Here is a 72,089-nt window from a genome sequence, read left to right on the forward strand (position 1 = left end):
ACAAGGATGCCAGCCTGTTAAACCAAGCATGCCGTTGTCCGGGGACAGCCAATTGACCTAGAGTCCGCACGAGCCTTCCCCATGTGGGAAGGTCACCCTCCCCTCCACACCCCCACTATTATTAGGGATTTCTGGACCCAAAGGTAGGTAGGACGATGACCATGTCCAGCTTGAAGCAGTTATAGGAGCTTGAGACCTTCACCCATTGTCCTTCATAAGATTATAAGGGATCTTAATATCTGAGAGGGAGGGATTGTTATTTTTTATTGTTAAAATAATTAATCATTTATTTATTTAAAAAAAGAAGAAGAATATATGAAAGGGTGAAGCGGGAGAGCTTGTATGTATGAACATGGGCATAGATTTGGTGGGGGATTGCTGGGGGAGAGAGGGTGCTGGGTGGAGGGGAGCAAAGGGGAAAAAATTGAATTTATTGTAACAATATAAACAATAAAATATAATTAAAAAAAAAAAAAGATTGGGACAGTCCCAGCCCTTACAAATGCACTCAAAATCTTAGCCTCTTCACTCCCATTCTCCTAGATTCCATGAAGATCATGTACTTTTCACCAACATATATTCCTTTATTGTAGCTGCTTAGGCTGCCACTTTCCTTAGTTTTGTTCTTGTTATAAATATATGCTCTACATTAGTGCTTCTCAAACTATCAGATTTCCTTTCTAATACTTTTGTAGAATATAATAAAGATAAGTTACTAAAAAATATTTTATGTAATCAGATGTTAAAGCAATATCAATACATTTAAAAGTTACTAAATGATTACTTGCAATTTCTGTACTTATCTCCTTCAAGATGGACAAAATGTTCAGGGACTATTGCTAGTCTGCGGACTACACTTGGCGCAGCACTGCTCTGCACAAGCAGGTAGGACTTAAACATACTATGTTTTTTATTTTCATCTGTGAAACCATCTGCCTCAGCAAAGTTATAAAGTTTTATATACTGGTTAACCTCTTCGGGTCAGTCCTGCATTACGCATTCAACCCACCACTTCTATTATATTTACTTAATATTTTTAAATCAACTCATTTTTTATGTCTGCCTCATGTAAATGGAAAACCAATTTCACTAGTCATAAATAAAATGTAAACAAAGAAGTGCTATGAATAAGTAATGCTCTGAGAAGAGTTAAAACAAGAGCATTTACTGATTATGTAGTCCATTGGCATGCAATCCCCTATTCATGTTTCAGCTAAACCATTTTAAGGACCAAGCGATATTATCTCTATACTTCAAAACTCAGGGCATTATTTTAACTCTCCCGATATGAGAACCAACTTCTAGTTGTCCTCTGTGACTATTTCTGGCTGCAGTCTCCAATCAAGTGGTCATAATCAAATAAGTAACTGATCAAGCACAGATGTTAACCATCACCACTATTTTTTCCTTGTACCCCTGTCTTATGGACCCCAGATGCTGTAGACCATAGGCTCCCTTCAATTTTCGAAAGTAATATTTTCTCCAGCTCCAAATAGTTTTAATTTAGTCTAATCGCTTTATGAGGCTTTTTTGGAATCCTGTTGCACTAGCTGGCACACCATAAGTCCCCAACTAGCTTGTATATTCATCCTTCTTCCATTAATATTCCATTTTTTTACCTTATGAAATAGGAAAATATGCACATATTTAATGACTGGAATGCTTCCTTAGGCTTACTATTGTAATGACTTAATCATAATCCACAATTATAATACCTCACAGGTTTGGCTTGGTCCCTGTGTTTCCGTATACCAATGGTTCTATCCAACTTAGAGTATCACTTTGACACGAGCAAGCAGAGACTCCAAGGACAGAAGAGTTGTCTGTCAGCCATTTATTCTCTGCAAATTACCCCAGCTAAACATCAGATCAGGGCTTCTGTGTACTGTGGTCAAACTGTGAGTGTACACAGGTTTAAGAATTAAATTTGTGTGATATTCCCGGAAACATGAACAGGGGCCAAATATTTATAACAATGGAAAGATCCTTCCACAGGCATTTCTTACCTAATGTGGAATTTTATCAAAGAATTTTTTTTCCAACTAGCTATTTCAAATAAATGCTAACTATATAGCGTCTCTTCTCTCCCCTCAGGATATACAAACCACAGAATTCCGATGACTCACCCCAAAATAGCTTATGAATATGCCAGGGACGGAAGAGCATGCTGTTTAGTTCTTTAAAACTTCCTGCCAAACTGAAGAAACTGAAAAACTGAACATACACAGATATTTGGGGACTGTGAGTAATAATGAGAATTTAATCCCCTTTAGTCTTCTGGGTTACCAACAGTTTGACTGAAAGTCTGGTTACATCCTGTTTGCTACACATGTGACTCCTCAAAAAAAATAATAATATTAATAGCACAATGTTTCATTGTTCAGACTGCTTTATCTATGTCAATGGTTCCCAAACATCTACATCCACTTGTAGACCAAGGTCATTTCTTGAGAGAACTATAAATTAATAATTTTATGAAACACACATATCCTCATTATGACTGAAATTAAAAGCGAGGATTGAAGGTATGGAATTTTGAGCCTGCATAAGCCCTTACACATAAAAGGCAGTAAAGTATATTGATTAAAACCTTGGGTTTGAATCCCAGTCCATAGTTTGAATCCATCTATGGTACCTTTTGCAGTTATTTCGCTTCTCGAGGTCCTACTTTCCCCTTATGTAAAATGAAGACAATAATAATACTATGTGTAGGGTTAGGACTCTATGTCTACAGAGTGAGGATTAAATAAAGGCATGCATGTAAATAAGGGGTACTGCTAAGTAAATATATTAGCTAGTGCAATCTCTTTTCACAAATAATGAATGTAAAGACCAAAGCGATTAAGTGATCTAAGAGTGGTACACACTCATCAGTGTAGCACCGAGATAGAGCATGGGAAGGCTGTGGTTAAAAACAGGCTCTTGGCCGTTGAACTGCTGTCCCATGATCATCCCCCTGCATGGCTTTGCCTGCAGCAAGTCCTGGGCAACAAGTGGGAGACCTGCCTGGGGCTACTGCAGGCCAGGCACGCTGAGGGGTGTGCCCTGGTGCATTGGGCCTGAAGTGCACCTGCTGTAGCCACATGCTGTTGACCCACATGACCTGACAGAGAAGCTGCTAAACTACACTCGCTGGAGAAGGGACCACGTGGACCATGGCAGTACTTGTATCTGGCCAGGGTTCAATTCCCTGAGGTGTGGGTAGGTGGAAGCCATACCTGCCCACAGCTATGTGGACGTTTGTCTCCTGCTCTGGCAGGAACCATCCAGTAAACATCTTTGCAGAACCATTAAAAAAAAAAAAAAACAGGTCTAGAACAAATCAGCCCAATCACCCAATCAGCCCAGTTCAAGCCCCAGTTTTCCTAAGGGCTAGCTGTACAATCTGGACAAGTTATTAAAGCTTTCTGTGCCTCCGTCTAATCTATAATATGAAGATAATAATAGTACTTTTCTCACAGGGTCGTTGTGACAGCTTAAAAAGAATACATGTAACAGTGTCTGTTACATAGGCACATGATAACCACTCAATATATGCTACTACACCAAAATTGGGAAGTTCTGGTTATTCCAAAAACAAATTTTAAAGTAAAATAAGTATCAACAATGCCAGACTTTTAGAAACTACATCCATAAAGGCAATCCAAACTTTTAAAAATATAGCATAAAAACTTCTATGACATAGTTTATAAAATGATCAGAATATTTGCAGATGTCTTTTCGGACCAAGGTACATGTCTTCCTGAACCATGTTTATGTGTCATATTCCCATTTTCTTACAGAAAAATATTTCAGACAACCCCAACTGCTGAAGAGTAACTTCAACTGACTTTTTAAAAGAATGCCAGCACCCAGCTACCCTTGGCATTTGCAGGAGAAGCGTTATCCAGTGGGAAGAGCAGAGGCTCACCTTTTCAGTCCAGGCTCTGACATTTGACCAGCTACAGTCAAGCTACTCAACTTCTGACAGTGGTATAAAGAACTTCCCCAACCCATCACTTGTTTTACAAGCACTAAACTACGCTTTACATTTGCATTTTGTCTTACAATTCTGCAAAGGATTTCAATCCCTAATTGAAACCAAGTAATCAAAAAACCTTAGAAGCCACACTTCCTAGCTTCAATAGATATCATTTCCAAAAATAAGAGAAAAAAATATCCACGTGGCCTTTATATACCATGTGTCTCTTAAAACACCATAGGAAACAAATGGGAATGTTTTGTGAGTTGGTAGTGGGATATCAGCCAGACAGGTATGGCTTCTCACAGTTCCTCATAACTTCCAAGAGAAAATTTGCTGAACAGAATTCTACTTAAAAATTCAAGGGAACACCACAATTCAGACGACTGCCGCCTGACCCCATCACAACCGAAGATCAGGTGGAGACTGTTCTTCAGGGTTGCACATGTTTGCTGGCACGGCCCTCTCCGTGCATCAGAGCCTCACCTGATACTGACTCATTACTGGATGTGAGGCCAAGGACTAATTGTGTTGGTCATATGTAACTTGCCACTTCCAGCCAAGTATTTCAAGCCCTTTAGGAAATAGTAAACAAACTTGCTTCCTCATCACTATGCCCTGAAATACTTCTAGGACCATAGCCAACACATACTCCTGAAGTCCCTTGCCACCATGAGTGTATTACTGTCCGTTCTGATGGCCCTCCTCCCCCCTTACAGTGGACCTCTGCATCAAACCTGATGCAGAAGCTGGGAGGCTCCTCTTTGTGGGCCCTCAGTAAATATTTATTCAACTCAATTCAGTCACACTCAGAGATAACAGGCAGCAAGGATTATCAGATTTCCTAAATGCATCTGAAACTCATGCCTGGGGTCAGGGTAATAGGGGGTTATTTCCTGACAGAAAAACCAATTTTCTCAAATGCACTTCATTAAGCCCAAATACAGATACTGTGTCTTACTTAGGTTTATAAAAAATTCAACATGTCTATCACAGAAGCTTAAGGCCCTAAGGCAGAAAACCTGAATCAGTAATAAAATTCTTCCAAAGTAATAGATGGTTCACAGACATCAAAGAAAGAGTCAAGCCCATCATGAAATATGTATTGGTGAAAAACAGCATAGAACCAGCTCTTATTTCTTGATATTTCAAACAGTATGTCCTCCCATCTTTCATGGAGGATTCCATATCTTACTAGTTTATGTACACCCTGTGCCTGCGAAGTACTGGGAACATAAATACATGTTTTGAATTTTTTATTACAGAAATAAAGAATGAATGAATATGGGATTACAAAAGAGAAGGAAATGAAAGAGGGGAAAAAAAGACCAAACCTGTAGCTAATCAACATTTATTCTACAAAAGTAAGCACTTCAGTATTATTTTTGTGTGTATTAACATCTTAAATCTAAAAACAAGCCTATGAAGCACAATTGTATGGCAAAAAAGACATAAATAGCATCTAACCTGTGAGATGAAAAGAATAAATTGAGGTAAGAAGGTTTCACACACATTATTTTTTTAAAAATATACCAAAGTTGTTCAAGATAAGAATACTGGATATGTAATAGGATCAAACATAGCTAATCTACCAAAGATTAGCATATTCAATACTATAATTTGAGAGGCAAGAGAGACTATGGCAGGCAAGAACACAAAAAAAAAAGAAAGGAAAAGAAAATTCTACATAAACAAACAAGCAAATAAACAAAAGTAAGTGGGCCTCAAAGAATTTGGGGGACTTGACTAAAACAGAAAAGAAAGAATTTCAGGGACACAACTGAGAAAAAGTGTTTCCCAGACTCATGCATTTTGAATCACTTAAATATCATAAAAGCAATCATCAGGGAGTGAGAAGATAGAACCAGAACTGTCCCTCTCCCTTCCTGGAGAAATAAATGACTCTTAATTATGAATGATAATTATTAATATTAAATCATAAATATCAATATCTATTAACAATTACTAGCTAAAATCCAAACTGGGAGGAAAAGGACAGAGAAGGAGAAAAATGTTGAACAAGGCTGAGTCCGGCAAGGCCGTCTGAGGATAACTGGGAAGGTAAGGGCAGCCACAGCTGAAAACAAGTCTGGGGAGCCATCCTTGTTCACACCAGAGGAAGCAGCACTCTGCTGAGTGCCTAAGGAGCTCTTTGCACATACTGTATATCAGTCATAGCAAGTATTCATATGTATTGCTGATTTTATTGTTCTCCCCTGCAATTTTATCACCTCCTATCGTGGTGTGAGCTCATAGCAGGTACTTAGTAAACAGTTGTTGACTGAAAAAATCCAACGACATGGACTGACAATGACAGACTTCTCAAGCAACTTAGGTGGGAGTCAGTTCAGCTCTGGTACACGCTGACTTTAACTTTGAGACTACCCTGGAATAGCACAAACAAGGAAATTCAGTAAGGATGGTCTCCCAACCTGTACAAAGTCGAACTCTTATCTATTCTCTGCACCTGAAACCCCGTGACATATAAACAGTCTGCCCTTTTACTTTGCTTCATGGTCAGCTGCACAGCAGAAAAAAATGCCTGAGATCACGTTGCTCTTGTGACTAATATGTACAAAGAATAGTGCTGGAGATTAAAGGGAACCTACCAGCAAAGCCCTTAAAACCAGGTGTGGAGAGCCCACCGGCCCAATGAGGAGAGTTGAAATACAGGGATCTTGTTATGGGGGGAGGGGGGAGAGGAAGAGGGAGAGTTAGAGAGAGAGAGGACAAAAAAATAAAAACACTGAGAAGGATTTTGGCTATATGGAAGAGATAATACAAGAAAAGAAAATAATTGACCAGTTCCTGAAAATTTTTGCACTTAAAAGACAGATATTACAATATCTCAGTATAAGTTAACAATACGCTGCCCCAACTAAACAACTCAATGGTGTGTTACACGGGCTCAAAAATTAGAATTATGAAGATAATATGGTAACATAAAAATCCACTTATTTACTGATCTGATGAATCTTTATTAACCTTCTCCTATGTACTGACTGTGCCATATGTAAATGCTGGGTGTATGTGAGGGGACAAAACAGACAAAAATTCCTGCCAGAATGGACCTACTATTCTAACGTAATGCATATGATATTGTACAGTGCTATGTCAAGGCACAGAACAAAATCCAGGACAGTAAAAGGGAGTTTTGGTGGCCTGGCAGACAGTATTAAATCCCAATTCTGCCACTGACTTGCTGTATAATGTTGAGCAGGTTAACTGCTCTTGCTAATTCTCTTTCCACAGTTATAATAAAGGGGACATAAGAGCTATCTCAGAGTATTATTATAAAGATTAAATAAGATAAAGAGTCAATCAGAACAGAATCTGACAACATCATTTCCTAGGTGTCCAAAGAAATCTTTCCAGTAGAGAATAAGATACACTAAAAGGAGGAGGAGGAGGAGGAGGAGGAGGAGGAGGAGGAGGAGGAGGAGGAGGAGGGGGAGGGGGAGGGGGAGGGGGAGGGGGAGGGGGAGGGGGAGGGGGAGGGGGAGGGGGAGGGGGAGGGGGAGGGGGAGGGGGAGGGGGAGGGGGAGGGGGAGGGGGAGGGGGAGGGGGAGGGGGAGGGGGAGGGGGAGGGGGAGGGGGAGGGGGAGGGGGAGGGGGGGAGGAGGAGGGGGAGGAGGAGGAGGAGGAGAAGAAGAAAAAGAAAAGCCCTATAAAGTAATTTAAAAAAAATAAAACTAATGCAGGGCTAAGTATGCAAGAAAGTCAGAGAAATTCTCAGAGGCCAGAAAGTAAGAAAACATATATGCAGAGAGGAAAGCAAGTGCTTGAGATAGATTTTGTCTTGTGGGCATCCACCAATCTACGAATGAAGGGGAAGGGGGGATCCCTAAGCCAGGATTTTCAAAAGATTACACCTTCAAAGGGGCATTGAGATACTTTCCTGTCTCATCTTTAGATATGGATGGAAAAAAGAAAAACTACCCTGAAAGTTACTAGCCATAACCCTGCACTTGCACAGATTTAGGACTTCTGCTCACAATACCTGTGTGAACCTCAAAAACAAAAATAAGCCCTGGCTGCTGTGGCTCAGTGGATTGAGCGTCAGCCTGTGAGCCAAGTGTCACTGGTTCGATTCCCAGTCAGGGCACATGACTAGGTTGCACGTCAGGTCCCCAGTTGAGGGTGCAAGTGAGAGGCAACCACACATTGATGTTTCTCTCCCTCTCTTTCTCCTTTTTACTCTCTCTAAAAATAAATAAACAAACAAATAAATTATTAAAAAAAGAAAAAAGACAACAGACAACACAATAGCCATCCAGTGTGAATGAATCAAAATTAGAAAGGAAGGAAGGATGGAAGGAAGGAAGAAAGAAAGCAAGCAAGCTAAAAATTCAACTTAAAAAATCCCTGGGTAAGTGACACCTTCCCTGACCCAACACTTGACAGAATATAAATCCTTTCTAGAAGAAAGCACTTTAAACTCAGGCCTCCAAGAGTTCTCATACATAGAGTGGCAAGGCACATGTGTTTATACATGATAAAACCAGCGACTATGAATGAGAATAATTAGAAATAGTATTTTTTAACAAGTAGCCAAAGTATTAAATAAATGTGATAAATATTTTAAAGAATTAAATAAGTACAAATATATATATAAGGAAATAAGACATAAAAATTACCAGTCAGATTTTTTTAATGTTTTTTATTGATTATATTGTTACAACAGTTCCAATTTTCTCCCCCTTGCTCCCCCTCCACCCAGCAGTCAGATTTTTAAAAAATAAAATTCCTAGAAATGAGAAATATAATCATTGAAATTAGTCATGTCTGGTGGAGGTGTCCAGCCAACACATGGGGCATGTGTATTTTTGAAGTCTTGTATCATTGATCCATGCTTTTTAAATCATTATTTTTTAACAGCTTTATTAAGGTATAATTGATACACAAAGAAGTGCACATATTTAATGTTGTACAATCTGATGAGTCTGGACATGAGACAGTGGTGATATCATCACCACAAGCAGAAGAATAGACATATCCAACACCTCCTAAAGTTTCCTACTGTCCCTTTGTTATAGCTTTTTTTCCTTTTCCCTTCTTTGTTTTATGTTTGTTTGGTTGGTTGGGCTTTGTGTGTGTGTGTGTGATAAGAACACTTAATATGAGATCTAACCTCTTGTGAATTTTGAAGTGCACAGTACTGTAGTCTTAGCTAGAGGTACTATGTTGCACAGCACACCTCCAGAGCTTATACATCTTATAGAACTGAAACATTATACCCAATGAACAACAACTCTCCATTTCCCAATCACTAGCCCCTGGAAACCACTATTGTAGTTTCTGCTTCTATGAGTTTATTTGAGATTCTTCATATAAGTGGAATTATGTAATATTTGTCCTTCTGTGACTAGCTCTTTTCACTTAGCATAATGTCCCCCAGATTCACCCATGTTGTCACAGATGGCAGGATTTCCTTCTCTTTAGAGACTGGATAATATTTCATTGTATGTACATAACAAATACTCTGTTTTGTTTTGTTTTTTACATTTTCTTTTTCATTCATCTATGATAGATGTGTTGGTTGTTTCCATATCTTGGCTATTCCGAATAGTGCTGCAATGAACGTGGGAGTCTGAATCATATTTTTCTATTAAGATATAAAACATAATTATTCCTAAGAGCAAGGATTCTTAAGTTGGGTCTATAACCCATAGAATTCAGGGACTCCTGTGAATATGAATAGGAAAAATTTACATATTTATTTTTACTAACTGCAATCTACATGCCTTCCAATTTTGAGAGTAAACAACAAAATATAGTAATGATAACATTGGCTTTTTCATCAATATAAATCTCAGATATTTTCACACCATATAATTGTTGCAGGTATCAGAAAAGGTTGTTTATACTCGTCACTATTTATAAGCTGCCAAAGTGAGTACAATATTTATCTCAGAATCATATTTCTCATTATAATAGACCTATAGTTTCTTCCCTTTTACTTAATGTATTAATTTTAAAGGTATATATATTACTGTATCACAATTGTTATATTTTTGATAATTGTATTTCAGCATAATTTGCTTCTTTTGTAAGTCTTGCATATTTTATTTTAATCTATTTAAAATCATTATTGAGAGAAGTTCCTACGCTTTATCTGACATGCAAGGATGTTCATGACACAAGAAATGTTAAGAATGATACAGGGTGAGGAAAAGAAGGTTTACAGCTGTTCTCATGGAAAATACAAGAATAAACTCAGTATATAGGACACTAATGAACAACACAAACAAATGAGCAAAATAGAGCCAGAGGCAAGTAAAGAAGAAGGAGACTGACAATGACCAGGGCGGGAGAGAAGGGGTGAAAGAAGGAGAAGGGTCTAGTCAAAAAACTAGTATAAATGACCCATGGACATGGACAATGGTGTGGGGATTGACTGTGGGAGAGGGGTAAGGGGGTGGAGGTAGCAGTAGGGGGAAAAGTGGGACAACTGTAATAGAAAAATAAATAAATAAATATATAATTTTTTAAAAGAAGGAGAAACTCAGTGTTTCACATACTCACAACTGTGAACCTACTTCTACCCAACCCTGTACTACAAAAACAAACTCAGGGGAAAAATAATGTTATGACTATTAAAATCAATTTGCTTTATTTTTAACTCTATAAATGGTCTTTAAATGTAGCCCTTTGACAAATTTTACCAAGTATATTTTTGTTTTGGGTTTCAAGTTTTATTATAGACATTTGTTACAAATTTTATAGTGAAAGAGAAAAGGAGTAGAGAGAGAAAGAAGTGGGGGACACATTTTGCAGTTTATCAACTATAAGCTTTTACCTTCTATACCCAAGAAGAAAAATATATATATTTGAATGCTTCTGCCTCTGCTTAGTTATTTCCAAAACACACATCTAAGAATTCATACTGGGAACTAGACATATTTTAACCTCTTGAGGAACTAAGCTACTTACATTTACTACCTGATATATAAAATATAACTTAGTTTTCAGATGTTTCTACCCAAGAGTCTGAGTCTGGGTATTCCATAATTTGTTTAACAAGGCTGCTTCATCACATTCTGTTTTAGATCTCTTTCCAAAATACAAAAATGGAAATCAAATATTTTCCCTTCACATTGATATTTTGCTCATTTTAACTCCCTCGTTGGCCTTTTTCTGTGATAGTTTATCTCAGTCCTTGGATTTCTACATGTCTGTGTCTCAGGTTCATTAAACTCAGCTGACCCACCACACCCTAACCAGAACTTCAAAAGAAACCATGCACCACAGCCGTTGTTCTGGCTGGAGCATCATCCTGAGTCCCTCCCTGTTTACTCTTGAAATGTTTGGGCCTCCTTTCATCTCCAGTTCTCAGATTCTGGCACAATGACCCGGATCTGATGTCAGCATCTAACCCCCTGGATCTGAAATGTGTATGCCAATACTGGCTCTGGTCTCACAGTTACTTTTGCTCTAGCTTTGATGAGAAATCTCCCTGTCTAGGACGAGCCTTCAAATTCCCAGAAGAGAGGGGTTTGGACATCTACGGCCTCTTTTCATACAGCCCAGCCAGACCTAGAAGGATCTATAGCATTAGCCACAGTTGAAACAGGACTTTTAAATGACTCACTATGATATCATTGACCAGCTCCTGTAACTCAAATAAAATAACCTTGTTACATTTTCAAACCTACTTCAGTGAAGTGACATATCCAATGAAACACAAAAGTGGCCTTTTCTGACAGTTTTCTTACAGGATGGCGAAATACAGAAAATTATACCTCACAACCCAGAGAAAAACTTCCCCCAAAATGTTTTTTACTCATCTTTCTCCCCTAAATCCACACATCATATACCAGTACCCCTCTCTCTCCCTCTCCCTTAATCTCTAGCTCATTGCTGCTTTGTAAATTCCAAGTCAGCTGTTTAAAAAGAAAAATGAGGGCCCTGGCTGAGTTGCTCAGCTTGTTAGAACATGGTCCCACACACTGAGATGCTGTGGCTTTGACTCCGGGTCAGGGCACATGCCTAGGTTGTGGGTTCCATCCGGTCGGGGTGCCATACAGGAGTCAACCGATCGATGTTTCTCTCTCTCTTTCACCCTTCCCCTCTCTCTAAAAATCAATAAAAGTATATCCTCGGGTAAAGATAAAGTATCTTTTTTAAAAATGAAGAAGATCTCTATGAGCTCATGTGAAGCAATTTCCCAAAGTTATTGTGAAGTGACTAACAGTATAATGCCTAAAAGCAGATACAGTATGCTACCTTTTATGTAACAAAACGCAGGAAAGTAAGAAGTCCAAGAAATCATACATATAGCCACAAAGCTTTACAAAAAGACAAGCGAGGGGAAACCTAAAAACACTGAATTTGGTAACCTACAAAGGATGAAGGGAACAAGGTGAAAGGGACATTTAATTCCTATTTTTATAGTTTTGACCTGAAATATGTTAATATTCTACATACCCAAAGAATAAACAGAAATCATAAAAAGGATAATGAGGAAAAAGCTAAAACTGAAAGCAAACTGAAACAAATGAACCCAACATTATTTCAAAAGAAAAACATAACATTACAGGGAGGAGATGGTAAGAACAACTCCAAGTCATTTAAGATCACAGTATTTAACTCTCAGCCTTGGGAAAGGTATAAAGTGCTGCGCGGGGGCGGGGGGGGGGGGGGTTGGCCAACACAGCAAACATATGCTGAATTCTTTTTAATAGATTTGGTTTTTAGTGGTGCGGCAAAGAAATTCTAAAATTATTTTATACCCATTATAGGATTTAGCAAATAAAGAAGTGTGTCAAGATTGTTGAGAGCCACAGTTTTCTCACTGTGGAAGAAGGAGCAAACTAACACAGTACAGGAAAGACAAAAACCCTGTGAGGGTAGATCTGAATTGGTAATATCAGCATCAAATCAAGATTTTATAATATAAATAATGATATTTATATATGTTATATAAATATATAATATTATATAATATACAATATATTATTATTCAGGAAGATCTCTGATCTATGGGTTAAATCAAAGTTTTTTTCTCCTTAATGTTGTTTTTTCTGATCTCCTTGAGAATAACTGTTTTCTTATTTAAATCAAAGAATGTTAACCATGTAAGGAGATCCCAGTTGTACACCTTTTGTTCACCCATGCAACCTCCTGTTTTTCATCCTATCACTTGATTTAACATTTTGGCACCAAATTTACTGTTCCTTTGCCAACAATAGTCAGCAGCTTAGTATACCAGCAGATTATGAAGAGTGGCTTATCATAAAGGGGAAAGAGTACCTGGTGTTAGCATGCTCTTACAATAAGGTGCGGCCAGGGTTCCTTCCTGGGACCTAAGTTTCTGGCATTGACCTCCACTAACTCATCAGCAAATTACTTACCTTGCTTCCTGTTGATAAGGTCAATGAAGAAAGGAGTAAGAAAGCCCCAAGGAGGAAAACTTCTAACTGGGAGTCAAGGCAGCACCTAGGCAATTAAATGTACACTCAAGTTAGGGTCTGACAGCTTGCCAAGGAGTCAGCAAGTGTGGGTGTCTCAAAACAGGAAAGAGATATGAACTTCATTCAGGTCTACTAGTTCATTCTTCAGAGATCAAAAGTGAGGTTGAAAGAATTGCTCAAGATTAAACAGTGGCACACCTAGGCCAAAACCTTAATCATTGGTCTAGGTTCTAGAATTTTCTCTGAAACATAATTTGTGTGGTGATTTTTTTAAATATAAACTGCTTTAATCTGCTAATGAACACAATGCACACAAGTTATTAAATGTATATTAAAATTGTTTGAGTGAAATCCCCAATTTTTGAAAATCATTACAGGTAAAAACAGACACAGGTGATGTGTTTTAAAGAAAATGAAAAAAATTTTAAGAACAGACTTAAAAGAATATTTGAGGGTCATCTGCTTCAGTGATTTTTACAAAGGGCTTTTGCTAGCCTTTTTTTATTTTTTCTTTTGTAGTTTGGGAGTTTTGGGTGTGGTGGAGAGTGGGGTTGATGTTTTGCCTTATGTTTGTTTAGATTGTTTTAAACAGCGCTCCCGAAGGCACCCTTTCATTCCTAAGGACAAACTCACAATCTGAACCACTCCCCCAGTCTATTTCAGCCCCCTTGTTTTATCTAACCGAAACTGAAAGCCAGACACCACAGTTTTTCAGTAAAAAGCAATGACGTTACTTAATGAAGTAACGAAATAAAAATACTTTCTCAATCCATACTTGCTATGCTGCACAGGGAGAGAAAGGGCCCTTGCCCAGAGAGAGCCCCGTTGGGGAATTCAACCACGGACCGAGGCCAGCGAGCCCCAGGGCCGAGCCTGGCGAAGACGGGCCGCCACAGAGCGCTGGAGACTCCGCGGGCTCCGCTGCACTCCGCGGCCTCCAGGAGACCGGCAGGTGGCTAAAAGGCCCGAGATTCACTCGGGGAAACCGGCTAAGAGAAGTAGCAGAGCAATGTGCACCCACTGTACAATGAATGCGAAAGTGTAGGGAGGTGCAAAAGCAACGGAAGGTCTGGTCCTTGAGGGAATGGCAGTCAAGTTGCGAAGTTGGGGTGGGGGTGGGGTGTGTGTGTGTGTGTGTGTGTGTGTCGACGTGGGGGTGGGGGTGGTGTGTGTGTTTGTGTGTGTGTCTAAGTGGGGGTGGAGGTGGTGTGTGTGGCGGGGGTGTCGAAGTGGGGGTGGGGTGGTGTGTATGTGTGTGTGTGTGTGTAATCCACAGAAGCAAATAGTGTGTGTCTGTGAGAGAAAAGAATCCACAGAAGCAAATCTTGGGGGGAGGGTGTGAATCTTAGAAAAGAATCCGCAGAAGCAGATCTTAAGACGATGTTGTAGGCATGTTTCAGAACTATTGGTATATATGAAAATCCTGCTGGACTGACAAGAGACAGTGCGATCTTCAAAGGTTCTTTTGTTTTTGTTTTTGTTTTTTGTTTGTTTTTTGCCAAAGTTGTCTATACATAACTAGGGTTTGAGAAATAGCAGCCCGGCTGCATTACAATTATTTTGGAAAAATGATGTATTAAAATGCTTGGATTTTAATGTTAATCCTGAGCCTGGAGACCATGGGAAGCTAACTTTGATCCTCTGGTTTAGAAAGTGACTGTGTCTGAATAGTTAAGTACACAGAAAAGAGCCATAAACTGAACGCATCGTTAAAGAACCCATCAGACCCAGTGCCCTTTTTTCCAAAAATCAGATATTTAAACCAGTCAACACAGACATTTGTTTATCTTAAAGTTGATAGTTGCCCAAGTATATTAATGACTCCTTAATTATTTATTTAATACAACATGTTCAAAATTATATAGGAGATACAAAAGAAGACTACAAAGAAGGTCCTTTAACAGTCTACTGTGGAAAGATAATAGTAGACAGCCCATTTACTTGTAAATCAATGCACCAGTAGTTGCCAAACTGGACATAAAAGTGTGGTATGTGATAGAGTTATTATTAAAAAATCAAGAAAGGAACGTTATTTCTTATATGGAAATGAAGGGATTGGAAAAAGTCCTGTCAGTGCCTCCTGTTTTGGTATACTAAGAAAATTAATTCAACAGGAATAAAGAATTAAGTATTTTTTTAAACCATAAATCAACATGAAGCAAATTTAAATATATGTATTATTTTAGAATGGGATGGACTTTCTAAATGAAATACGTGAAAGAAATAACAATAGAAACATTAATAGGCTTGACTATAAAAATGCAAAAGTTCATTGGAAAAAAAACAAATGAAATTAGAAAAAAAACTAGGCAAATATTTAAAAACGTAAGATGCACAAAAGGCATAAACCATTAAAATGAGCTCTGAAATAGAAAGTTGGTCAACATCATGATAGGCAAAGAATTACCTTTATAGATATAAACATTTGAAATAGAATTTTCAGAAAGAGATTGGAAAATAATTTGTTCTCACAAAAAGTTAAAAGAAACGAAAACTGAGACGATATTTTATACATCAATTCATCAAAAAATTACATGTTAATATTTTATACTAATAAAGTTGGATTAAAATAAGGGCCCATTTTCTAAAAACTGAGTTGAAAAACAGTTTCTAGGGGATAATTAGGTAATACCTACTAAAAATCTTAAAAGCATATTTTTAACACAGTAATTCCATTTTAGGGAATTATGCTATGGAATAGGCCTAGATTCAGACAAAGGTTTGTGAAAATTGTAATTGCTCTCCAACAACTTGGGAAATGCATATAATAAAATATAAATTTTAAAAAGTGAGTTACAAAGAAATCTTAAGTTTGTACCCATTACACACTTGTATATGTCGTACACACATACCCATCCACGCAGCAGACTGAGGGAAATATTTTAGGATGTTGAATGGTTCTCATGGGTCATGGAATTATTATTTATTTCCCAAGAATTTTAATAAAGAATGTGAATTAATTTCACAACCATAAAAATAAAATATTATGAAGTAGAAAATAATACCAAAAAAAATAACAAATTATCTAACTTTTCAAGAAATCAAGTAAAATTTTATAAAATTAAAAAGCAAAAACTTGTAAATTGACTTTCTAAAATATGCGATTTAAAACTAAAAATTTTTGCAACTTAATCCCAGAGACAGTAATTATTTTTACTATAATAAATGACAGGTCCATCATCATCATTTTCATCATATTTTTATTAGCATAAATGTTTCTTCAAATAATTGACTTTTATGCCCATCATTTTTTGCTGAACTATAATAAATGGGATATATCATTTAAAAATATGATACAATCAAGTAAATTTAAATGAGTTGAATATTAGATCATATTAAAAATTATTAATTTTGTAAATTGTGATAACATAATTTGTACATAAAACATATTCTTTCAATTAGCAATGCATAATGAGTATTTATAGGTGAAATGACACAATGTCTGCAATTTGCTTAAATACTCCAACAAATATATATATATATATATATATGTGTGACTAAATAAACCAAGATTGTCAAAATATTGATAATTCTTGAAGCTGGATAATAGGCTTATGAGAATTTATCATACTTTGTCTCTGCTTTTGAATATGCTTTATATTTTTCATAATAAAAAAAAATGTTCAATCTGTCAATGGAATAGTTTTGGCAGCTACAGACAGAAAAACATTACTTTAGAGAAATTAGAATGACACCTTCTAAGGCAATAGAATTTTTTTTTCTCAGTAGTCTTGATCTTGTTAAAGTGTAAAATATCACCAGCTTCTGAGTTATTTTCTTTCCTATGGACCCCTTACATAACACTCTAGGATGCAGGTTCAATTCCCAGTCCCTGTACATATAGGATCCCCTGTACAGGCACGTACATCCCCCTCTCAGTTTATATGATCCCTGGTCCTCGAGCAACAGGAGGCAACCAGTCGATGCTTCTCTCTCGCATGGATGTTCCTCTCTCTCCGTTTCTCTCCTCTCCCCCAATCAACCAAACAATCAATATGTTTAAAATTATTTTAAAAACAAACAAACAAAACCAAATGGCTTGTATGAGGATCAAATTCATGTTTATTATCATAGACACCAGCAGTTGGTAATAAATCACTTGCCCTTGGTGATATTTGTTGTTTTAAACCTGAATGAGTTTTATGGTCAGAGTTTAAATGAAAATTTATGGAAGATTATTGGAAGTTGTTGTGATTACTTTTATTTCAAATTACTGTAAAGTGACCTTTAAACTTTATATAATTAATGAGTCCATTTTTCTAAGAAACTAAATTTATTTCCTCATCAACCTTAAATGATGTGTAATGAGTTTCACATATTGTATATGTGTTTTTCTATTGTAGTTGATGTAAATATCATCATGGTTCCAAAAGGTACACAGAAGGACTTTTAAAACTAGAAAATAAAAAGGAAACTCTCCCCTTTCGGTCATCAAACAAAATTGTTAACCCTCTTAAACCCATCCTAATATCCTTCTTCATCTGCTTTAAGCACATCTTTGAGGTTTTGTAAATATTGAATTCTAAAAAGAAAAGATTGTTCATTAGAAATGGAGGCAGGTGTTTTTTAACGTGACAAATTTCAGTTTAATTAACAAAACATTAATTAGTGGGTTTCTATGATGTTAATAATGAAGCTAAAGGGCATTAACCCTTATCACCAAGTTACTAATCAAAGGATTGTGTGATAGATAACAGGACAAAAAAGAAAGTGTTCCAATAATGGTATTTACCACCTTGGATTTCCAAGGGGCTATAAAATGCCTCCCCTTCTAAGTGTACAACAGATAAAAATGGCTCTCTCTCTCTTACTGATCACAGGCCTAAAACAAAAATGGTCAATTGACCTTCTTGGGCTAATGAAGTCACTCTAAGGGTAAGATAATAAATTCTTTGCTATCTGCAATAGTTAATTTTATGTGGCAGCTTGGCTAGCTTACGGTACCCAGTTGTTTGGCCAAACACCAGTCTAGGTATTTATGTGAATCTATTTTTAGATGAGATTAACATTTTATAAGTAGACTTTGAATAAAGCAGAGTACCCTCCATAATGATGGTAAGCTTTTTTCAATTAGTTGAAAGCTTTCAGAGCAAGGACTGAGATTTCCAGATATACAGAGGTAGGGAAAAAGTAAGTTTACAGTTGTGAGTACACAAAGCACAGTTTATTCTTGTATTATTGTTTATTAATTATTGTATTATTTATTTCCATTACAATAGTAAACATACTTTTTCCCACTTCTTTACACATATCTCCTACTGTTATTTTTCTTTGGAGAACCCTGAATAATACACTGTCTTAGAGTGTTTCCAAAGATTTTGTAAATAGAAAGCTAGTGCCTATCTTTTTCAAATTTAAAATAGTTCAAGTAGATTATTTTTTCTGATTTCATTATATAAACCTATAAATAGCACATTTTCTCTCACTTCCTGTTTGTTTAAAAATTCACAAAGGACTTCCCAACCCTCAAAATCTTTAGCACGGCCTACAAGGCCCTGTGTGACCTGCCCCAGATAGAAGGTTCATCTAACAAGATTACAGGCAACAGGCAGTTGCATCAATCCCTTCCTGCTGTCTGGTATGAACCACCAGTGCAACTGGAGATGCCTCACTCTATGCCCTTGTGAACACAGAATTAAAACAGGTGGGCATAGATATCCTTAACAGTTTCAAGGTAGTATCTGAGTGGATTGTCCTATCCCTTGCTAGATATTTCTCTCTGGGCAACTGAAGCCTGCCCTCTGATTCAGATTACCTTCTAGTCTGGGAACTACTGGCAACCTAATGAAAAGGCTTTACTCATTTTCACTCGTTTCTCCAAACTCCATTTTCATAACCCAGTCTGTTTTGAAAATACAACATTCCGACCAGTGTGTTGCAATACTACTGCACTGTTTTCCTAGGGTACACACCCTAATCGCTGCAATGGAACTTGAGAAACACCTTGGTGCCTTTGAGAAAAATAGAAAAGACATCTAAGTCTCATTAGCAGCACAATTTAAATGTATCGCTTAGGCACATTACATCTTTTCTTTTGATCTATTTTTACTTTCTTCATTTAGATTTGACACAGTCACTATAATCTGAGAATAATTTGGGATCTCGTGCTCCCTGTGCACTGATTAGGTCGTTCCATTCCTGAATAATACAATTATGTGGTTTGTCCCTGTCTCTGAGTCATTCATCACCCTCTTCTAAATGTGTCTAAACACATCTCTATTTTTAATGTATTTGTCAGAACTCAGGTTATCCCATTCCAGCCCCTCACCAACATAGTGCAATGTTTACCTTTTGAGAGATTGCCTAACAAAATGTTTCATAATAGAAGTAAAAATCTGTAGAAATCTCTCAACAAGACTACTCAAGAAAATGAACATGTGGGAAGCTGCGGCTGCACCAAGTCCTTTGGGATGGTGGCACCACCTTATCTCATGCCCCCAGAGGACACACATACAGACACACATGACCACCACCCCACTGCCATCACAACAGCAACAAGGAAAAGGGACCAACCTCACATAATCCTAATCGGTTATAATTACAGGAAGAAATCTTGACCTAATTAAGAAAAATCTGGAGTGTGTGGCTTTGAGTATTAAATGGATCGACAAAAGGTAGAAGGTCTTTACAGGGCCAAGAAATGGTCAGGACTTCTCACACACATCATCCAAGGGTCATGCCTGGAGCCTTGAGCATAGAAATCCATTCCTCTAGGCAGATAATAAAGATAATAACTTACATTCATATATTTCCAACTCTATGCTAAGAAAAGTAAGCACTCTACATTTATTAACTCATTTAATATGCATAGCAGCCTATGAGTAGGTACTATTATTATACCCATTTTTCAGGTAAGAAAACTGAGACACAAAATGTTCATGTAACTTGCCCAAAGCCAGAAGTAGAGCTAGACTTGAATCTAGATAGCCTACCTAAGGATCTCTTCTCCAGTAAGAGACTATAGTAAAGAAGTAGAAAAGACTGGTTGCCTTTCTCTTTGAAAGGAGAAAAACTAGCATGTGTTGAGCACCTGGTAATTGCTGAGGATTATGCCAGAAATTTTACGTTATGCTGTGAACAACGCTATGAGTCTCAACCATCTGATCCCCAGAAGTAGAAACTAGGTCTCATGGAGGTCCTTGAGAATGAAGTACTTTGGGGGGATTACTGAGCACATGTCAAAATTAAAGCCAGTTTGGTAGTTCTTTTTCATTTATCTTGAAACTAAGAAACAAACAAATTTAGTGTTAAACAAGCCTGAGCAAGAAGACCTAACCTTGAGATTGTTGCCCATCTGTTCATCTGATATAAACCAGTAGACCAGTTGAAAAAAAAAACAAAAACAAAAAGAAACCAAAAAACAGGAAATTAGTTTGGCTGTCTTCTGAACTGGTCAAATTGAGTTCGGATGACTCATTTTAATACACCCCATTCTATTGATTATATGAGTCAACAGAGGGTGTTCAATGAAAACGGTATCTCAGAGTTTACAGAACTGAGTATACTCTAACTTTCTCCAGTTGAATGGTTAGTACCATAAAGACTCATTTAGGTATAAGAGAGAAAGTCCAAAGTCACAGCAGAAATCAAAGCTGGAGCGAAGAACAGTATCCATGAATCTCTCTGAGTATAATTATTTAGCCAGAGATCTTTCCTTTAACCAAATTTGCATTTTATTTTAATGATAAGGGTAATTATATTACAGAAGTGTTTATGGAAAATAAAAACAAAAATTGTAAGATTAAAACTGTCCTATGGTAATCATGTTAATGTCTGAGGCTGAGATGGTATTTTTACAATGCATGTATTTTAAATACTTTCTAGGCCTTTCTCACTTAATATTTTATCTGGAATACTTTTATATGTTATTAAATATTTTTTGAAATTTAAAGGCTGCAAAATATTTATAGCATAGATATAGCACAGCACATCTTCCATTGTTAGACATCTACGTTGTTGCCAGCTTGTACCATTATAAACCAATGCAATAGAGGTATGAAAAGCATTAACACTTTACCCTGAAAATAGATAAATAAGGGGGAAAAATCAAGCACGTATAATTCCTTTCCAGCATGAACTCTTTTAAGCTAACCAAATTGTTATAGAGGGAAAGTTTTTCTTTATAGGAAATTTTCAGTTAAATAATGCAAATATGATTGATAGAATTAAAAAATACCACTGTGTAAATCCTAATGAAATAATGGACCTAGGCAACAAATGCTAATGACCGTTATAACTAACAATTATGTAAAAAGTTAATAGGGAATTTGATAAAAGAGGGCTCACCAGAACCTACAAATCAATCTTAGCATCAGTAAAAGTGGGGCAACCACAGGAAGTACAAAACACCACACATATATTCAGTAGTATTCTTGGCAAAAAATAAAGATAAAAATAAGCCTAACTCTAATCAAGCCTCATTCTAAGTACTAGTTTACAGAAAATAGGAGGGATGGAGGGAAAAAATTGAATGATACCATGAAATAGACATCAGCTAAATCTAGAATGTGGGGCATTCTATAGGACAAAAGACCTAGTTTACTTATCAAATAACAGGAGAAAGAGGAAGGAGGGATTCTTATACGTTAGAAGAAACTTAAGAGGCATAAGATCAACATATGCAATGTGCAGGCTTTTTTTGGATTCTAATGTCTAATAAAAAGACATTCTTGAGACAATGAAAAAACTTAAACATAAACTCATTAGATTCTCTTAGATTTAATAATGGCCTTTGGATACTATTTTAGGCTCTTATTATACAGAAATATTTACAAATAAAATACCAAGATGCCTTGGATTTTTTAAAAAATATTCCTGGAGGGACACAGTGACTGAAACAGAGACAGAGAGCACAGAAACAGCTTAAACAAGGCTGGGAAAATATTAATAATTGTTGAAGCTGGGTAATAGGTACTTTTGAGATTTATTGTAATATTCTCTCTACTTCTATGTTTGTGCAAAATTCATATATATTTCTTTGAAATTTTTATGAAAACCACAGACATAAGTTCAAAAGTCATAAACTTCTTTAAGTTTCTTAAAAAAAATTTTAAATACTCTTTTAAAAGTTTGCACAAATTTACAACCCTACCGATATGTATATGTTGATCTCATTACACCATCACCAAAATTGAATGTGTATTTTGAAACATTCATTCTATTTTGATGGATAAAGGATATATTGTAATAATTAATGCTTTTCTTAACAATAAGTTGAAAATTTTTAATAAAAATTAGTCACATATTTCTTCACTGAATTGTCTGATTATATCCTTTACTCATTTTTTATTGCAGTCTTAGTGATTTTTGTCTTTGATTCATAAGGGCTTTTGTATATTAAAATAATAGGCCTTCTTAATATGATGTCAAATATTTTCCCACTTATTGTTTGATTTTTATTTTGTTTGGTATGACTACTCAGAAGTAAATTTTAGGTAATTAAATCATGATTTTTTTAATTGCCTTTATGTTTAAAAATTCCTGTCCTCTCCTAAGATGAGGTAAATATTCATGCTCTTAGAATTTTTTAAGTGATTTTTTACTTTTACACTTTTCAGCCGTCTGGATTTCATATTGGTGTTTAGCTTATGATGTCAATTGAGCTCTTACTTTATTTTCCAAATAGTAAGCCAATCTTTATTTTCATTTATTTTCTTTTTCTTTTTTCAGGTTTAAACCTCTACATATACACTTGTATGCTTCTGATCTTCTTGATAACATGGCTCCCTCTTACTGCTGAGTTTTGTGTCTGCACCACATTATTATAATTTTGTACCTGGTAAATAGAGGAAGACTTGTTTAAAAAGTAGGATAGGAAATGAGAGAAACAAGGGGGGTGGGCAAGAAATTATTAACATGGCAATAAATTCATTTCAGTGTAAGTCATCTATATCACCAGCATCTATACAAAAACTCTGTGTTCTAGAAGAGAGAGTAGAGATCCTGGAATTGGTGTACAAAGATTCAGAATCAGGTTTTATTTACTGGCTGTGTGTCCTTGAATGAAGCACTTAACTTCTCTGATCCTGTCTCTTACACTGCAAAATGAAGGTTAAAATATTTATACCATAGGGTTCTTATAAGGGTCAAATGCAGGTGAGAGGTGAATGAGAAATTCTTATAAGGTATAAAATGGTGTAATTTTTATTGTAATAATTTTTATTTTTTAAATAGAAATGCTGATAAAATCCAGGATACTGTGGGGGCGGGGGGAAGCACTAAAGTCATTAGGAAGATGCTGGAGATGTTTGCCAGGTCTTTTTCAGTACTTTCTGCTGTAAAGATATACACTTTTAGGACAAATGGGTATTATGTAACTTGCCAGCTATGCTGAAGGGAGATAAACTAAAAAACACAGAAGATCTTGTCTAGCTTTTGCAAGCTCTGCGCCATTAATTAAATTTAAAATTTTGCAATTAACTTCAATTTTATGTGGTCAACTTGAGTGAAGTATGAGATAGACTAAAATCAAATTCATCACTTTGTGCCTTTCAGCAATTTAGCTTGGCTTCACCTGAATAATAAGAAATTGTGAGTGAAGAGAAAAAATCCCCACCATGGTTGTAAACAAATAGGGCAGATACTGTGTTTAGAGTCATCCTTAAGAGCACTTTTAATAAGTAAGCTTTATATAAACTCCTCTTCTCTTCCCTTCTCTTCCCATCTCTTCTCATCTCTTCACTTCTCTTCTCTTCTCTTCTCTGGTATCAGAAGCTGTGATCCATGCCTTTGAAAAGACAGAAGGGCCAATTCCAGTGCAGCAAGGAGCGATGGAAGCCAGCTGAGACTTGGAGAAGCAGCCAGGCTTCCAGCTGAAGTGCTCGCCCTCCTTCCTCCTGCTTTAACAACTTTGTGGCTACTGACAGCTGAGCATGCTGCTCTCATAATCAACAATCCTCGGTTTTACCCATGGTGAGATTCTCTTCTCTTCCTCCCAACCAGACACTGACTCGCAGGCTTCCCAAACCTCTACCGTCCTCACCTGGTGTGCCTGGCTTCATCCCTTCCAACAGCAAGTCCCTGCATGTGGTACATGACTAGGAGCAAACTTTCAGTAAATGCACTTCATGAATTAAACTGAATTTCAGATGAATAACACTCTTCTGTTATTAAATGTGAAAGGTTTTGGTCTCAAAATGGAATAATACAACCACTGACGGTAAATTATATGAAGAGTGAATGCTAGTGGAACATAGACTTTTCTGACTGTTCACATGTGCATTTCTCTCGTGTCAGAGAGAAGAGGAGGAAGTGAAAATAGTATGTGCAAAATGAAGCAGACACAGATAACTTCTCAGCCCAGCTTGGCTTCTTTCATTTTTAGTAATGAAATCTCAAGAGAGATTTATTAGTCTTAATTGCAATCAGTTAAAAGGATAGAAGAATGGTATAAAAGCTATATATATTTATGTATGAACTACCATGGAAATCTATATTCCACCCCATATCTAAAGTTAATTCATCCAAAGTTAGATCTGTTGATCTAACTAGATTCATACTTATATGCATAAGATTAAGTTGAATGTAAACAAAAAACAGTCATGTGTATCTAACTCTAAACCCACCAAGAACAAGCCAGAGCCCCCAAATGACTATAGTCCAAATAAATAAAGCCATACCCCTTTTTCTTAAACTTTAGTCTTGAAATTAATAGTGCATCTTAATTATATATTTTTCTAATTCCTCAAACTTCTATTAAATGCCTGCCATGTGATAAGCCCAGCCAGGCATTTGCCCATATATTTTCTTATTTAAACTATACCTGGGAAGCTGGTATAATCATTTTGAATTCACCAAACAACACAAAGCTGAGAGAGATCAAGCAGCTATATAATGAGCTGTACTGAAATTTTAACTTAGGTCCTCAAATTCCAACCCCCTTCCGTACCTTACTTTTCCTTTACTAAAATTCTTTTTTTAATATGTTTTATTGATTATGCTATTACAATTGTCCCAATTTTTCCCTCTTTGCCACTCCTCCACCCAGTACTCCCCAAACGCCCTTCAGCAAGCCCCCCCCTTAGTTCATGTATATGGGTCATGCATATCAGTTCTTTGCCTACTCCATTCCCTATACTGTTCTCAGCATTCCCCTGTCTATTCTGTACCTACCAGTTTGTACTTCTTAATCCCAGCACCTTTTCCCCCATCCTCCCTCTTCTGCCTCCCAACTGATAACCCTCCAAATGATCTCCATGTCTATGATTCTGTTTCTGTTCTGCTTGTTTGCTTAGTTTGGTTTTTCTGGTTTTTTTGGTTTGTTTGTTTTTAGATTTAATTGTTGTGAATTCATTGCTATTTTAATGTTCATATTATTGATCTTTTTCTTAAGTAAGTTCCTTTAACATTTCATATGATAATGGCTTGGCGATGATGAAATCCTTTGGCTTTACCTTATTTGGGAAGCACTTTATGCACCCTTCAATTCTAAATGATAACTCTGCTGGATAGAGTAATCTAGGTTATAAGTCCTTGCTTTTCATCACTTTGAATACTTCTTGCCAGTCTCTTCTTGCCTACAAAGCTTCTTTTGAGAAATCAGCTGACAGTCCTATGGGAACTGCTTTGTAAGTAACTACCTGCTTTTCTATTGCTGCTTTTAAGATTATCTTTAACCTTTGGCATTTTAATTATGGTGTGTCTTGATGTGGTCCTCTTTGTATCCATCTTGTTTGGGATGCCCTGTGCTTCCTGGACTTGTATGTCTATTTCCTTCACCAAATTAGGGAACTTTTCTTTCATTATTTTTTCAAATAAGTTTTCAATTTCTTGCTCTTTCTCTTCTCCTTCCAGCATCCCTATGATTTGAATGTTGGTATAGTTGAAGTGATCCCAGAGGCTCCTTAGCCTATTCTGTTTTTAATTCCTTTTTCTTCTTGCTGTTCTGATTGAATTTTTTTTTCTTCCTTATGTTCCAAATCATTGATTTGATTCTCAGTTTCATCTACTGCACTGTTGATTCCCTGTAAATTTTTCTTTATTTCACTTAGTATAACCTTTGTTTTTGCCTGAGTCTTTTTTGTTTTTAAAGTACCCAATGATTTCCTTGAGCATCCTAATAGCCAGTATTTTGAACTCTGCATCTGACTGGTTATCTCCATTTTGTTTAGTTCTTTTTCTGGATTTTTGTTCTGTTCTTTCAACTGGGTCATATTTCTTTGTCTTCTCATTTTGACAGCCTCCATTTGTTTGTTTCTATGTATTAAGTAGAGTTGCTTTGATTCTCTCTCTTAGTAGCATGGCCTAGTATAGAAAAGCACACCAGTAAGTTGGATGGGGCAGAGCCTTAGGTAATCACCAGGGTGGGGCAACCTATGTGAACCAGGTCGATTGAGTCTCCTATATGTTGTCACCGCTCTGTGGCTTTGTGGGGGGGAGAGCTCAGAGAGGCAACAATGCCACTGCCTGGCCTCTGGAATTTTGTGCAGGAAGAAATTGTCCCCTGGCACTCGCTCTGATGCCAGACAATTCAGTTTCTCCCCACATGCCATAGGTGCCCTTCTAGTTGCTACCCCAGTGCTGAAGTCCAGAGGAAGTCAGTCTGCATAAGTCCTAAGTACATTGTAGGCCCTTTAAGAGGAGACCCCTGAGAATCCTTCAGTTTCTTTCACTGCCCCAATCCCCACTGGTTTTTACAGCCAGAAGTTATGGGTGCTTATCTTCCTGGCACTGGAACCCTGGTCTAGGTGGTCTGGTGTGGTGCTGGGAGCCCTCGCTTCAGAGGTATCCCTCCCAATTTTTATCCACCACATGTAGGTGTGTGACTGCCCATTCTATGTCTTCGCACCTCCATGCCTATCTGTGCATCTCTGCTTCTCCACCTCTCCTACCTGTCAGGATTAATGTGGCTGCTTTAATTCCTTGGTTGTCAGACTTCTATAAAGCTTGATTTTCTGATGATTCGGGTGATATTTGTTTTGTAATCTAGTTGTATTTTTGCTGTTGTTGTGTGAGGAGGCAAGTCACGTTTACCAATGCCTCCACCTTGACCAGAAGTCCTACACTTCTTACTAAGCTCAGTCAGTAACTGTGGATGAAAACTGTTATCACCATTAATACTAATAACAATAAGCACATCAAGAGAAATATAATTTTAGAATATACTTTAAAATATAAGATATATTTCCCTCATTTTTAAAACAGGATCATGGATTTCTAAGTAGAAAGAAGATTCCATATCCAATTATTCTATTGCCATGTGAAAGCAAAGTGAAGCCAAAAGCCAAGCAAAGGCAGAAACCCAGCAAAGGCAGAAGACTAGACATTGGAGATTAACAGACATTCCTGGAACAAAATCTGGCTCTGCTTTTATTTACTATCTCTCTTTCTCTGGATATTTTACTATATCTCTCAGAATGTTTGTTGTCATCTATAAAATGGAAAAATAACTTCTCTCACAGAGCATTGACTCAAGGATCAAATCAACTAGCATATAAATTGCCCTAGGTCAGGTCCAGAAAAACATAGTTGGTATGGTAAACTTTCACTTTCTTTAGGAGCAAATTAACTGATTTGTAGAATAAAGATGGATTAAGTTAAAAACATACATTCACACCCATAATACTAAATAGTGTGTGTGTTCTGATTAGGAGAATATACATATTTTAAAATATAATGATAATGCCCTGGCCAGTGTGGCTCAGTTGTTTGGAGCACCATTCTGTAACTGAAAGGTTGCAGGTTCAACTCCCACTCAGGGCATATACCTAGGTTTTGGGTTTGATTCCAGCTCAGGGCGCAGGCTCATGCAACCCCTGGCCTAGAGCAGCAGATTCCTGATCCGGGTGTCAATCCCTGGTCTGGGCATGTGCAGACGGCAACCAATCGATGTTTCTCTCACATGATGTTTCTCTCTCTCCCTTCCTCTCTCCCTTTCTCTCTAAAAGCAATAAAAGAAAAAATGTCCTTGAATAAGAATAAAAAAATAATAATAATAAAATAAAATATCATGATAATTTCTGCCCCAGGGCAGGGATCCAAATATGCATTGCTTTGACCCACAACTCTGACTCCACCAGTTGCAGCTTTGTCTGTTCAGCCTCTGCCCAGCTCCTTCCCTTCTTCCCATCTTGCTATCCCCCCATCAGGCTCTTTCCCAATCCTTGTCAAGAATTTGTCTTTTCTCCGTCTTTTATAATAGCTGTTACCTAACCTCCCCATGTATGCAATTTACTTGGTGAGGTAATGAGGGCCCAGGTCCCCTCTGTACCCAACAAAGTTAACATACACCCACATGACACAGAGCTGATGTGGTCACATTTACGGATTACTTGGGATTACCTATGACCTTCCAACACCTTGCCTTGACCAAGCCCTCCCACACACAAATACATGACACACCACGATTTTCAATACTTATTTTTTCAGTCAATTTATATTTCACTCTTATTATTCTTCACCTTTCTTTCTAAATGGCCCTTCAGCTTAGGTCTCTATGCTCTTAATGACAGAGAAATAATTTCCTCTTCAAGATGCATCCCATTTGATATTTTGATAACTCTGAAAAATGTCTCTCTTATTAAGCCAGACTCTCCTTTTTGATAATGTTAATCTGAGTTTTCTCTTCCCCATAATGATTCTAAAAAAAAAAAAAAAAAAAAAAATCACAGACAACAGGGTGGGGATTGACTGTGGGAGGAGGGGTGGGTGGGCTGGGTGGGGGGTAGCAATGAGGGAAAAAGTGGAACAATTGTAATAGAAAAATAATAAAAATAAAATAAAATAAGTAAAAAAATAACAATCTAATCCCTTTTTTATGAAGTAAACTCTTCAGATAAGATCCCATATATATCAGGCTGTACCACAAAGATATGATGCTAAGTGAACGGTGACTGTCTCAAAAGATTACATATAGTATGAGCTCATTTATATGACATTTGGGAAAAGGGTAAAACTATAGGGACAGAAAACACATTAGTGGTGGCCAGGGATAGGATCTGAGGTGGGGGTGGCAGGCACTAGTATTTGACTTACAAAGAGGCAGCATAAGGAAATTTTGGAAGGGTATTAAAATTATTCTGTATCCTACTGTATTGGCTTGTTGGTGGTTACAATGACATATGCATGTATTAAAACTCTAGTCTATTCATCAAAAAAGGTGACTATTAGTACATATAAATTTTTAGAAGAGCCATATTTATTGATCTCTTACTATGTGCCAGATACTTATCATTATTTTTTTATTTTAATCTTCATAATAACCCCACAGGTTAGGTAATACTATTATATTCCCCACTTTACAAATAAAGAAACTGAGGCATAAAGAGGTTAACATATCCAAGGTCATAAAACTTCATACAGGCAGAGCTTGGATTTTAACCCAAGCAATCTGACTCCAGAACTGAATTCCTTGACCATTTTCTATGCTGTCTATGAAAAGAGTGAAAAGGAGCTTCATTTCTGCTCTATCCATGAAACTCCACGACCAATTTAAGGAACAGAACATCAGATAGGATTCATCGTCATCGGCAGCCGTCCGTCTCGAGAGACGATGGTGTAGCTTCTTAAGAGTCTATCTGCACTGCCGAGAATGGCTGTGCAGTCCGACTCGGGAGTGACATGGTATCTGTCTCCTCCCGTGTTGAATCGACATCTTGTGATGACGCTGAAGCTACAGAGCCTGGGCAGGGTAATATGGAGGGTCTGCTGTTGCCCATGCAGCAGACCCCCCCTCTCTTCGCAGCTGAAGGATCCAAGGGAAAGACGGAGTCAATACAGCTTGGCTTCAGGTGCGCCGCAGGAGTTGCCGGTGTTGACTACAACGTCAAACCGCCTTAGGGACTCCGGCTCCGGATTTTCTGTCAGGGTTTACTCCCTTAGCCTTTCCCCTGAAGAGGTATGCCGCAAGGCAGCGGAGGTTTTTTGGAGTCAGAGTTTTCCTTCTCTGATGTACCCTGACTGGAAGATCGAACCAGCGACACTTAGCTCGCAGGCCGACGCTCAATCCACTGAGCTAAACCAGCCAGGGCAGATAGGATTATATCAGCACAATTAACTTGCAAATGGAACATAGCATATGCCACCAAAACAAACATGTCTCTGGGCTGAAAAAAGTCTCAATTGCTTTTTTAATAACTAATATTTAATCTTTTCTGTTTCCAATTTTCTTTATAATAAAATGACTTCTTGCTAACATACTAAATAAATTTCAAAATCAACTTCCTAAGGCCTATGAACTCTGGTACAAAAACATTTCTTAACTGTCCCTTAAGAAATCCTGATTCTGATGTAAAAAACAGAATATATCAATTGGAAACTCAAATAAATTGTTTAAAAATTCAAAAGCTTGTTCCTTTCCTTCTCCCTCCCCACTTCCCCAAAATTAATTCCTTCCGGATATTTTTTTGGAACTAAAACCTCTTAGTAATAAGACAAACGGATAAATACACCCACGCCTGGTGCCTTGTGGTCATTCTTACACATTCATTTAGATTTTTCAATGCCTGTTAGTCTGCATACCCACAAACTCCAGTCCACGCACTTGCAAAAATAAAGCTACCCACTGCAAAAGTGGTACATAGCATGCCTGATAATTTAGCAGCAGCTGAAAAGAGAGAATAAAGATAAAGAATTATGATGTTTTTTTAAAACTAAGAGTTACCAAAAAAATCCCTAAATTTGGTAAGCACTATCTTGAGATGGTACAGGTTGCTTAGTTTTTATGTGAAGACGGTAGAAGAAAATTTGTTTCTGGATTTTTAATGTTCAATACATGTCCATGATTGATTTAATCACTTCAGAACCACATCTGATACAAATTACAAAGTCATGTACACGTTCTCCATCTCAGGATAAGAATGATCCATGGTCTATGTGGTATTTCTGCCTTGTATCCACCTTCCTTAAAATATTCAAGAGTTTAGTGGAGCTATTCTCTCCCCATTATTGTCATCTTCCAAATATCTTTAGTCTGAACTCCTAATACTCAGAACATTTTTAAAAAGAAAAATTTATATAAAAAATATAGTTGGTCTTTGAAGTCGAACAGTCCTGGCATCCTTCATCACTCTATTATTTACTATCAATGTGACAAAGAACACATTCCTGCGAATTCTCTGATCTTCTTTCTTCTATAAAAGTGCTTTAGCCATATTCATCTTTCAGAGCTAAGATTAAAATCAATGAGAAGATGCTGACCTAACAAAGTTCTTGCCACATAGTAAGTTGTCTATACGTGGTAATTATAATTACAATCAAGGAAAGAAATCCTATAGATGGAACAGTGTACTTCTATGGGATTTGCAGCTTTATTTTACAATATTTCCTTAGGCAAATTTCTCTACTCCCTGCCTCAATATCAGATTGTTCTTGTTATAAACTCATGGGCTTTTCAGTGTTAATTACTAGTAATCAGCACACCTTCCATGGAACACAGTGACTTTTTGGTTTATAAAATTAGGCTTGCAGAGAAATATTTAATAGATGTGAAGTGATTGCAACGTGCTGCAGCTAGCAGGCTAATTGCACAATCCTAATTCACAGGCACAAGTACACACGCCCACACACCCAGGAAGTGTGTGGGGGGTGGGGGTGGGGCAGGCGGTTGTCTTGTGGAAGTCCGTAGTCAGTGGCTTATCTATTGTGTGCACTCCGGAGCTGTAAACAAGACCATGTGAGTACTCAGCCAGAATACTTCCTCTGAGTCAGTATTAAACAAACTTCCGAACTGTTAGGGAAGGAAATAAAGCCGCTGTACCCCCAAAGACACCAGGACAGAGAGCGTGGAATGTGGAAATTGCATTCAATTTTCTCAGTCTAATGTAACAATTAAAGTAAATTTTAATAAAAATGCTGCTTAATATTAGCTAGCATGGATTAGAATAGGTAGTAATCTCCATATGGAGTGCCCTATCAGAAATTTACAGGACTTATTATGTGGAATGTCAGAATTTTTAAAAATCTTTGATGTTTTCCTCTATGAGAATGCCGGCAGAGCTTTCCATTTGGAGATAATAACATTAGTGTCATCTCTAACATGATTTTGGTTCCAAATGAATCAGAGGCAAATTTCTAGTCAATGGTGAAAAAAAATGAAACAGCAGGAAATCACAGATTTGCATAGACAGCATAGCATGATGCAGTGGAAAAGACAGGCTTTGAAATCAAAAGTGCGCCAGTTTTGCTTTTTCTAGTTTTGTGATCTTGGACAAGTTATATCGCCTTATTGAGACTCCATCTAGACGATCATGATATTCATGAGGTTCTCATTAAGATCAAATTAGATATTAGATGAGTAAGCACTTGGACAGATATAAGAAGCTATACAAATATGAGATACTACAACTTACTGCTCTAACCTATAAATGTCCTCAGGTCAAGTAAAACAGAATTAGAAAAACATCAAGTTCAGAATACCTTGGAGTTGTTTTCTGCTTGAGGTAATTAATGAGTCTAAAGCTTACTACCCTCTGGCCTACAGTACATTTTGTTCTTTAGGAATGAGAAAGATAGATAACAGCTATGACAGAAAATCTGTAGTTGTAGCTCAATTCAGAGAATGTAGCTCTTACATATAATTTTATTTCTGAATTTTGGAACACTGAACATAGAAATGACAAATCATAAATTAAAGGAAATAGTTAAAACACTTTAATCCTTACCAGTGTCCACAAAAAAAAGATGTTTCATTAAGCCTTGTCTGGGTGCTCAGACAGTAAAGTACATGACCATTTCCAGCAACCCAAAACTTGACCTCACACTTGGACTTCTGAAGGTAAACTTCCTGGGAGGAAATTAAATACAGAGAACCTCTTCCAGCTTTGAATACCAGCTCTGCCGAAAACACTGTAGGAAACATTTAGAGTAAATTAATTTTTAAAGTTTTATCCTAAAATTATTAAAGCCAACAGAACAGGCATTGTTGGGTGTTTTTGGTTTGGGGGTTTTTTTTGGTTTTTTTTTAGAATAGGAAGTGAAATCAAAATCAAAGATGTCCCAAATATCCTTTTTTACTCTCATATTCTTTATAAAATATATTTTAAAGTAACAGTTTCTCCTACCCTCCCTGCAATATTTTTATTTAAACCCTAACCTCCAGACCTTAAAAATGAAAACATTCATCCAAGAGGAAAAAAGAACTGTAACAGTCATAATTTACATATGCGACATATATAAAATAAATATTAAATGTGTTCACCCTATTTTCATTACTCAAGCTCCTCAGGATCATTCAAGCTTTCTTTCTTCTCAGTATGGTGTACCTGCTCGGTTCAATGGACACTTTGAAAGGTCAAACAGAGTCCATCCTTCAGGCAGATGAGATGTTATTCTATTTTTAAAAGACCTCTAGAAAAGGAAATTCCACCAGCTTCCCCAGTTACACATTCCAATGTCTACCAAATCTCACTGTCTGAAAATTTCTCCTTTTCTCTTATCTAAATCCCTTGTGAAGTAACTTAAGCCTGTTGCCTCCTGTCTGGTCCCTAATGGAGATGGTCATCATCACTTGAGGCTCTTTTCAAATTCTGCAGGCCAGAAACCATTTGATTTCTAACTCTCTTATCACTGTTTTTTAATCATGATTGTTGCTCATCTATCATTTTCTTCCACGTTTTCTTCCTCCAACCTTGTATTCATTTTAATATCCTTTTAATATAGTACTTTTAAAGTGAAAAAAATTTTAATTACCAGTTACTTTACTACACTACAACAATCTATTTGAAATTTTTTTGTTCTCACCTCTCTTCCGTACCCATGCAATCATCATTGTAACCATAATGTGTAATTTTATCAAATTTATTGCAAGTTTTTAAATTCCTTCTTCAGTTTCACAACCCAGAGCATGCCTAGAATGAGCTAGTTTATCGGTATAACTTTGACAAGTCTGGCATAAAGTTCAAAATTTGAAGAATTTTATTTTTATTCAATAGAATTCAATGACTGATTATTAAGTATTAAAACAGTGCTTGGTTCTAAGATTTTAAAGATTTAACATACAATTCTTGCCCACAAGCAGGCCATAACTAGACACACAGTCAATTAATTAGAATGAAAAAGGCCCTGTATAGGTGCCTCCTGCATTAAGCCACACTGTGCAGACTTAAAGGGTTGACTGAGAGAGCCGGACTTCAGGGAGGGCTGTCCCTGCAGAGAAGCCAGGAGTGGGGAGTCACCTGCCAGGGTATCAGTAGGAGCAGGAGCTATGGATTAATTGCCACTGCTTCCTCCACCTTCTAGGAGGCCGGAGATCTAGTGACAGAATGCTCAGGACTATCCAGAGTTGAATTGGGCCGCTGAGGAAGAATATTTGGTAAAAGATTGAGTTCAGTAGCAGCTGCTTCCCATATCTTTTCTAAATTATCAGAAAAGAGATTGATTACTGGAACGAAATGGCAAACTTGTGCAACTGAAAAAAAATATGGTTAATAGGGTAAGATGACTGGGATAAGTCTTACTTGAGGATTCACGTAGAAATTGATGAAACAACCTAGAATCATCAAGAGAGCAAAACCCTGAAAGGAAAAACTGTTTCCGGTACCATAATATCCTTACACAAATCTGTCTTAGGGTCTGACCTTCAGTTTCCTCACCTGTATAATAGATGTTGTTTACATGTATTATATGATTTAGATTCCAGAAAACAAATATTTTAAAAATATTTTTTATTTCCAATAACTGAACATACAATCCTTTCTAATGAAAATAATCTTTGCCCATTCTCACTATATTGTAGGCTTAGACTAAAAAATAGAATACATAGACTACGCTCTCAAAAAGTTTAGTTTTATAAATAGAATCCTGTTATTAAAATATTAAAGGAGCTTGCAGATTAATAGATTCTGACTGACAAACCCAAATGCCCACTTATCCATTTATTCAACAAAGACATGTTGAGTGTTGCCTGTACCAGGCTCTCTGCAAGGTACTGGCAATACTGTATTTTGGAAAACAGAAGTCAAGGTCTCCGAAAGAAAGAAATGGCATACTTGAAACAGAAAGAGTTTAGTGAGGTGTCCGTAAAGGATGTGGACAGCACTAGGAGAAACTGGAGCATCCTGAGGCTAGCCACGGATGGCTAGGAAGAGCACGAAGAGAAGCCAAATAGCCCAAGTTTATTATCCCCAGACCTAAATCGACCAGAAGAGAAAGCAGCTATGGACAACCAAGAGCTGTAGGAGATGGCTGCCCAGAAGGAGCTGTGGCCTTGGGGAGAAAAACCCAGCTACCACCAAACCTTTCCTTCGCTCTGTGATCTCGCTTCAACATGATTAGAAGCCAGAAGTCAGCCTCTCGGGACACAGAGTGGGATGAAGATACATGTGCAGCACATCTCTGCCTTGAAAAGCACGTGGTTTTGGTGGCAGAGAGATAGGAAACAAGAAAACAAGGTCATTTCAGATGATCACAAGTGGTCTGAACAATTTAAAGCAAGAATATGAGTGAAGAAGCAAAAGTAACTCTGAGGAGATTATATTTTTGCTAAAAACTTAAAGATAAGAAGGGGCCAACTATAAAGATTCAGAGAACATTGTAGACAGAGGGAAGAGCAAATACAAAGGTCCTGAGGTAGGGCTCTTGGAGTGTTTGAGAATTGAGGAAAAGGCCAGATATTTCCAAAGCATGTTAAGGAAGAGACAGTGTAAAGAAATGAGGTCAGAGTAGTGGGCAGAGCCCGTATCTTGTGGTAAAAGGCAAGGAAAGGCAAGGAAAGCAGAGCAAGGAGCTTGGGCTCTGCTGTAGTACAATGGGAAGCTACTGAATGATTAAATTCAGGGGACTAATGTCATTTTGTTTACAGGTTCCAAAGATTACTTGGGCTGCAGTGTGAAGACTAAAGTTTAAGGGAAAAAACAGAAGCAGGAAGGCCAGTTACATGGGTTAATAGCCCCCACTTATCTGAAGGGGACAAGTCCCAAGGCCCGCAGTGGATGCCTGAAACCACAGATAGCACCAAACCCTATATACACTGTTTACCTGTAGACATATACCTATGATAAACTTTAATCTATAAATTAGGCACAGTAAGAAGTTAACAATAATAACTAATAATAAATAAAATTGAGCAATTATAACAATGTACTCTATTAAAAGTTAAGTGAATGTGGTCTCTCTCTCAAAATATTGCATTGTACTGTCCTCACCTTTTCACTTAAAGGAAGCAATTTACAACTTCTCTTCGGTATATCTGAATTGCCAGCATCACTATCCTTACGCTTTGGAGCCACTACTGAGGAAAAGGAGATAGCAGAACAGTCCATATAGTAAGCCGGATGGCTACTAAGCAGCTAAAGGGGTGGAGTGTGTCAGCAGCATGGGTACACAGGACAGAGATGATGCAGAGCGTGGGCGGGATGGAGCAAGACCTTAGATTACTCAGAACAGAAGAGTGTGCGATTTAAAACTTATGAATTTTTTTCTTCCTGGAATTTCCTATTTAATATTTTTGGACTGTGGTTTACTGCAGGCAAGTGAAATGGCGGAAAACAAAGCTGTGGATAAGGGGGCACTACTGTATTTCAGAAGTCCACAGAGAGTCGATGCTGTTTCAGACTAAGGTAGTAACTGGGTATTAAAGAGAAGATAATGTACTTTCAGAGGGATTGGAAATAGAGAACAAAAGAGAGAGAAAGAGAAAAAAAGAACGATGACTCCCATATTTTTCCACTCACACATAATGCACTTCTTGCAAGTTATAAACTTACAATATTTACTCATACTTCTCTGCCTTTGAATTTGTAGTTTTGTCTCTCAGGAATGTTCCCCCTTGCTGGTCCACATATCTAATCCAGACTATTCATTGTTCAAGACTCAGTTACAGGAATGCTTGACTCAAGAAGCTGTTTGGAATATCCTAGTCTGAGTGGGCCTTCTCTCCTCAGAGCTTCCCACAGCAACTCCTGCTGCAGCACTTATCACTTTCCTCCTGACCTGGCTTATATCAGGGGAACAGCAAAGAAAAACAGTATAAAATAGGATAGAAAATAGAAGATAGAGACTTCCTTGAATTTAAGGACCATTTTTCTTTATCTAGAGTTTTCCCAAAAACAGTGTCCTAGGCAGAAACTTGTAAAGGGAGGCGGAGTGAGGGACTGGGAAGAGTGAGGAAAGGTGGAAAAGCAAATTTACAGATGCATTATTAAAATCACCATCATAGGCAACTGGCATTCAATTCTGCCTGCAATACCTTCTAAAGATGTAGAATGCCTTTTGGAATTGTTTAACTGAAGACTGATGATTTTTATCTTTAGCTCATGTCCCCCATTAGTTATGATTTACTTTGAGGTGTACAAATTTCTATGTACTTTCAGGCTGAGCAAACCTGCTTGAACAAAGTGCTTCCCAAAGGCAACCATGACATTGGAAAACCCCAAGAGCAAAAGTGTAAAGCATCCAATGCTTGAGAAAAATTGTCAGCATGAGGTAAGACAAACTGCTCACTGCACAGGCACTAAAATAAAAAACAAGGCCAAGAGGATGTGAGTCAGGAATCCAAAGGCAATTCATACAGTCTGTTTTTTTTTATATTATCCAGGTACATGTTATCTTCTATAATAAGTCCCATTCACCTCTCTAAGTCTTTAATGTGGTATTCAGCCATAATCTCTACACATGACCTAAAAGATATATATTAATACAATAAGCTGCAGTCTTTATTGTTGCAACTGGTCCTGAAGTCACAGTTGATATTTATTGTCTCCTTTCTCCATCATCTATATGAAAGTTCCCTCTCCCTCAGTCAGCACTCGTACCTGCCTAGGTTTCTAGCCTAGTGAGGTGATACAGACCTTAGTTCCTGAGCAGACTGAGCCCTTGACTACCTTGCTATTGTCAGGTCCTGGTTGCTAAAATTGCCATTCACCATTATCCCTGAGCAGTGTGTGCTAAGAAATGTCCATGATTGAACCATGCCTTGCCAGTGCCTTCACAATCTCAAATTGCCCAAAGCTTCAGTTTCCAATGTCTCCTCATCTAAGTCATCCCCAGTGCAAATCTAATACTATACATTGGGTTCTACCACATAGCAAAGCCTCAATCAAGGAGATAATCCCAGGGTACAGATGGGGGACCAGAGAGAATGGGGGAAGGGAGAGAGGAAGGGCAAGAGAGAAACACTGATGCAAGAGAGAAGCCCCAATTGGGGGATTGGTGTCCAACCGAATCCTACACATCTGGACCTGGCGTCCCAAGCACCTGCGCCCAGACTGAGGATTGGACCTGCAACTTAAGTATGTGCCCTGACCTGGAATCAAACCCACAACCCTTTGGTTATGGGAAGATGCTCCAACCAACTAAGCCACACCAGCCAGTGTTGGGGAGCATATTGTAAGAGTGACTTAGCATGAGATGCCTGTGATATTTATGTTTTGATATTTGCATTACTGATTTTTGACACTAAATCCCACACCTATCTTTACATTATAATATATAATATGTAATATAAGCAATAGCTATGTCGGAAAAGTTGTGATTATTTTGCTGAAAACAGAAGATTTAAAGGAGGAGAAATATTTTATTATAAAGCCCACAACTTCCATTCAATCTTACTTCTTTACGTATATTGGTGGGATTCATTTATACATAAACATTCTTCACACTTGCTATCTGCAATGTAATATCAGTTTTTCTGCTTGATCAAGGCTATATTTTAAATATATGCCCATAAATATTTATTTTATGACCTCAAATAATTTGAAAATTTCTCACATATACCACCTGTTCCTTTCATAATCTTGTTAGCATCATGACTGACAACCAGAACAGGAATTAAACCTAGAGAGAATATGCAGTAAAATAAGAGTCAAATATCAGTGGACAGACCACATAGCTTTGAAATGAGTGGAGTCTCTAAGACATAAAGTAAAAGGTACTGTACATTAGCACTCTACTCTAGTTGTTAAAGTTTTCCACAAGGATACGGGTTAACAATTCTGATAGTGCTACACACGTACAGGGTGTGGGAAAAGTAGGTTTACAATTGTGAGTATATAAAACATAGTTTATTCTTGTATTATTTATTATCATATTATTTTCCATATGAACAAGCATAAACCTACTAGTGAGAACATACAGATAAGCAAGGAAATCCAAAGTGACACAAGTGGTACTGAATTAGAGTTGCAAACATCAGTATGAACTCATGTTTGGGTTGCTATTGAAACAGGCAATTACATACAGAGATTACATATGTGTGTGTATATATACAGTTTAGCAGACCCATATAATACCTTGTTTTCTTAGCTAAGAGTTCTTAGAAGCCACTACACCTACTGGCAATAAGTATACACCTAGTGCCCAGATTATGGTTTCTAATAGAAAGAAACTAAAGGAATCAGGGCTCCTTGAAGAAATGGGTGATTCTAGGACTGAGGCAGTAGATGTGCAAGATAAGCCAGGAATATCTTGTAGTGCCAGAAATTAAGAAAGATCTTAAAAAAAAGAAGAAGCCTATATAGACTGGGATATGTCAAGGACATATAGGAGCCAAACTGCAAGACCTTTCCATGGCCAAATCTGGAGTAATTTGAGCAGCAAAATAAACAGAAGTATTGGATTTTAACCCAAAGTATAAAATAAATATTCATGAGTACATACTGTTATAAATATAAATAAATGATTGACTATGCAAACAAATGGGGAAGGAGAGAAAATCTTCCATGCAGAATTCCAAATAATATATATTCATGCTCAAAGAGGGAGATCATATATGTCCAACTCTTTTATATTTTTAATCTGATGAGCTGCTTGGATTTTTTAATTTTAGCTTTACTGAGGTATAATTTGCATGTAAAATTATAAAATATTTAAAGTGTACATCATGGTGATCTGGCATATGTATAAATTGTGAAAGGATTCCTCCTATCTAGTTAAATAATACATCCATCACCTCACATATTTATTCTTTTCTGTTTTTGCTGAGAACACTTGAGTTCTATTCTCTTAGCAAATTTCAGTTATACAATAAAGCATCGCCAACTATCGTCACCACACTTTACAGTAGGACGTCAGACCTTACTTATCTTATAGCTGAACGTTTGTACCCTTTTACTAACCTCTCCTTATTTCCCTAACCTCCAGCCTCTAGAAACCACTTTTCTGCTCTCTGTTTCTCTGAGTTTGACTTTGTTTCTCCCTCTTTCTTAAATGTGGACTGTGCATGATGAATTCTTTCCAAAGAGTACAGTATTTTTTAAAGGTAAAAAAAAATAATAACTTTAGGGTGGTGAAACTTGACAAACACTAGCCAGCCAAGTAATCAAGGTTAACGTCAGCAGTGCAATGTAAACTTGTGAGTACACAAAACACAAAGTTTGTGCTTATTATTATTTATTCATTATTGTATTATTTTCCATATGAACAACCTACTTTTGCCACACTCTGTATTCAAAGTAAAAATAATAAATAAGTGTTTATAACTCTGAATTGATATGGAGCCCTTACAAATTTACTTTTTAAAGAAAACTCTGTTTCAAAATGGCCACAAAGCATAAAAAGCAATTGAGAAAAGAGAAAATAAAAGTGCTTAAATAACAATGGGAAATTATAACTGCTACACAAAGAAATAAATAAAAATTAAAGTGTAGAAAGAGACATAACACTATTCTATATCTGTTAAATTCCAAAATTATATAAAATTTTATATAATTCTTATAACTGGTTTATATATATTTAAAATTAATTACATAATTATGTATATACACTGGTTTATATATCTTTACAAACAATTGAAGAGGTAGTCTCATCAGACAAATACTGGTTAAAGCATCAATGACTACATAAACTCTTGATGTATGTTTACAAGAGCCTTAGAATGTTGTTCACACGTGCCTTTAATAATCTATCCAAAGGCCTAGCAAACTGTTTCCATAAAGGGCCAGAAAGCAAGTATTTTAGGCCTTGTGTAGACTTAGTTGTCACTACTCAATTCTGGCCTTGTAGTATGACAGCAGCCATACACTTCTGTAAATGAATATAACTTTGTTCTGCTATAATAGACAGTGTGCCATATTTGGCCCACAGTTTGCCAACCCCTGATCTCTCCTAATGAATAACAGAAGTGAAAGAAAATGCATGAAATGAAATCACATGTATTATATGAGCTCAACTAGGTAAAAACTATCTGTAGAGAAAATGTTAGCAGAAACAGCATTAAAATGTTAACCAGAAAACTTGCTGAATAGTGAAATAAGGACTATTTTCCCGGCTTATTCCAACAATTCCATTTTTGTATGTATTAAAAGTAAGAAAATGAAAATCCTAAAGCTAGTTTCCTTGAATTTGTGCTTTTACCAGTAGACTAGAAATTCCCAGGCCAATTTGAAATTGAAAGTATTCTTATTTGTGATATACTTATGTACATTCAAAAAAATATTTTGGTTAATCTTCATTCAATTCTCCATAATACTGGGCTTCTTTTGACATTCATAAATTATACTTTAAAATATTACTTGTGTCTAATTAATTTTGATTATGATTCTAAATCTATAGTTAGTTATTCATGAAATGCCTCACTGCTTCCGGAGCTTCTGATACTTTATGGGGGGATTGCGTAAAGCCACAATCTTGGAAGATGTTGCCTGCTTTTCTAAAGCTCTTTATAATGACTCATGTTCTTAAAAGCCTCTGTTTAGGTGACAAAAGAACCACTGTTGTTAGGAGGGATGTACAGTGCATTACACAAGTTTACCCTGGCAAGCCACAGGCCCTGATCTGCAAACCTGTGTCAGCACTTTTCAGCCCCACTAATATGGATGCAGATGGGTGTGTGAGCCGCTCCAGGCTTCTCACAGGGCCAATCAAAACATGGAAAACAAAGGCCTTTATAAGCTCATTGCTGACCACAGTTCCTACAGTACTGCTAATGGCACACTTTTCTCTTGACTTTCCTATACAGAATACCTCTCACCTGAGAGAAATTAGATTTCATTCAGAACCTAGTGAGAGTGTGTAATTGTTCACTTTGGAAAGGGGAAAAGGAAGCCTTTTTCAGACTTTCTCTAGGAACTTACAAAACAGCCCAACAGCTTTCTGAACACACAGGATGCAAACCAAGGATAAGTGGTTAGCCTAGAGCAAAGGCACACAGTTGGGCTGACACTACATAAATAAAAGAAAACAAAAAAATGAAACTATTATCTGAGATCATTTGAGGCAGAGAAAGATGTGCTTGTTCAGTTTCACTGGAACCTCAAAGAGCCCTACCCTGGCCACCATAAAGACTGTCCTCTCCTGTCCTTCACCCCGTCCATTATTCTCTCTCAGAAGGACGCTTGTGCTATTGTAAAAGTTTGTCACTATATTATGATTTATATTTATTGGTTTTTGTCTGTTTCCCTCACTAGAAGTATGCTCTTTCTGAGGGCAGCGACCATAGTCTGTTATTTTTGTTGCTATGTTCTGTTTTCCATAGTAAATACATGAAAAATATGTGCTTACTGTATAAATAAATAACAGAATAATTTAGTAGGAAGACTGGATTACTAGTCAGGTAATGTGTTCTAGTCTGCCTCTACCATTAACTAGTTAGGTCTCTTCATTCTGAGACCAGCAACAACTTGGAATATGTTTTTCACGGTGACTGACAGAAGCACAGAGGACAGCAGAAACACAAAAACCTTTAAAGCTTCAGCTTGAAACTCACAGTCACTTGTGCCTACATTTTGTTGACCAAAACAAACCATATGGCCAAGCCTTATACCAGGGGAACAGGGAAATACACTCCACCAAATACACTCCACCAAATATAGTCCAACAACCATGTACCAAGGACAAATAATGTAATCTACCTCAACACACAATTGAAATTCGTGAAGTTTTCATTTCTGCAAGAAGAAGGACAATTCTAGTCCTGACTATATGCTGGGCTCTTGTAAGGGTCAAATGTTTTTGTGTAGACATTATGTAATTAAAATTGCTTGACAAAGAGCTAGAAATTGTGTAGGCATCAGATAATGATTGAAAATTACCAGTAATTTTCTTTTCTTGTAGAAAGACTATAATCAAAATAATATATGTTGCTTAGCAGAAGTTATATTTGAAATATTGTGGGAACAGAAGATAGAGTTATTAAGTTAGCCTGTGTGATGTTCTGGAGACTACTTTAAAAATAAGTAAGAATAAATAAGAATGGCCATTGATGGGAGAATTGGGAAGTGGAAGAGTATAGGAAGAAGAGAAGCTTTAATTCTATCAATATTATTTCCTTTTTAGGGTAAAAGACTAGATTTGAATCAGATATGGCAAAAAAAGTCATCTGATAAATCTAGATATTGAGAGAATTAACATCTGTTATATTGTTTACTATGTAGGCTTGATATATTTCATAGTCAAAAAGAAAGTTTTTATAATTATTTTTAAATAGGTACCTGACAAATAAAGAAAGGAAGGAGGACTTTCTGGACAGAAAGGTCACAAGCAGTAGGAAAAGCAATTTGGTCTCAATGGATAATAACATGTGAGGGTAAACGGTGGAAGAGAATAAGACAGAGGAATGGGAAGGGGCTGTATGTATTAGTTCCTAGGGCTGCTGTAACAACTACCAAAAACTGGGTGGCTTAACACAACAGAAATGTATTATCTCACAGTTCTGGAGACTGAAAGTCTCAGATCAAGATTAAGCAGGGTGGATTCCTTCTGAGGGCTCTGAGGAAGAATCTGTCCTAGCTTCCAGTGATGGCCAGCAATCCTTGGCATTCCATGGCCTAGAGATCACTCTGATCTCTGCCTCCACCTTCTCATGGCCATTTTCCCACATGCATGTCTCAGTGTCCAAATCTCCTCTTTTTATAAGGACAGCAGTTATATTGGATTAAGGGCCCATCCTACTTCAGTATGGCCTCATCTTAATTTAACTAATGGTGCCTGCAAGGACCCTATTTTCACTTAAAAAAATCACATTCTTATCTTGGGTTTTTATCTTAGCTCCAAAATTCTGAGGATTAGAACTTCAACAGATCTTTTTAGAAGACACAATTTAACCCATAAGAAGAATCAAGATAGTCACTTCGTTTTTTGTTTTTGCTATTATTATCAAAAAATTTTCGTATTTACTAAAACATTCAAAGGAATAGCATAGGACATTTTAACCAATTAAAGGACCTCCCCAGGGGACCTATGACTTAGCTGACTGTGGAAGAAAGGAAATCGTAAGAAGGATAATGCTTCTGTGTTTCTCCGGTCTGCTATTCATGTGCCTCCCAGGCGAGCGGACGTTATGCTCTGCCCACACTGGGTGACTCACCAACCTGCCTCACTGTCCTTTGCAGAACAGTTTTATCATCCAAGGAAAAAACCCTCTGGCTACCACCACCAAAAGGCTGAAGTTAATTTTTAACACTGGGCTCTTCAACAACTAACTTGAACAACAAAATCTGGCACCAATGGTCTGTCTCATATTCTCATTTCTGCTTTAAGAAACTTCACTGGCAAATTTCACAATGTAAAGGCTGATTAGGCAGAATTTGTAGTTCCCAGTAATCCATTTTCCAATTTACAACTATAAAAATAGTGAAGTATCTCAGTTAAGTTCTTAGACTACTTGGCTCATCCCTTCACAAGTTTGGACTCCAAGCAGGAAGTGTAGGAGTACTTGCTTTAGTCACCTGTTAGTGATGATATCCTAGGTCCCTGGTTCTGTTACCCAGATTCTTTGCCTGAGTTAGTGACATGGTATTCTAAAGTCCCTGATCATGGTTTTTGTCTTAGCTCTAAAGTCCTGGATTTCAGACTCTGTTTACAAAAGACAGGGACCTAGAGTATCAAGTGGTCTTCTCCCTGGCTCTTTCTGAACTTGATCCTTTGCGTGCTGAATCTTTCCATAACTAATATTCCTACCTGCCTTAGTTAACAACAACAGAATTGACTCCAAGCCTGCCAAAGTTCTCCTGGTCTGATTCAACTCCTTTCCTTCCTGTCTATTATCTCTATCTCTATCTAAATCTTCCTTCTTTCACGTCTACCACACTCAATGCATAACTGCAAGTGTAAAGGAGTGCTTAATATACCGTAAAAAATAAAACTTTACTCTTTGTGACAGCATGGATGGACCTGGAGAACATTAAGCTAAGTGAAATAAGCCAGCCAGAGAAAGACAAACACCATATGATCTCACTCATATGTGGGATCTAATGGACAAACTGAACAAACAAACAAAATAGAGACAGACTCATAGACAGAGAGCAGGCTGACAGCTAAGGGGAGAGAGACTGAGCAAAAAGGAGAAAGGACACATGGACATGGACAACAGCGTGGTGATTGCTGGGGGGAGAGGGGTGTAAGGGGACTAAATGGTAATGGAAAAAAATACAATAAAAAAAACTAATTATTCCAACTCACAGTACCCTCTTTGTTGCAGCATCACACAAAACTCCTAGTATAGCTGTCTTACTGCATACAATAAATCTTCAAGTCAGTAATTAGGATTTATGCATTTGCCAACTCCAATATAGATAGGAGCTAAATCTGCAATTTTTTCAGCATTGGATTTTTTTTCCCATTGAAATTTTTTTTTCCTTTAAATATTTTATTGGTATGCTATTACAGCTGTTCCAACTTTCCCCCCTTTTCCCCTTCTACCCAGCCCACTCCCATTCCCACAGTTAACCCCCACACCAATTTTAAACAACTTTTAAACACAACTGAGACTATTTATAGCATGACAGTGGGTATGCCTTGAAGACTCTCCTCTGTAAACCAATTTTATCACTTTCCTTAAAATTTAGTGTTCACAAAGTATTTAAGAAATGCTACTGTGAGTTGCCTGGATATTTTCCAAGCTCTGGATACCATAGTTAGTCACATGGAATGTGAAATGGGCTAGACATCTTGGAATTGTTCTTGTTAAACTGGTGTAAGCAATTGACCCAATAGCTTTGCTAATCATTATTTGTTTAACAAGTTCCTGTGAGGAAAGCTATGCAGATGTCTTGTGAAGTAGCTTCTTAAAAGGCTTTTATTTTGTCTGCATATGATAAGGATCATTACATGCTATGTCTAACTGATGACTTAGTGCTCTTTCAGTAGGTAGAAACTTCTATGGGAAAAAGAATTAGACAATAAGTACCAATGACTTAATACATGCCATGTTTCCAATTCAAATTGCTTTGATAAAAATCAAATAATCCCCAGGAACACAAATATTTATCTACAGTGATTAGACAGTCTGCTAAAATTGGCATTCTCAGTCTCTCCAAAATATTCATTTGTCCTTTATATGACCTACACATTGTCAAAAGACTAATAATGTTGAAAAAATTCCTGTGGTCTTCCCAGTTTTTATGCTATCTGGCAGAGAAACATCAGGATCCTTAATTTTCTTTTCAACATAGCATGTTCTTTATTCATAATCAATGCTCCTATGTCTTAATCAACAAAATAGGGAACAGATTTTAAATTCTAAATGTGCTGTAAATTCATAACATTTTTCCTTTGAAGTAAAATGTTTTATATGACTACAATGAAACATGAAAAGAATTCATATGATCAGAAGGCTTAACAATTAAAAGCATAAAAAATGATCTTAAGTAAAATACACCAAATTTTAAAAGTAAACCAGTATTATTAAAGAGTTTGGTAAAGTGACTTTTAAATGTGCTAGATTTTGTATTATGAAATACATTTCAAAACATGATTCAACCCTAAAAGCAATTATATACCACATTTCCTATGTGCAAAGATTATTCTTTCCTATTTAGGCATTGTTTCTAAATATTACATTTTACCTTGATATCAAGTATCCTGGCACCAAGGTTAAATGTACGTTTAGAAAAGATAAGTTATCTACTCCAATAAAACCATAGCTAATAAACCGTTTTATCCAATATGCCAAGTACATGTTAAATCATAAAATATCATAGGACTAACTTTAGAGGACACCTTATTACTTCCAAGGTTACTATTTTTATATACATACCTAATGTGCTTTCAAATGAGACTTTGAAAAAGAATTTATTATGTGTAAGATATGATAATTAATACTGGTCATCAAAATCAAAAGCACAGGTGGGTTTCACTTCCTTCAATGAGTCTTGCATGTTTAAAATAAAAATACTACAGGAAGAAAAATTCTCAGATTATAACATTAGGGAAGGGAGTCAGAGCCAATTCTAACACATTAGGGAAATGGAAGTCTCTAAAAACAGTATTTTATAAAGATTTCCATTAGTCTGTATGATAGCATGTTGCTACTAAAAAGCAAAACAATGGACCACCACTTCTCTTAAAGTGACTTGTAGCTTAGAGGTGTTTCCATTGTCATCTTCTCTCCCCAGCTTTTTCCTGGGACCTTTAATCCCTTCCACTACGTTTGTGTGCCTTACCCACTAACTACCCTTCCTCTCCTCTCTACCGCTATTTTCTCATCTGTTTTGCCTCCTTCAAACTCATCTTCCCCAGGAAGCTTATCCTGACTATGTTCATCCCTATATTCGCTCTTATTTATGTCTATCCCCACCTTAGCACTGCAGCTTCACTCACACACTCAAGGATTAATATTCAGCATTTGGTCTGTGCGTGCGAGCGTGCGTGAAGAGCGTAGCTTCCAGAGTCATTCTGCCTGTGCTCGAATCCCAGCTCTGCCCTTTCTGTACTGTGAGGCAGGTTAGCTAACCCCATGAAGCTTCAGTGCCCCCATCTGTAAAGGAGGGATTATAACAGAATTTACCTAATATGGATATTGTGAGGACACAATGAGATAATGCAAGTAAAGCACTCAAACAATGCTGGTAGAGAGTAAACACACAAAAAATACTGGTGACTATTATTGCCATTGTAATTATTGTTTCACCAACACAGAGATGAGTCTCTTCAGTGTGAAGGCAAAATTTTTGGTATTATTTTGTATCACGCTGTAAGCACGGTGACTGCAATGTTTGAACTAAAAGCGGAACAGATGATCCAGCAAATCACATGCACGTATATGGCAAAGAAGCAGAAGCTTTGAAATACAAACAGCACCAGGTAATTCAGGATAGGAAAATCACTATATCTGTAAATCCTCTGCTTTGCTCTTTTAACAGATTGAATCCTCAGATAAAAGCATACCAAATCTATACAAGTGAAGGACTGATTTGGGGGGAGCTGAATTGTAAATTTATAGGCAAGTAAAAATAAGTTATGCTCTGGCTGGTGTGGCTCAGTGGATTGAGCACCAGCCTGCAAGCCAAAAGGTCACTGGTTTGGTTCCCAGTCAAGGCACATGCCTGGGTTGAGGGCCAGGTCCCCAACTGAGGGTATGGGGGAGGCAACAGATCCATGTATTTTTCAGACACTGATGTTTTTCTTCCTTCTCCCTCCCTTCCCCTCTCTCTAAAAGGAAATAAATAAAATCTTTATTAAAAAAAGACAAGTTTTTTCCTTCCTTCCTACATTGGATGTATAAATATAGACAACTACTGTATACTTGGTTATACTTTTAAAGAACACCTTATTTTCACTTCCCACAACTTACTGTAACGACAATGTCTGGAAAAAAATCTTCTTAGTACCAGTGTGGGAGGAGCCAGCAGAAAGAAGAGAGAAGTAGGGGTGTGGGGAACAGACTTACTATCATGTGGAAACGAGAGCTGGAGGGGAGCTGTTAACAGAGCTGGAAACCCTGTCGACAAAGAAAATGGATCAGAAGGAGTGTGATGTCTAACATCTTCAGTAATTGTATGTGAGCACAGACTTGACAATTGCTTTCAAGTCTGTTAACTGAATTGTTTTTGAAAAATTCCACCGTAACTCTTAGAATCTCATCTGCTTAGTTGTAACTTTGTCAATATTTTAAATGTGTGTTTATAATATGTAAGGACCAGGACCTTTAGAAACCCTGCCATTAAAATAAAGAGAGACAGAGGAAGAGAGACAGAGACAGAGACAGAAAGAGAGACTGAGAGAGAGAGTCCTTGAAAGGAATCGCCAGCGTAGACACACCCCTAGAAAAATGTAAGTACAGCAATACATTTCAAAGTCAAATACAAATGAGTTTTTATTATCTTTCATCTTTTTTAACCCATACCTCTGTTCCCAAGCATTTGTGTGGATAACTGAAAAATGACAGCATAACGAATATCTTTCCCTGAGTCTCCATTTCTCTCAGGGCAGATGAGCTGTGATACCTAAGGCGGACACTCCACGTAGCAAAGAATAGCTGTGTCTCTCAAGTCAACCACTGGTCTTTTCCTCGTGGCTGTGCCCTTTCACAGTCCTTCCCAACCATGAAGAGAGCCAATAGGCATGCACTCATGCCAGCAGAAGGGCTCCAAATGGTCTTCTGTTTTCATGCTTCTAATCTTCATAGTTGTCACACTCTTTTCCTGGCATTGCTTTATTTCCAAGGTGAAACGTTTACATATATCCCTCCTGTACCTTATTTTGACAGCTGATGTTTTGTTATCTCTCATATTGTGTTTTTTTTAAATGACTCTGAATTGGAAGAAAAAAATATTCATCTTGGACTGGGTTAAGAACTAGGGTGTAAAAGGTAAAAGCATATGGTCAATTATCTACTCACCACCAAATACACACACATGCCATAATTTATGTCAATATTATATAGAGCCTAAAATTAGGGCAGAAATTATTAAAGCCAGGTTGCAGTACCAGTTTTTTATTATATGATTTTCTCTATTATGTGCTTGAAATTTTCCATTATACAAAAAAGACTTTAAAAATTTACATGAGATTAGCGGGCCCATCTCAGAAAAGCAGATACAGTGATAAGAATGCTATCATCTGATTTCAGACGACTGTAGGCAGCATTCCTAGATGTAGCAGAGTTCCATCTTCCGCTCTTCAAACTTGCAAAGCTCAAGGGAGGAAAAGGGGCATTATTTTTAGTGTGAGTTATTTCAGTGAGAGTGCCCAATTTTCTTGTTGAGGTGGGCCAGAGATGAAATACAATATATTTTATTTTTATACTAGATAGTGGCACGGTAATGAAAAGAAGGAAGGCTTTATAGTGTTGGATAGACTAGAATTAAACCATCTCATCCCTACATTTGGAGGAAATGACTAATTCCCCTGACTTTCTGTGCCCTGTAAAGTGGAGTTAATATCAGCTACACAGAGTTATTCTATGTGAAGTGCCTACTGATATGTCTGGGAAATAACAGATTGTCAATGCATGTTTATTTTTTCCTTCCTGTCATAGTTTCAGTTGCTAATCATATAACATGTTTAAGAAATGGCAACGCCTTCTGGATATAACTTTGAAAACATTTTCAGTTCTCCAAAACAACAGTTAAGAGCTTGACATATTCAGTCACTGAACATTATTAATAGAAGGGCTATTGATAGAGGCGGAATCCATCTTTGGACAGATTAGACACCACAGTGTGTGATGTATTAGAACAATAAACTCTCTGTTAGGGACATAAATTCTCGTCTCCGCTCTCTCGTTAAGTAACTGTTCATTAAGTAACTGTTGCCTCTGAAAGAGACACCTAAGCACAAGTTCTCTTTCTAAAACACAGAGAATGATAGGCAGAGAGACTGACTAACATTTATAAAACTGAGTTTGATATATCTCTATATTAAAGGGAGAAGAATAAGTCTGATTGTCCTCAGATATGAAAACTTTCCCTAATAAGTTTTGACAAAGTGAAAAACCCTATAAAAACATGAGGTTTTGACTCTGAATCAAATGGCCTTAGCCAGAGGCCACAGCAAATAGTCATGTTGTGTGATTATTATTGTGTTTACTGTGATGGAAGCAGGATTTTGAATTAAATGTAATAACCAGCTGCAAATTAGCTCAAGGCCATCACAGAGAATAAGAAGTGTGAGATGTCAGTTGTCAGAGACAACAGGCCTCGGGCCTGGCCCTGCACCTAGAGTGGCCTTGGCAGGTTATTTCACATCTCAGAACCTCAGCTGTCTCATCTCTAAGATAAGGAATATCTATCTTTAAAAGTTGTTAAAAAGTTAAATGAGAATATGCTGGCAAAACATTCCTGGCATTAAGCACTCAAAAATCTATTTTATGCATTAATTTCTACCTTTAAATATGTTATACCAGCTTCTTATTAATAATGTTGATTTTTCTCAGAGTTAAAATTCAAAATTTTACTTTACAGGTTTATGATTAACTCATTGTGTGTGTGTGTGTGTGTGTGTGTGTGTGAGTGTAAGAGAGAGATGAGGCATTCGTATATGGTTTTTAACAAAGAGAAAAATCTTAAAATAGCAAAAGGACACTATTCAGTATCACTGAGCAGTCATGGAGACAACAAGGTGCTCACAAAAGTCTAAGCGATTTAAGGATTAGGTGACTCTCAGTAGGAAACTTTTGGGGTTTTTTTTTCCATCAAAAACCACAGATGTCTCTAAAGTGCTTCCCATCACAACCCCAGGGAGGGGCAATTTGTGAAGACACCCTGGTTGAGACTATTTCCAACTCACCCTTGAATAACAGAGGAATCACACCTGCAGCATGTCTGGAGAATTCAGAGCTAAGAAAAGAAATAGCCTGCACAGTACATGTAAATATAGCTGAGGAGTCTGCATTTGAGATGCTGCATTTTGAACAATTGCCAACGGAGACAATTCTCTTAAGTGGAAAAATCATCATTGATTCAAGAAAGTGACCCATAAAACCTGGACAGTGTAGGCCGTGACCCAGCAGTCTGACTCTGACACAAATCAGTAGGTGAGTCAAAGCCCAGACGACAGACAGGAAGAAACAAATATACCAGCGCAACAGCCCAGACCCAGCATCCCCGCATCACATTTGTCATAACCCTAATGGGCTGGAATAGACCACAAGCTGCTGTTCGTTTAAACCACTCTGTGGTGTGTGTTGGCTTTGCTATATGTAAATTAAATGTGCAGATAAATGGAGACTTTTTCCATTGTTTAGGTTGAGTTTTTCTCAAAGGTGGCCTACAGTTTTGTTAAGAAAAATCAGGTGAACTGGTGCGATACCATACAACATTTACGGAGAAATATGTCCATAACAATCCTACTCCTATTTCACGGCACCGCCTCTTAGACATACACTGCAAGTATTGATTCATGCTATTATAATTTTCAGGCCTCTCACCGCAAAATGGGATTTAGAAGACTGACGTAAGTTGGCTATTTTTATTTAAGGGCTCAACATAATCATTGGTGCTCCCAGGACAGAATAGACACTAGAGCTTTATTGATTTAATAAGAAAAGATTATCTTACTGTCTGCAGGGCAAATTATAAAAACAAATTATCTGTCTTTACACTTCTTCTGTCTCATAAGTCTTTCACAGTATTTAACTCTTTATTTCCTCCTTCTCTTCTATCCTCATAGTTTCTCTCCCAAGAACTATTCATTCATCTTTTCCTCACCTCTTATCAACAAGGAAATCGTTTATTTAACTGATGAAACTGGTTGTCCCATTTTACTTTTCTTTCAAAGACAGACAAAGGTATCCCTGCCAGAAAGCTCCACAACCTCCCCCACCTCATCATCCTTGGAGTAAGAAAACCCAGAAATGTATCTGGACCTGAAACTGCCCCTGCCTGAACCTCAGAGACAAGAGAGGAAATGCTGTAGACAATAGCAGAAGCTGCACAGTCCACAGATGCTCAACTTTTCACCACACCCACTGGTGGAATTTGTTGCCAGTAAACACACATTGCTCCAAGCATCATTTCTTTATTAGAGATGAAAGGGGGAAAAAATCATCTGCTTTTAAAATAAACTAAATCCAAATATGGTACATATGAAAATTGGATATTCTTTGCTTCTCTGAGCTAGAAACTAGACAGGGAAGCCATTTGTCACCTAAAGATTGTTCTTTTCCATGTACCTTGAAGGCTATCTCTTTCTTGAAACTCCAAGATAGACAGTAATTTCAAATTAGATTGTGAAATAATAAGGACAGGGAACATGATGGAAAACCAATGAACATAGTTTGAAAATCTTATCAAAATTCTCTAGTAATTTCATCTACAAATGAAATCTTAGGGTTTAGAGTTAGTCTTACTAAGCAACAAGAAATGTTCAGCATCTAACATAGGTAAAATAATAATGAGAATAATGAAGAATAAAGAAAAAGAACAGTGAAAGTACCAGCCATACTTTGCACTCTGTCTCCCCATAGGTGACGCTGATGTAACTCTAAAAACTTCCAGAAGTTTCTCAGGCTCCCTTTTCTCCCTTTCATGGTATATCTGGACTCAGTCCAGCAGCTATAACTGCCTCTCTTCAGTTCCCATTGCATGATGGGCAGACCATTTAGTCATCCCAACCCTCAACTGTAGTAGTTCACGTCTGGAGTCTGTGAGGCTCCCGTGGCTTCATGTTCTGCAGCCTACAGGTCAAGCTAAGTGCCCCTGGAATCCAGTCCCTTGCCTTATGCTTCCAGTTACTTGGAAAAGAAAGTCAAGTCTTGACCTCTCTGCTTACTCCTTACGTAACTTCTCTGAGCTTCAGTGTTCTCATCTATAAAATGGGCTAGATCTAGCCATACCAAACAGCTGTTAATGTTTAGAAATACTTCATATAAAACACCTACAGTAAGAATTTAAAACATTTTGAATACTCCATAAAAAGTAATAATAATAACAAAAATAATGATAACAATAGCAAATTTAAAGTAAATAATTCCACATTAGGAAGAAAGAATTAACTCCAAAAACATAAAGTTGTTCATCTATTGCAAAATATGAACCAATAAAATTCATAAGAACCTTTGTCTCCAGAACCCACTGTTGTTAAACCCATTATGGGGTCAAAGCTGGTCTTTGGGTTCCTCTCACCCCCTTTCTTCACTCTCTTCCTTGCCCTCCCTTTCTTCTACCCCAAGATCCTCAGTGAACCTCAGAGAACACTAAATTCCTTCAAAGTTACCCTCTAAAAATATTCCCTTCTTCCCTCCTTAGAGCTCTCATAAACTTAGTATCTCACTGTTCCACCAGCTGTGAGAAAGGAAGGCAATTTAATGAAACTAACTCATCCTTAAGAATTGCTGTGTGACAATGTACCAGGCATACTTACTTTACTTTAAAAAAAAAACAAAAAAACAACACTTAGTCCCCAAAGCCTAGTAATTGGTCAAGTGTCCAAAAATAAAGGCATCTTGTTTTCTTGTTTTTAAGTATAAGAGGTCAGGCAAAAGTTTTGATGCAGCCTTTCTCCTAGACTTAGTACTTCGCCTTCAAATAAAAAGTTATGACACATTCTGATTTACCACTGTTTTTGCTAATCCTCAGTACTCACTCCTTCCATCCACATCCAAACATACCCAAAGAGCTAGAATCAAAAGTTTAGTTCACTGCTTTTGAAAGAAGACCAAATCTTGTCCTCAGCCATACCTTATCAATGCATTTCTCCATTGTATATTTTATCTTTTAAAATTTTTGTTATTTTGAAAATAATACGCACTCATGCTAAAACATTTCAGCACACAAGAGAATATACAATAAAAAGTTATTTTCTCACCTATAATAGACCTCTTATTTTATTCTCCAAATTTAACTGCCATCACATTTTTAATGTATCCTTCCAGATATTTATCATGAATATGCATATGGATGTGTATGGTTTTTCCTAATTTGAGAAATACTATAAACAATTTTATTGGCTTTTTTATTTAACAATACGTTTTGCGGAGAAACAAGATGGCGGAGGAGTAAGTGGAAGCTACACTAACTTCCTCCTAGAACTAGTCTGGATTTACAATGTAATTTTGGAGAAATCATCTGGAATAACGAACCGAACACCAGCTGGAGAGAAGTCTTATAACCACGGAGAGACAGAAAAGGCCGCTACATCACAACGTGACCGGTAGGGAGTGCGGAGACGTGGAAGGGCTGGCTGGGCTCCCACGGGTGGCAGCTGAAGGGGCTGAGAAACAGCTCAGCAGCCGGGGATTCCCCCTGAGAAGGGCAGGGTCTAAACCCCCAGCTGGGCTTCCCAGCCTACAGCAACAGAGTGGAAAGTAAAATAGTATCAGCTGTGAAAAGCGAAAAGCCACAGGCTTTCTTGCTAGCCGGAGAGAAACAGCAGGAGAAAAAGAGCTCTTAAGTGGATCACATACGAAAATATTTTGGCCACCACTTACCCTGGGCTCAAGCAGAGGGAAGGCAGAGAGGACTGGAGACACTTGGGGAGAATTTGGCACGGTGGCTTTGAGGGGAGAACTGGAGGAGCAGTTGACTGGGTCCCAGTGCTGACTCATCCCCAGTACTGCGGGTAGACCATTCCCCTCCAAGTGGCGTCAGCCTGAGGGGAAGCAAAAGCCCTGCCTACAGGAATTAAGCTGCCACACCCACAGTCCTTAAGCCTGACAGCTAATCACAGATTGAATAGATTAACAATCAAAGAAGACAGACAACAGCAGTAGATCCCTGGAAGTCTCCAACAGGCTGCCTAGGGCCAGACTGGTACATGATCTGACGCCACCAGAGGCAGATCCAGGAAGTGCAGATCATTCCAAGAAGCACCAACAAACAATAGGAGTCAAAAAAATGGGGAGACAGAGAAACAACCTCCCATCAAAAGGAAAGGTAGAATCCCCAGAAAGAGTGCTAAATGAAATAGAGGGGAGCGAACTATCAGATATGGAATTCAAAACATGGATTATGGAGAAGCTGAATGAGCTCAGCGGAAACTTCAAAGAACTCCAGAAAAACTACAAGGAACTCACAGAAAATTACGTGAGCATGAAAAAGGACATAGAAGCTATCAATAAGAGCCAGGAGGAAATGAAAAATACGATCTCTGAATTGAAGAACACAGTAGAAGGAATTAAAAGCAGGCTAGAGGAAGCAGAAGATCGGATCAGCGAGCTGGAGGACAACCTACACAAAAACTCCCAGACAATGCAACAAAATGAAAAAAGACTGAACAAGACTGAAGAGGTTCTAAGACAGCTGCAGGACAACATGAAACGTAATAATATCCGTATCATAGGAATTCCAGAAGGAGAAGAAGAAGAGCAAGGGATAGAAAACCTCTTTGAAAAACTAATGACAGAAAACTTTCCTAACATGACGAGAGAAAGAGTCACGCAAGTCCAGGAAGCACAGAGGGTCCCAATGAAGATGAACCCCAACAGGCCCACTTCAAGACACATCATAATTAAAATGCCAACATTCAAAGACAAAGAGAGAATCCTAAAAGCAGCAAGAGAGAAACAACTAATAACATACAAGGGAGCTCCAATAAGGCTATCATCAGATTTCTCAGCAGAAACACTACAAGCCAGAAGGGAATGGCAAAAAATATTCCAAGCAATGAAAAACAAAGGCCTACAACCAAGAATACTCTACCCAGCAAGGCTTTCATTCAAAATGGAAGGTGAAATAAGGAGTTTCCAAGACAAAAGAAGGCTAAAAGAATACATCTCCACCAAACCAGCATTGCAAGAGATGCTAAAGGGTCTGCTTTAAGAAGATGAAGAAACAGAGAGACAGAGAGGAACACGAGTACAAAGGGGGAAAATGACAATGAATAAGTACTGAAAGAAAGAAGGAACTTCTACCATTTGCAACAACATGATTGGAACTAGAGAGAATTATGCTTAGCGAAATAAGCCAGGCAACAAAAGAAAATTACCTTATGCTGTCACCTGTTACAGGAAACTAATGAACAACACAAACAAATGAGCAAAATTGAACCAGAGGTATGTAAACAAGGAATAAACTAACAGTAACAAAGGGGGAGATGGGAGGGAGAGAAGGGGTAAGAAGGGGAAGGATCTAGTCAAAGAACATGTATGAATGACCCATGGACATGGACAACTGGGTGGGGACTGACTGTGGGGGGGGGGGGGCAGGGTGCAGGGAAGCAAGAGGGGGAAAAAAAGTGAGACAACTGTAGTGGAAAAACAAACAAACAGAAAATTTTTTAGTGGGGGGGGAATAAAAATATAAAGAATAGAAATGCAAGTTCAGTGAATATTAGAAGGACAAGGATTTTCCTTCCGATAAGACAGTCCTACAGATTTAGAGACTTGTATGTGGGTTATGTTACATAAATTAACATGTGTTTTCTGTTTTCAAAGGGCATAAGCCTACAATCTCATTACCTGAGTGATTATCTGTATGCATAGGCCTCACTTAATCCTGTCTGCATTGCTGCCTCCTGAGACTCAATGGTTTGGCTGAACTAAGTGGCTGGGTTGGTGAAGAACGGGGTGGTCTGTGGGCTTCACTTTAAAACTGGTTTCTCTTTTCTATCCTAATGGCTTGGACAGAAAAAGCCCAGAGGCCTGAGATGGGGGAAACCTAAAATATTTCCCTCAGTCCAAAATAAGTATAATGGGCAAAAGGGTTTTGGACAGGTGAGATGTACCTGGCACACCTTCCTCCAAAGAAGCCCTTCTTTTCCCTAATGTGGGACATTGAAAAATTAATACCTGTCTTTTGTCATCTAGTGGTTACGGATTAAATGATGTCCTTTAACCCTGTTGCCCCCAGAATACAACAAGGATGCCAGCCTGTCAAACCAAGCATGCCGTTGTCCAGAGACAGCCAACCAACCTGGAGTCTGCACGATCCTTCCCCTTGTGGGAAGGCCACCCTCCCCTCCACATCCCCACTCTTATTAGGGATTTCTTGACCCACGGGTAGGTAGGACGACGACCATGTCCAGCTTGAAGCAGCTAGAGGAGCCCGAGACCTTCATCCATTGTCCTTTATAAGATTGTAAATTTTATTGTTAAAATATTTAACTAATTAATTAATTAATTTTAAAAAAAGAAGAAGAAGAATATATGAAAGGGTGAGGCGGGAGAGCTTGTATGTACGACCCATGGGCATGGACTTGGAGAGGGGATTGTTGGGGAAGGGGGGTGCTGGGCGGAGGGGAGCAAAGGGGAAAAAAAATTGGAACTATTGTAACAATATAATCAATAAAATATACTTAAAAAAAAAAAAAAAAAAACAATACGTTTTGCAGATCTGCATATATAAACCATTTTATTCTTTCAATTGTTACATTTTATTCTATTCTTCAGCTACACCATAATTTATTGATCAATTTTTTTACTGATGGACATTTGGAGTTTGTTTTAGTATTTTATTATTACAAATAATACAGTAATAAACTAATTTGCATATGTTTGTGTATCTTTCTGAACATATCTATATAACAAAGAGCTCAAATTGTAATAAAACAGTAAGTGCATTTTGATTTTTGATATTCTTAAATTATCCTCCCAAAGATTTTCCAATTTAGACTTCTTCCAATAGTATGTAAGTGTACCTTCTTTTCCATACCTTCACACCTGTTCACTGTAGATCTTCCTTACCTCTAGGTGTGGCTGCTTTAGAGATATTGATCACATGTTGAGTATGAGGTATGACCACAAATTAGAAATGAAGTGGTAACATGAAAAGTATCCTAAACAAGTTATGATATGAAGGAGATTTGCTTATTTTTATCTTATAAGTGTTTTAACAATTAGACATTTAAATATATCCTTTGAAATAACATCTTGGAAGGCTATTCTCTCATGCTAAGGTTACTGCCAATATTCCAACTATCTTTGAAGCTCTACTTTGGGTATGGTCTTCAGAGTTAGCACCCCACTATTTTTTTTACCTCTTCAGTGGTAACAACTGTCTTTTAATGATAATTTTTAGTGTTCTGATAGCCAGAGGCATTCACAACCAGTCCTCTAGGAAATAAAATTGATTATCAAGCAAGATAGAAAAACATTTTTAGTTAAAAATAAAGTGTGATTTGGTGATGAATGGTATAACTTTTAGTGGTGATCACTTTAAAATATATACAGATGTTGAATTATATTATTGTACACCTGAACCATATAATGTCACATATACATTTTACCTCAATAAAAAAGTGTACTTTAAAATAATGTGTGTGTATGTGTGTAACAGATAAACTAGGTCTGAAGGATATTTCCAGTGAAGAGTTTAAATATGTTTTTTGCCAATATGTGTGAAAATTTCCAAAGGTCACAGTTCTGAAGGACAATTTGCATTTGAATGCAGACATTATGGTATGTTTGCTTTAAAAGACTGATTATTTTATAGCTGCAACTCATAAAGCCTGTGGTCATAAAACACCTCACTCTGTCTTGGAGGCAGACCACACTTGTGTAAATAATGGTGTCAGCTTCTAACTTAGCTAAGATCACTCTGGCCCTAACACGGCTGGACTCCACTCTGAACCCAAGTAGCCAGTACTATTTCTATTCCCACATAACAAATATAACCTCTAGCTTATATAGAAAAACAGAATGAGAAGTTTCTATAAAATAAAAATAGCTTAAAAGATAGAAAGAAGCATAATGTTGGTCTGGGAACATTTTTGTTTTTATAAAGGGCTTTAAAATTAAAGAGAAATAAAGACAACAAGTATGTCCTTTTTTTTAAATTCCATATCTGCTACTTGTCAGGATGACCACACCCCAATTGCTCTGTCTCCACAGCCTTGCTTTCTCACAATTCAGTTCCAACTTACTTAACTGTCTTCTTCGTACTTTTGAGTCAAACTCCCCAAATCAGCTCTTCGCTATTTTTAGAAGCTCCTAATCTCTTAGAATTTAATATTCTATACCTACTATCTCCACATTTTTTTTTGTCTTCCCATTCCCTTCTTAATTGCATGAAATTCAGGATTGTGGCTTTCTGCGGGGGGAAAAAAAAAAAAAAGACTAGACTTTACATCAGAGAGGGATGGATTTAAATCTTGGCTTTAATTGTGGCCTCAGAAAATGTAATCAAGCTTCCTGAGCTTTACAAGTTAAAAAATATATGTGTGTATGTGTGTGTGTGTGTGTGTGTGCGGTAGGTTGTTCTGAATCATATATGCTCATAACAACTGAAAAATTATTATGCAAGTGTATAAGTTTGGTGTATTTTGTATGCACATGATACATATGTAAGTTTTTAAATGAGAACATAATACAAAATTTATTGGTTTGCTGTTTGCTTTGTTCACCTTTACAACATTATCAGTAACCCAGCCTCTGCTTACACATCTATTCACAGTAACCAAGAGCTAGGTGATTGTGGAAGTAGTTCTTCCTGTTTTTGTTGCTATTGTACTGTTGTTATTGAAGTGATACTGGAAGGTTTTTCTTCGTTTTGGTTTTAAACCTTTCTCCTTTGGAACAACATAGGCAAATCTAATCCCTTTGCCACACGACAGCCCGAAAATATTAAAAGTTAGCCTTCATATCTCTCTGACTCTTTTCTTCTCCAAGCTAAGAAGAGTGGGGGTTTTGTTTCTGTTTTCTCCATTTCTCATCCAACATTAGATCTAGTCTTTGGTTATCCTAAGAATAGTACCATCAACTCTTTAGCCTCTCCCACCCCTGGAGACAACCCATAGTCTCATATCTTACCTGAAACCCTTACTTTCTCAGTGCAAATTCATCTCTCTTCCCCAGCTTCTATTGGGCTTTACTCTATTTTCATTTCTCGTCTCAGCTAGACTGGAAAAGATATGTCTTGTATTTCTATTGGAACAAACCACCTCCCACTGTTCACCTCTGCCATCATCACCCCAGGAGGAGAGTATCTCAAAGCTATCTAAATTAGCTTGGTTGACTTTAGCAGCTATTTCCTCTTTTTATGAAACCGATACATTTTATGTGCATTGCTTCAATCTTTAAAACATTTTCAAAAGCTAACTAATAAATCAAAATATATTATGAAGTGAAAAAAGAAAGGATCTAACATTAAAAAGAACTCTATTCATCTACTAAGCCTAGTTTTATGTTTTCGAAGTGTTTGTGTATAGCATCATTGTCAAAATGATTACTCTGGAGTCAGATCGCTAAGGTTTAAATCCCAGCTTCTTACCCACTGTGTGACCTCTCTGGGCTTCTGCTTCCTCTGTAAGATGGAGCTGACAGTAACCACCTCATGGTTGTTACATAGATTACGTGAGTTACCACTAATACATGTAAAGTGCCTAGATCAGTAGTTGGCACTAGGCAAGCACTACTGATGCTATGATGATAATGAGGATGATGATGATAATGTTTTCGGGAAAATGACTTGTTTTTCTGGGTTTCCATTTCCAAACCTGTAAAATGAGAAGAAAAGGATAAGTGCTGATAGTAGTGAGAGTAATACCTAATACCATACAATCCTAGAGCCCTTGACAATTTACAAAGCACTTTGATATGCTGTAGTTCATTGTGAAACACTCAGCAGTATCTCCCATGCTCTCAGCTAACCTGATTTGCTAGAACAGCTGACCAATGTGCTACAAAGTATAAATACTAACTCTGGCCCTGACCTCCTTTTTAGCAAAAAGCATCAAAGGCCTCAAATAGTTTATGCCTCCTCCAGTGACCGACTGAAAGACTAAAACAAGCGCATTCATATTCATTGAGCATTTACAGCATAGATCATTATAATGTCAATTGTATTGAGTCTTCACAACAATTTCGGTGGAAGGTTTTATTGTTCTTATTTCTGAGATAATTTCCTCATAGAGGTTCAATACTAGTGTCAAGGTCACACAGCTGCTAACTTTAAACGAGGATGAAAGTCTGACTGAGTCCAAAGCTTGAGCTTCTGCTATAGTTCCATGCTATATCACTGAGATTGGCAACCTACTAGAATTGAATGTTGGTTATCTCTTTAACTTCTCTGCTAAATTTTAGGCCCTGAAGAGCTCTGCTTGGTAAATGGTACCAAGAATATAATGAGGTAGTAGAATTTATTTTATTATTAAACAACTAACGTATAGATGGAGGTATCTTGCAATCATGACTGACCCAGTCTAGCACTCATAACGAAAGCTTTAATGCAAAAACATCATTGTATTTTAAAGGCACCTCGAAACAGCTGTACCTTGCAATTCCACCTGATAAGTGATCAAGATGGGTACTGAGCAATTATATTTCTTCCATGTTTACAGTACAGCAAAGAACAAATACCTGAAAAAAAAGAAAGATCATTCTTTCATATAACAAACATGGTCAGTAAATAAACTCATGACACTTTTTTGGTCCTTGTTCTTCCTCGTTTATTTCCCACACTTCTCTGCTCCCCTGATTTGATGGATGATAGCTCTCAGGGCACATGAGGGTGAAGTCAGCATAATATACATGGCTGCAAAGTCCTGAGTCAGTCAACTGGGACTTGCTTGTCTATTCAAAGGAAGCAGCATAAAAATGAGGGAACACTGAAGTCAAGGTCTTAAAATCCTAGGGACTTCATTGTGTTTAGCAAACTCCATTAAATTGGAATACACAGGTTAAATAAACAAAATTACAATTACATGTTAAGCTACATCTGCATTATCTTCATTGACATTTTAATAAACGGTTACTAGATGCCAGACAGGGTACACTATGTATTATTGCACTTGGGCCTCACAATAATACTATGCAGTAGGCACAGTTATTATACCCATACTTAAGAAGGAAACTGAGGCACAGAAATGTTATGTAATTTCCCCACTGTCATAGAGCAGCGTGACAGTAGCATGAGGATTCATACCCCAGTAGCTTGACTTTTTCATAAATGCCCACCCTTTCTCAAAGCAAGTTTTTGAGTGCCCCTGGAAAAGGTCAGATATGCAAATGTGTTCCCTGAAAGATGAACTTGTTTAGTTTAATAGTTTTTATGAGATTTCCCAATCCATTTAAACAATCCTGCATTAAGCAGTTGGTGTGATAAAAATGAACTCAAAGATTTGTGTACGTTAAGAAAGCCAAAGCCAGTGTGATCGCGTGAACTTCCTCAATAGGGTCACTTCACTTACCATGGCATCACGGGCCACACTCCAGTTGCAGTGACACTGAGCACTTTTGGTATGATTGGAGCTAACTTGTGGTGAATATACTTAAAGGATTTCACTCTTCTTTTTACTGTTATTTTTCCTTAAGTTTTTGACAGTGGCATGCATAGCTGTTAGAAAGGAAGGCTAAGGAGGAAATTGGCAGCCTATGGAACAACCTGTCGCTGGTTTGTTTCAGAGTCCGGAGTTCACAAACCTTCCCCTCCCTGTTACTCCACAAAGGTCCTATCCTTCCAGAAAATCTCTCTTCCCAAAGCCAAGAACTGATAAGAAATAAGGACGGAACAGTGAGTGACTTGTTGTCTTAAGTGATTTATTGACATTGCTAAGATTTTTCAGTCTAAGTAACACTCATTTAGATCATTATGCCCTTCAGAGATGGCAATGATCTTTTTTTTTTTTTAAGAATATTTTATTGATTATGTTGTTACAGTAGTTCCAATTTTTTTCCCCTTTGCTCCTCTCTGCCCAGTAACCCCCTTCCCTCCAGCAATTCCACCCCCCTTAGTTCATGTCCATGGGTCATGAATATAAGTTCTTTGGCTTCACCCTTCCCTATATTATTCTTAATATCCCCCTGTCTATTTTGTACCAACAAATTATGCTGCTTAATCACTGCACCATTTCCCCATTTCTCCCCCTTCCCCCTCCCAGATGATAACCCTCCAAATGATCCCCATACCTATGATTCTGTTCCTATTCTGGTTTGCTTAGTTGGATTTTGTTTTTATTTCTTAGATTCAGTTGTTGATAGTTGTGAGTTTGTTGTCATTTTAGTGTTCATAGTTTTGGTCTTTTTCTTATGTAAATCCCTTTGATATTTCATATAATAATAGCTTGGTGATGATGAACTCCTTTAGCTTCACCTTGTCTGGGAAGCACTTCATCTGCTCTTCCATGCCAAATGATAGCTCTGCTGGATAGAGTAATCTTGATTGTAGGTTGCTTTTCATCACATTGAATACTGCTTGCCAGTCCCTTCCTGCCTGCAAAGTGCCCTCTGAGAAATCAGCTGACAGTCCTATAGGCACCCCCCTGTAGGCAACTCTCCGCCTCTCTCTTGCTTCCCCCAGGACTTTGTCTTTTATCTTTCACCTTTGGCATCTCAGTCATGATGCATCCCGGTGTGGTCCCCTCTGGGTCCAGCTCACCCAGGACCCTCTGTGCTTCCTGGACCTGTATGTCCCTCTCCTTCGCAAAATTTGGGAGGTTTTCCTCATCTTTTTTGAATTCTTGCTTCCTCATTCTGCACTGGTTGACTGGTTTTTTCTTCCTTACGTTCCAAATCATTGATTGAACCCCAATTTCCTTCCCTTCACCATTGGTTTTGTGTGGATTTTCCTTCGTTTCACTTAGCATAGCCTTCATTTCTTCTCTTATGCGTTTGCCATACTCAAGCATATCTGTCAAGCCTGTGAGCATCTTTATCACCAGTGTTTTGAATTTTGTGTCTGTTAGGTTGTCTAGCTCCTCATCTGTGAGGTTGGCTATCTCCTCGTCACTTAGTTCTCCCACTGGAACCTTGATCCGTTCCCCCTTTTGGGCCATACTTCTCTGTCTTTTCATTCTGACAGGCTCCTGTGATTGTTTGCCTCCGTGTTCCAGGTAGAGCTGTTGCTCCTGTTACATTGTAAGGGGCAGAGCCTTAGGGATTCATCGGTACAGGTGAATTGTTTCACCACATTGTGGCACTGTATGTGGGGGAGGGGTCCAACAGGGAACAATGCCACCTGCCCAGCACTAGTTCCTTTTCCAGGCACCTCTTCCACCTCCACATGGGACTGGCACCCCTCCAGCTGTTGCCCTGGCCGTCATTCCCAGAGTGGGTGGGTCTGTAAATGTTCTAGAACCGTGGGGGTTTTTTAAACAAGCGGACTCTGCCGAGACCAGCAGTTTCTGCCTCCACCCAAACCCCTACTAGTCTGCACGGTCAGAAGCAATGAGGCTTGATTTTTCCCACTGCTGGGACTGTGGGCTGTGAGGTCTGGTGAGGAGCCGGGAATGCTCCCCAGCTGCCCCTCCTGACTTTTTAAAACGTGTGACTGTGCTTTCTGATGGCCTTCCACTGCTGCCGCCACTGCTGCCCCATCACACCATATCCTCTCCACCCCTCCTACCTGTCTGGATGGGTATTTCTTCTTTATATCTTTGTTTGCTGGACTTCCATGCAATTTGATTTTCTGGAACTTCTGGTTGTTTCTAGTTTTAAGGTAGTTGTATTCCTTCTTAGTAGTGGAGGTAAATGCAGCATGTCTGTCTACGCCTCCATCTTGGCCAGAAGTCCAAGCCTGAGTCTTAAAGAAATAGTTTACTTCTTTGATTGAGATTAGGGTCTGAAACTGTACTTTTCTGAAAATTGGCAATGATCTTCTTTAAGTACTCTCTCTGTGGATCTGGAGTGGAGTGGGGTGGGGTTTAATGGGGAACGTACCATAATATAAGTCTCTCTAGCCCTCTTTCCATTTTCAAGTTTAATGAAACTTAGCCTATGTCACAAAAGGAATGACCCCCAATACAGAAGCTAATTAAAGGTGGCCATGGGGAATAACTGTAAGGCAAAGGCAGGAAACAACCAGTGACCCCACCCTGGGCAATGCGCTCCTGAGTTATAAATCTCTGTCACAGGGCAGGATGAATGGAGGATGGCATGGCCCAATGAATCACAAAGTTCAGATCCAAGTGCTACTCACCCTGTGGCCTTGGGCGAGATCATTTTCCTGCTGAGGGCCAGTTGTCTCACTGCTCTAAGGGATAAAGCCTTACTGGAGGGTTGGGGGGAGCCGATGTGATCTTGCACAGGCAGACATACTCTACTAGGTTGCTCTAGGGGCCTTTGTCAGATGCTGACTGTGAGCTTATTTCTCAGAGGTTTTGCCTCTTGCTTGCTTCTCATTCTAACCGGGAGCTGGTGCTGGATCCTTGAACTATTTCCCAAGCCTAGGAGAGAAAAATCTGATATTGTTTGACATGTGACCCTATTCAGTCTTATTCACAAATATCCCTTCCTGTTTCTCTGCATTGAGAACAGAAGAAAAGCAAGGTGCAAGGAGAGAATTAGGATCACAGAAAGCAAGGACCTCAGCAGGGACAGAAGGAGCTCAGAGCTCACTCTAGCTGAGTCAGTCCTGTGTTTTTTTCCTGTTAAATGATTCACGTGCTGAGGCAAATTAGTCTGAAATGTACAAATCCTTTTCTCTCTTTCTTGAGCTTCCATATGAGTTTGGTGGCTTTTGTTTCTGTTTTCCTATTTCACTTCTTTTTCCTTGGAAATGTGATTGCACTGTTTTCCATTCCAGGTGGAGCTTCCCCACCTCATTTAAATGCCCTAGGGAGCAGGGTTATCACACTAAGAAAACACTGGCCGTTTTAAATGGTATTCATATTCCTCAAACCCCCTTGTGTTTTTCAGTCAGTAGGTTAAGTTATAAATAAACAAAATTTCATAGTACTTACTATATAGAATAAAGTCTGATCTCTTTAGAAATCAAGCTCTAGATATGTGAATTTCTATGTTTTTTTAAAAGCTTATTGTTGTAAACAAATAAGACTTTTTTCAGTTACTTTGAGTGGGAATTTCTTCTGGAATATATAACATAGATAGCATGTTTTTTAAATAATAAAATGCAGCATTGCATTTACTTAAAAATCATCATCCTTACATCCTTTTAACATGCCCATGTTTTGTTCTCCTCTCATGTGTTAAATGAGGTCTATTTTAGCTGAGGTCCTTCTTCCATGTTTCACTTAATCTTCATGCATATCCACAGCCATAATATCCTTTTTAGCCAAATTATTCAGGAAAAGATGGTTTACTATTTGGCATAATCTAAACAGTGATAAAATTCCCCATCTAACACCCTCCAATAATTTCTCACTATAATTAGATTAGCAAAACCCCTCTCTACTTACCTACAAAGCCCCATATGGTCTAGCCCCTGCCTCTTCTCCAATCAGTCAACCCCTCATCCACTGTGGTCCACACACTGGCTTTCTCTCTGTTCCTCCAAAAAGCCAAGTTGTCACAGGTTCTTTGCACTTACCATTGCTACTTCCTGAAACATTCTTCCCTCATTTTCATCTGACTGCCTCCTTCTTCTTATTTAGATCTAAGGCCAAATGTCACTTCCTCAGAGAAGCCATCACTGTCTCCCACACCAAGTAGGCTGTGACCCCTTTCCTGCTTTATTTTCATCCCAGAAGTTAAAGCACTATTGGAATGCTTTAGTTTTTCTTATTTATTAGTTTTTATTGATATTTATTCTCAGTCAGGTCTTTATGTTTCAGGAGAGGAAGGCCTTTATCTGGCTTGCTTACTGCAATTTCACAATTTCAGGAACAGCTTCCAGCACATAGAAGGGGCTCAATAAATATTGTTGAAAAAATAAATCTCGACCCATCACCACACCTACAGAAAGCTAACTCTGTCTATAATGGAGAGTTCTGTCTGCCTTGAGTAGTATTACACATTCACTAATTTAGTCTAAATGGTCAATAACAATGATGCCCTTTGATCACTGTCACAACATTAAGAAGCTGGCAATGTGTAATGTCATTCTATCCAATTTCGAAAAGAGACAGACGAGCTAAGGGAATGTTGAAGACACACTCTAATTTCTTGGGTAGCTCTTTTTAAAACTTTTCCAACAAGATACATGAAACAGCTTAACAAAATAAGTAATAATAGAAGAAGATCTAAGTATCAAGTGTTACCCAGAAACAATATGCTTAAAGTCTCATAATTCATTTCTGAAATCCATATGAATTTTATATTTTATAATAATTCACTATATATCTGGGTTTGGTTTAATATAAAAGAAATTTTCCCTCAAATTATTGGGGAAAAATGTACCCTCCAAGAATATGTGTCTTTTTTACTCTGGAAAACCACCAAGAATCTCCCAAGTACATGTGATCCAAGCTAATAAACAACTAGAAATGTTTTTGTAGCAGCCTTGAAGGGAGCACAATCCCCATGCACCCTTTGCTGCCTCGCCCACTTGCACCCATCTTCATCCCAGGAAGGAAGAGCTCTGGAACAAAGACACCTAAGTGAACAGGGAGTCCAAGAGATGTCAAGTTTTGAGAAGGAAAAAAAAGCTAAAATTCCCATCTTACTGTATCACTCTCTTTTCAGACATCTCTTCTAAATCATTTCATTGCTCCTTCTTTCCGTGTGCTTGGTGAGGTAAGAGGTGCAAGACCCCTTCAATCCTGAGGGGAGACACCTTAGAGGACCATATAATTCAGTTTTCTCAGGACTATCCTAGTTATAGCTTTCGTCCTGGCAGTACTGATAGTGTTCCCTTTTCATTTGTACAACATATGGTCACTCTAAGGGACACATTCCCCACCCTTCCCCCCACATACACATTCTTAAAAGGACAAGCAGGAAGCAAACTAAGGGATCATAGGTAAGATAATGTAACTCTCCTTCCAGTCCAACTTCAAGTCACCAAGGAAAAGGACTCTTTGTGATTCAGATCAATTGTCCATTTCATCCATTAAATTACAAAACATTTGGGGTCCAAATCTTGGTTCATAGTAATGAAGTTTCCATTGATATATTTCTACAGTTAAAAATCTGTAATCACTATTGGTGGCTCATTGAGGATTGGAGGTTCAAGATCCAGGCCATCACGCATACATTATAATAATAATATTTATAGGGAGAAGACAGCAGAAGCATCCAGGATGGTAAGGGTGAATTGGGTTAACTAGTAAAGGTATTTTAAAATAAAATAAAATGTGATGAATGGAAACGATTCTGTCAGAGATGCCACATGAATTTGAATAATCAGTCATTTCAATGACTTAACATTTGAAGCATGACAGAGAAGGCCATTACCCTACGAAAGTACAAAAAAAACAGATTGTTGAGATAGTAATTATAGTGGCGACTACGAGAAACATACTAGACCAATAGTCCCAGCTGAAGCCCTGTGAAATTCATCATCACATTTGTTCCGAAGCCATGGTTTTATAGATGCTCCCAGCCATGACTAAGCACAGCAGGCCTGCTAAGGCAGGCTCATCCTTGGAAGATGCAGGATTCCTCTGATGGGCAATTTTAGCTTAAGGACTCTCTCTGTTAACTAAAACTTTTTCAGAATTAAAATCTTAAGGCCTTTCTTTCTTGCTTTCCTTCTTCCTCTCCTTCACATGGAACAATTCTGCATGGCGGTCTGATGGCCTTCCCAGCTTCCTCCAGCTCCCACTCCATTTTCTCCTCAACAAATCTCATGCACAACTCATCCCATCTTGGCATCTGCTTCTCAAAAGACCTGAACTAACACAGTAATCCAAGTAGGGAGCTATTTGAGAGATGAAAGAATTAGGCTATTTACTGCACTTAAGATAATTTAGTCTAAGAAGAAGATTAACGAGTAATCATAGAAGAAAAATTTGACCAGAATTAAGAAGGAGCTTTCTGAGAATAAGTAGGTGGTAACAGATGTTGTGATAGTGGGGGTGGATGTGACAATAATCAGGGTCTGATGTTATTTATCTGAATATCTGATGTTATACTAAGTCTAAAGACCAATTAGAGAATCCGGAGAGATTGCATTGTTTTTGACAATGGCATGGTTTAGTTGATATATGTGGACTGGAGCCCTTTTAAGAGAACTACATATTTTTACTTGGACTCTCTACAGTTGTTTTAAAAGGACTCTATAAAAAAAAATTTTGGCTTTGAAGTGGATTGCTTGCAGTTTTTAGGTTAGTGATTTTAATATTTTGCATAATTAGAAGTATATCATAAGGTTAATTATTTACATCAGATATCAGCATTTTTCAACCCATAGAAATGTATTTACTACAAAAGCAAAAACATAGATTTTTATATTCATTCAAAGTCTCCAAGTGTGTGGAACTTTGTATCCCCAATGAAATACAATGATGTTTGTAAAACTGAATTAAAAATTCTTTGACATGCACTATTATGTTTAAAAGTAACATGGACCCTGTGAGGTAAGGAAGGCAGGTAACTTTAAAACTCACTTTTACCAAAGATAAAACTGAGGCTCAGGGAGCTAAGTAGATAACTTATGGTCAAGTCCAGCCCAGAAGCCAGGTTGCAGTAGGCAGAATTTCTCAGAATGATCATAAGATTTCACACTTTAATCCCTGCAATGTGTGAAGGTAATAAGATGTCATTTGTTCTCATGATTGTGCTATGTTATATGGCATAGTTGACCTTATAAAAAGATTATCCAGGTGAACATAATCCAATTGCATGAGCCCTTAAAAGCCTCTTCTGCCAATGGTCAAAGAGAAACAGAGAAGTCAGAGAGAGATGGCAGAAAGGAAAGTCAGAGAGATTCAAAGTATGAGAAGGATTCAAGGTACTAATGCTGGCTTGAAAATGGATGGGACCATGTGGAAGGTGTGAGAAGAAAATGAATTCTGCCAATGACCAGTGAGCTTGGAAAGGAACCCAAATACCATATGAGAGCTGCAGCCCAGACCATAACTAGACTTTGACCTTGTGATTCTCTAAGCAGAGAACCCAATTGAGCTATGCCAAGACTTCTGAAATACAGGAACTATGGGATAATAAATGGGCATTATCTTAAGCCACTACATTTGTACTGATTTTAAACAGTGACAAAAAACACTAATACATGGCTTTTCTGGTTCCATCATTATTTTCACCGTAATACCACCCTTACTCTCAAATAATGCTAATAAAAATAAACAACAGTGAACTGGAAAAAGCACTAACTTCATTTTTCTAATTTAATTTTTATTAAAACTTTACCTTTCTAAGGTAGATTTATTTTATGGCTGACTTCATTTCCTTAAGTTCTGAGCCTGTGAGTTTGCACTCATTTTCAAGAAGCTAGGACTCTCATTTCCTCATACTAATTGTTTATTTGAAAATATTTCAGGTAAAATATAAATAAAATAATCGAAGAAAAAATATTTTAAGATTAATTTTACTGTCATAGTTGGGCAGTTTTAAAACTCTTCTTAGAATATACTGACAATATCATGGGGATTGTCTGAACAAGTATAGTGGAGAACAATTGTTTTATCTGTCCATTGTACCTTCTTTTCTAAACTTCACTCACATTCTTTTGGGAATGTTCTTCTTCCAACCAAACCAAGTGGTTCTGAGAAAATGTCCATGTTTGTATATAACCCCCTTCCTCTCTGCAACACCCAGGAAACAGTAAATTAGTCTAAAGATGGACAACGTCTCCAAGTTGAGGCAATCAGACCCTCCTCTGGTAATTTTCAACTTTTCAACAGAAAAAAGCAAAAATTAATCCATCACCAGTGATAGAAGTTGTAGGTTGTAGAACTCAGGAACTATTAACAACAATGTTTCTCGTCATACAGAAGAAGCAATCTAAGGTAGTCAACCCAGAAAGAGAAGCAGAAGCAAGAACTGGAGAGAGTTCCCCAACAGTGTTTGACCCCTTACTTCAGTTCTGGAAGTCCATCTGCATCTTCACACTTCCCATTGTTTGTTCAGTTTTTCATGGTATTCCAGAAAACAGCATATTTCTTCTTTTGCCTAAATTAGTTCAAGATGGGTTCAGTCACTTGCAACCAACAGAGAGTGACACATAAAACAGAGAAATTGTATTACATGTTCCTTGAAAATATTTGTCATTGTTTAGTGGGAAAAACTTCTAGCAAAGAAACTCATCCAAGTGTTTCCAGGAACGCAGTGATTCATCAGGGCTTCCATTTTTGTTCCTTTCACATCAAAACTGCAGCTTTAACATCAACTGTCACACTCACTTGGTTTTTGCTTACTACAGCAACTACTCCTTCCCAACTTTTTGACATATCAAAACTTTTAAGTTATTAATGCTATATTTATTTTTTACAAGTCAGAAAGACAGTGTTTTTATTTTATTTTTAAAGCTCCGTCAGATATTTCTAGCAGGTGCCAATGGTCACCTGCCACACTCATACCAGGTTGTCCACATAGCCAGCAAAGAGAGTCTGGCCATCAGCAGACCAGGCCAGAAAGGTACACTGGGGTGGTTCTGCCTTGCTGCTGGTACTGATAACTTCTCGCTTCAATTCATCAATAATGAACTTGCCATCCAAGTCCCAGATCTTGATGCTGGGGC

The 72,089-nt window shown here is 37.7% G+C and overlaps 1 long non-coding RNA gene and 1 pseudogene across 1 annotated transcript; one reads left to right on the forward strand and one right to left on the reverse strand.

Annotated features, from left to right (window-relative positions):
- Positions 1–25,884: 25,884 nt before the first annotated feature.
- LOC150012883 (uncharacterized) lies at positions 25,885–52,356 on the forward strand. The gene is made up of 3 exons (XR_016510785.1): positions 25,885–25,940; positions 37,620–37,731; positions 52,322–52,356. It is a non-coding gene; the product is annotated as an uncharacterized LOC150012883 (long non-coding RNA).
- A 19,536-nt stretch (positions 52,357–71,892) lies between these two features.
- LOC150012884 (small ribosomal subunit protein RACK1 pseudogene) overlaps positions 71,893–72,089 on the reverse strand; it is a 928-nt pseudogene continuing 731 nt past the window's right edge.

The sequence above is a fragment of the Furipterus horrens genome, unplaced genomic scaffold (genome assembly GCF_987537825.1).
Source record: "Furipterus horrens unplaced genomic scaffold, mFurHor1.1.pri manual_scaffold_4, whole genome shotgun sequence".
NCBI classification, from domain to species: Eukaryota; Metazoa; Chordata; class Mammalia; order Chiroptera; family Furipteridae; genus Furipterus; species Furipterus horrens.